Source organism: Zingiber officinale, chromosome 8A, assembly GCF_018446385.1.
Source record: "Zingiber officinale cultivar Zhangliang chromosome 8A, Zo_v1.1, whole genome shotgun sequence".
Taxonomy (NCBI): domain Eukaryota; kingdom Viridiplantae; phylum Streptophyta; class Magnoliopsida; order Zingiberales; family Zingiberaceae; genus Zingiber; species Zingiber officinale.
Genome location: NC_056000.1, coordinates 5,216,998 through 5,288,743, shown reverse-complemented (window position 1 = coordinate 5,288,743; position 71,746 = coordinate 5,216,998). Strand labels below are relative to the sequence as shown.

At 41.2% G+C, this 71,746-nt stretch overlaps 4 protein-coding genes and 1 long non-coding RNA gene across 9 annotated transcripts in view; all 5 read right to left on the bottom strand.

Annotated features, from left to right (window-relative positions):
- Positions 1-1,027, bottom strand: part of LOC122011450 — a 2,764-nt gene extending 1,737 nt beyond the window's left edge. For 2 of the 3 annotated variants that reach the window (XM_042567843.1, XM_042567845.1), the window contains exons 1-2: positions 871-1,027; positions 1-793 (exon numbers count right to left, since the gene is read on the bottom strand). The exon at positions 1-793 is cut by the window's left edge. In XM_042567843.1, the coding sequence (XP_042423777.1) occupies positions 1-793; positions 871-930 (853 nt within the window). In that variant the 5' untranslated portion in view covers positions 931-1,027. The remainder of the gene's footprint in view (positions 794-870) is intronic. The other variant, XM_042567844.1, reaches the window with a different exon arrangement.
- Positions 1,028-26,021: 24,994 nt separating this feature from the next.
- Positions 26,022-28,566, bottom strand: LOC122012065. Of its 2 annotated transcripts, none has more exons than XR_006120104.1 (2): positions 28,100-28,566; positions 26,022-27,111 (listed from the first exon to the last, which is right to left on the bottom strand). It is a non-coding gene; the product is annotated as an uncharacterized LOC122012065 (long non-coding RNA). The 2 variants fall into 2 exon arrangements; XR_006120103.1 differs by having other exon boundaries at positions 26,022-27,106.
- A 1,011-nt stretch (positions 28,567-29,577) lies between these two features.
- Positions 29,578-32,410, bottom strand: LOC122011579. 2 transcript variants are annotated; one of them, XM_042567961.1, is made up of 3 exons: positions 32,218-32,410; positions 31,328-32,140; positions 29,578-30,380 (listed from the first exon to the last, which is right to left on the bottom strand). In XM_042567961.1, the coding sequence occupies exons 2-3, from the start codon at positions 31,916-31,918 to the stop codon at positions 29,631-29,633; spliced, it is 1,341 nt and encodes a 446-aa protein (XP_042423895.1). In that variant the 5' UTR covers positions 31,919-32,140; positions 32,218-32,410; the 3' UTR covers positions 29,578-29,630. The 2 variants fall into 2 exon arrangements, with proteins under 2 accessions (XP_042423895.1, XP_042423896.1); XM_042567962.1 differs by having other exon boundaries at positions 32,228-32,404.
- A 20,050-nt stretch (positions 32,411-52,460) lies between these two features.
- LOC122007949 (cyclin-P4-1-like) lies at positions 52,461-53,860 on the bottom strand. Its single transcript, XM_042563487.1, has 2 exons — positions 53,443-53,860; positions 52,461-52,847 (listed from the first exon to the last, which is right to left on the bottom strand). Exons 1-2 carry the CDS (start codon positions 53,769-53,771, stop codon positions 52,568-52,570), a joined length of 609 nt encoding a protein of 202 aa, XP_042419421.1. The 5' UTR covers positions 53,772-53,860; the 3' UTR covers positions 52,461-52,567.
- Positions 53,861-54,746: 886 nt separating this feature from the next.
- Positions 54,747-57,058, bottom strand: LOC122007948 (silicon efflux transporter LSI2-like). The gene is made up of 4 exons (XM_042563486.1): positions 57,017-57,058; positions 55,557-56,553; positions 55,291-55,480; positions 54,747-55,207 (listed from the first exon to the last, which is right to left on the bottom strand). The coding sequence occupies exons 2-4, from the start codon at positions 56,511-56,513 to the stop codon at positions 54,942-54,944; spliced, it is 1,413 nt and encodes a 470-aa protein (XP_042419420.1). The 5' UTR covers positions 56,514-56,553; positions 57,017-57,058; the 3' UTR covers positions 54,747-54,941.
- Positions 57,059-71,746: the final 14,688 nt, after the last annotated feature.

Genomic DNA, 71,746 nt, shown 5'->3' with positions numbered 1-71,746 from the left:
ATTTTGGTGGTCTGCCGCGACCTCGGCGTTTGGGAACTGCAAAGCCATTGTCTCCAGTATTTCCACGGATCATTGCAGGACTAACTGGCTCTGCTTCGTCACGCTGGACCTCACCACGGATGCTGATGGTAGAAATTGATGCCTCATAGGAAGGGAGAGCGAGTATGAACTCCAATTTTTCGTCACTATGTTTGTCGTATTGCACGAGAATCTTATCATCCCTTGTCATTGGCAGAGGAATCAACTCTGTTCTCGATTGGCCGTGGTCATAGTTGGTGCGGGCAATCGCACCCGCGTCGATTATTCTTTCCCTCTTCGGAGGCCGACCACGGCGCTTACGCTTCAAGGAACCACCGCAATTGTTGTCGCCATTCTCGATCACCACCAACGGCGGCGGCATTGCTGGCTCAGATCCGCACTGACGATCAATAGAAGGGTTTCCGACTCCGCTCCTCTTGGGCGGCCGTCCGAGACGCTTAGGGATGAAAGGAGGCAGCAATTGCGGCAGAGCGGAAGCGACCACCGCCGGGTGAGGGCGAAGGGCCATCGACGCGGGCCCATGTGGCTGCTTGCTTGGCGGCTGCGGCGATGCTTGGTCGTCGTGGACCGTCACGTAGCGACCGGGCGCGCCCTGGGCGAACTCGCCCATGCGAGTGAGCTTGCCGAGGTAGTAGGGGAGGAGACGGTCGTGCGCCCATGGAAGCCCGTCATAGTTCGCGCGGATGTAATCGGAGATCGCCGCCTCCGTCGATCCGTCCTCCTCCGCGAAGTGGTGGATTGCAGCCGCGATCATCTGCATCCGCCGCAAATCCAAATCAATAAAAGAAAATAACAAAACAAGGGTTTGAAATCTTGAGAAAAGAAAATAACCAGGGCATACGGAGGGTGATCCGGTATGCAATGATTCGACGGGATAATGGCGGCGGCCATTTTCCGCTCAACGTGATGGAGACGGAATCCGAAGGAGGAGGAGGAGGAAGAAATCGTGATCTCCGCACTGGGGTGCCCTGGGGTTTGGATTGCTACCGGCGATAGTCATATCGATTCATAAACTTTGAACGAGTCCTGTCTCTCTCTCTCCATATTCCAATTAATAAATATTAATTTTATGGAAACGTACGTATATCAAAATAACTTCTATAATAAATTTACGATATATTTACAATTTAAATCGACAGATAATTAAAATTAAAAGGATTACCAAAGTAACAGTACCTTCAATAAATTATATGTACTAGCCATCACATGCGTTATATATTCAATATAATAAATAAATACGTGTAAATGAGTATTTTATAGGTTAATAGTGTCAGGTGTATTTCCTTATAAAAAATTAATTTTATTTTTAATATAAATATTAAACTTATAAAAATAAATATTATATTTGATTTTAATCAAAAATAATGAAAAAAATATATTTTCTAATATCGTTATCCTATATATTTATATAAATTTCTCGACTCATGATATAATTCATGGTATTGTTAATGTTAATATATGAGATTAAAGAGAATTATGATAACATATTTTTTATTTAAAAAATAATTAATATGTCTTAAAATTATTTTTCATGTGTTGTGAAATGAAAAAAACAAATGATATTAATATAATTTTATTTCAAACTTAATTAATTAATAAAAGGTCCCAATTTTAAAATAAAAATAAAAATAATAATAATAATAATAATAATAATAATAATAAGAGAAGTCCTAGTTGGTCCGGTATTACACTCTCTTAGTTTTTTTAGACATTTAAAGATGGAGTCGTAGTTTTATTAAATTAATGGATGAATTTATTTTTGTTGGATAATTTATTGCTGGAAATATTAGAAAAAAAATTGAATTAAATTATACAAAATCAATTTTAATTTATTTGTTAAGATGACACAAGTGGATAATCTTAGGCTGCCAGCGGGGCTGATTTTACCAAGTTTCCAGTGGTTCGAGTTGCGAAGTTAATGTGGTGTGTAGCAGAATTGGAAGTTAATCATCGAGCATGTCCATCTCAAGGTTCCATGAGACCGTAGGTCAAAAAAAAATTAGGTCTTTAATATTTTTTTTTAATAAAATTTTCCCTCACATTTTTTCATTCGGACTTGGGATCGATAATGGCAAGTTTAAATTTTTTTTATAGAAAATAAAATATTAATTTAAAAATAGTTTTTTATATAAAATTTAATTTTTTAAACTTTTTTAGATGTAAAATTATTAATTAAAATTTTATATTCAAATTTTGATAATAAATTTTTTTTCATTGATAAAATTATTAGATTATTTAATCTTTCTTAAAATATTATTGAACGTAAATAAGACTTATTAATTTTAATTTTGAAAAACTTATTTCTGTTGAAGCGATACTAACCGATATAGTTAATAATATTCTATAAGCTATCTATGCATTATGAAAAGAATTTAATTTTTTTAATAAGGTTTAATACTCAAATGCGATTTTTAATTCTGGATTTATTATTTTTTTTAAACTTTTAATTTTAAAAATAAATCTAAATCATCAATCACATTACATATCATTTGTTAAATATTTTTCAAGATTTAAACATTTTATTTTTAAAACTCATCATCAAACAATTTTAATTTATCTATGTAATATAAAAATATTAAAATTATCTTCATATATTTTAAATTGTTCAAATCTATTTTGAAATGAAGAAATAACATGATTAATAATATAATTAAAGTAATTAATTTTAAAAGATTCTTCAATTCAGTTGAAAGTTTCACCTCATTCATTTTATTCTCATCAAATTATTTATTTCTTTTAATTACACGTTTTTCATAAAATTTTAATTTTATATTCATTTCATTTGCGGCATAAAATTGGAGTCCCAGGTCTATAGTTCCGCTCGATAAGATACTAGAGCATGTGCTCAACATAATTTACTCGAAACATAAATGCTTCATGATGATTTCATAATGTAAACTAATGCTTCACTTTTTTTAAATGACGATCTATCAAGTGTTTGCATGAACTGCCATTTGGGCATGAAACAATATCATCTATAACTTATTTTCCATAATCACAATAACAATACGAGATCACTTATTCCATTTGGTGGAATTCACAGATTTATATATACTATATGTATGTATATAGTGCAATATTTCCTCTTTTGGTAAAAGATGGAATCGTCACCCTAGCGGTCTCCTGATCCCGGTCCCACAAGATTTCAGAGGGAGTAAATCATGATTAATGCTGGGCAGGATAGGTGACTAAGGGTCGAAGGAATTTTTGACGTAGTAGACCAGGATTTTATCCCCGAGTACAACTGGCGACCTTCGACCCCACGACTTCATTGATAAGCTGCAGGCACCTAACCAGCTGATACAGCCCGTGGGAGCGCAATATTTCCTCTTTTGATTGAGTAAACCATGGCAGGAAAAATCAGTGAAACTATTCTAGATTGGTCGAGTTGGATTAAAGGTGACCTTGTTAGGTCTGATTATTCCCCATTTTCTGAGCAGATAATCAAAACTCTAAGAATTTATGTGAGAAAAGGCTAGTAAAGCATCCAATTGGTTAGATTTCGAAGTACATTGGATGAGTTGAGCTTGAATATGAATCAGTTTCAAATGGTGAGACTTTCTAAGACTACAGGGGACTAAAGGTGGAAAGAAGAATAATTGATAAAAAAAACTAAAAAGTTTATATCAAGAATAATAAGTCTCACACGATGGCAAAGGAACCTTTCTTGGTTGGGACCGGTGGAGAGACGGTAGAGTAGTAGAGCAACTCTGGTGCAACATGGAGAGGGATAGGAGCAATATCAATAAAGCTATTGAGGGGCACTCAAGTGGTAGGAAGTAGTCTTTTGAGAGCACTCACTTCCGTTAACATTTTGTGGGGTGATATTGAATATATATAGGTGACAATTTTATTTAATTAACTAGATATTTAGATATATTATAGTAAAGGGCGATTGTGCTCTTCTCAATTGTCCCTGAGCTATGTGAAGAAAGGTAAATCATGAGATTTATAGTTGGCCGTCAAGTAATTAGAAGGTGGAAGTAGAAATTTAGATATATGGTGACAAAAGATGAATACGTTCGCTCTCAGCGCCCTGCCAACCCGTCCCAAGACCAACACGGAGGAGGTAAATCACGGACGACTACTAGCCTCCTAATAAGACCAATACGGAAGAGGTAAATCACGGACGGCTATTAGCCTTTGGAATAATAACTAGCACATAAGTGAAACATTTATTTCAGGTTTATCAAGATTCGGACTCCAGACCTCATGGTGGCATCACCTCATGCGTTAATCATTAAATCCATCTGAAGGGACTAGAAATTTAGATATATGTATATTATGTTATATGTATATTATGTTAGTTGTGATGAATGATTCAATTTTTACAGTCCAATAAAATAGTAAGTAAATAAGATAAGGATTAAATCTTCTATCAGTAAGAATAGGTCTTATGGTAAATAACCTTATGATTTATAACGTATTTGGACATTTAAGTCAAAGGATGGATGAACTTATATTCCATTCATTGGTTGTTTTGCTTGAATTACGATCAATCAGTTGGGACAAGGCCCACCCAAATCAAAAGGTGGATAGGAATAATTGGTTAATTACTAAATTAATACTATAGTTTTTCAAATTACCTAAATGTTCACTCGCTTATCGTTGAATTCCATCACATGCCGTCACCGCAGATTTGTGAAGAACCTCATTCATGCGTCACCACCCATGCACCAACATCGTCCGTGCAATTGCAACTCCAGTGTTTGATTGTTTTTGAGAGGGTTGATTAATTATAATTTTACATTTAAATAAATAGATAAATTATAAATTGAGATTAAGAGCTTTAAGAGGTTGCTTGAGAAAATTTTAAATTATTTGATTTTAGTAATTAAATTAAAATTTGAGATTGATTTTTTTTTTCTTACTACTATGGTAACCATGTCACTATCCATATTTAAAAAATATATCATGGAGTTGATTGATAATTGAAAATTTGAAATTTTATTATATCAGTGTCATGTGGTATCTGTTTGCATGTAAAATTGTCTTGTTTTTAGGTGGCTTTATGTGGTTATGACCACAGGTTGGATGTGTAATCTTCATTTGGAAATTTAATTTGTCATTGCCTTTACAGCAGTAGTTATCATGTTTTCAGTTTTAAGTAACTGTATGTTGCTGATTTTTTTTTTCTTGAGACTTCCTTGAACATGCATGCATGGTTGTAAATCTGCACTACTGACAACAATGTGCTAACATTCAGCAGCAAATTCATCATCTTGTTATGTGCCTTAATTTCAAGGGGATAGAGATTAAGTCTGCCCATTCTTTGGTATATCAATGTCAAAATCTATCAAGTGTCGGGAGCTGTTGGATGCTTAACACCTTGGCTAGCTTGAGTATCACATGTAGAGTTCCATGGGATTCTCCACACCCATGGTGGATTTTAAATAAGAAAGGATTAGATGATCATAATGATGATATAGTAATAGAAGTGTGAAAACTTAATTTTTATGAAAGGTTAGTTTTAAATCAGATTATATGATTATATATGATAGTGTTGTAGGACCGTTGGGCCGGCTGGAAGGAGGGTTATTGGATATTCTGCAAAATCAAAAACAAACAAACAACCCTTCCTCGGACTTTTTAAGCTAATACTTGTAAAATAAACAAAGAAGATAAATAAAATATTAAAAAGACAAGGCACGAGTATTTACTTGGTTACAACCGATGTGGTTGTTAATCCAAGGAAGATTAAGCACTAAAAACTCTTTCGGGCGGAGAAGTCTCTTACAACGTTGAAGCGCATAAATAGAAGCTTAACTACAACTCTAAATCATATAAGCGTTGGAAATGATTACTTGGAGTTCGTTGAAAAGCTTCTGGACCAAGGTTCTATTTATAGCCTTGGTCGGGGCGTCTGTAAGGGTTTCGGGTGCCCTGGGGGGATACTGTTGGAACCCCAAGGTTGTTTTGGTGTGATCAACAAGTTAAGTTAGGTCGTGTTTGTTTCTAACCTTGTGTCTAAGTGTACATGAGTTAGCTTAGGAGCACAGGTACTCGAGCGGAAGACGCAGCTAGCGAGAAGGACGACACACGGTGCGTCCGAGGGACGAGACGCTGCGGAAGAGTACACCGGCGGACGAGAAGGAAGTGCGCGCGATGGTTCCGAGGTACGAAAGCCGGAGCAGAAGATTGCTCGGGGAGCAAGAGACGCAGCTAACGCGAAGGTCGGCACGGGGTGCGATCGAGGGACGAAGTCTGCGGATGAGTACGCTGGTGGACGAGAAGGGACACGCGGCAATTCCGAGGGACGAGAAGCCGGAGGGAAGCACGCTCGAGAAGACCGGAAGATGGGTTCGGGTGAGCCCTATTTCGGATATCAGAGATCACCCAAATCAAGCGGATCCGGAGCAGAAGACCCGGACCGAGACGGGGACTTAACGGAGAAGTGGTCCCGGACAAAAAGTCAACTACAGTTGACTTTTTGCTCCGGCATTCCGGGTGCCCGGACCCTGATTTTGACCAAGATCGCGAATTACGCGATCTGAACGTTGGGGGATAAAGTTTTATCCCCCCCAGGGCGTCCGGAACCCTTCCAGGCGCCCCGACCAAGGCTATAAATATAGCCTTGGTCCAGAAGCTTTTCATCAGTTCAGAAATTGTAACAACACTTGTGTGCTTCCACTGCTTTGATTAACTTCTTTCTTTTTGTGCCTACACTGCTGTAAACGAGGCTTCTCCGCCTGAAGGAGTTCTTAGTGCAATCATCTTCCTTGGATTAACAACCTCCCCGGTTGTAACCAAGTCAAATCCGATGCCTCGTTTTTATGCTTTATTTTCTGCTTAATCTATTTTTCAAGTGTTAGCTTAATTGTTCGAGAAAGGGTTGTGTTTAATTCAGGGCTATTCAACCCCCCCTTCTAGCCGGCCCAACGGTCCAACAAGTGGTATCAGAGCCGAGGCGCTTCAGGAGGACTAACCGCCGAACGAAGTAACGAAATGGCCGGACCAAGCATCCACCCGCCGAAATATGAAGGGGATTTCACCACATGGAAAAAACTGATGCAGGTATTTCTTACAACCGATATTGAACTATTTTTAACGATGAAATTTGGCTTTGAAGCTCCAGAGGACAAGGAAATAGATAAATGGACAAAAAAGGAGCAGGCTAACTTCGTGGCGAACGGCAAAGCAGAGTACCATCTGCTAAGCGTACTTCCGCCTCAAGAAGTCAACAGGATCGGTAAATATAACTCGGCAAAGGAACTTTGGGAAAAGTTCCTCGAGCTGCATCAGCTCACAAACCTGCGACTTGGGGAAGACGAGACAGTCGCACATCTGCACTCCAGAATTAAAGAAATAATCACCGGACTCACGAATCTCGGAGAAGAGGTAAGTAACCGAGATTCGCTCAGGTACGTGTTAAATTCATTTCCGAGAAATTCAAAATGGGCATCACTAGTAGATGCTTTTTACATTTCTAAGGACTTAGAAAAATTTTCATTAGAAGAATTTTTTTCAACATTTGAAGTCCATGAGTCAAGATGTGCAGGAATGAAGGAGCCCAAGAACAACGTCGCCCTTAAAACTTCGAGAGACGAACCTGAGTCGGAATCCTCTCTCGACGACGAGGAAATAGTAATGATGGTAAGAAGATTCAAGAAACTTTGTAAATCTAGATCTGCTAACCATCCGCAGGGGAAGAAGAAAAGGATGATCCGCTGCTACCACTGCGACGAAGAAGGGCACGTCGCTGAAGAACAAAGACAAGGAGAAGGGAAAGAAGCCTATCCAGAAATGAAAGGCCCTAAAAGCGACGTGGGACGATACGTCGTCCGAATCCGAAGTCGAAGCATTCTCCGGACTCGCACTAATGGTGAGCCATCAAGACAACGACTGCGATTCAAGCTCTTCCGAAATGAGCATCGAGAGCATCGATGAAGGGGGAGACACGTCGGAAGAAAGCAACAGCTCAAGGGGAGAAACGGACAACGAGATCGACAAGGTAAGTCAGGTACGATCTCTTCCTCCCGATAAAATGTTTAAGTTCGTTAAACTGTTAACAAAAGACTGCTGCAAATTAGAAAGTGAAAATAAAAATTTAAAAATAATTCTAGCTAAGTCTTGTCCCTTAGAAGAATTAGATAAATTAAATTTGAAAAATGAAAAATTGGAATTAGAAAATCAAAATTTGAAAATTCAAATAGATAACTTAAAGAACTATGCATGTTCATCTAAAACCAATTTTAGAAGATTTAATAATTTAAATTGGTACTTTAAATATCACCCGGGACAAATCAGGAACATCTCAAGAAAACATGTCCCTAAAAACCTTTTAGTTAATCCAGTAGGTTGGAACCTATATTGGGTTCCTAAATCATGCTTAAATTAATTTTAAAATTAAAATTAGCGCTTTAAGTGAGAGAATTAAACAAATAATTTCTTTATGAGGCTTTGTCTAAGGAAGTGGTTGTTGCTCCAATAACCAAGAAGGCCTAGTGCCTCACCACGACCTGGAAGCCAAAATATTGAAATAAATGTTTAATTAACTTACTAATGAAGCATTAATACAAGAATTAATTAATGCTTGAAAAAGGTTATTCAAAACATTTTATTTCAAATTAGAAATTTACTTAGAATTTTTTATATTCTCAAAAATCATTTTTTTTAAGTTAAGAATCTTTCTAAACAAGAAATCTCAGCTAAAATTACTTAGAAAAATTTTCTAAATTTCTTAAAAACTTAGAATTTTTTTTTTTATACTTTTTCTAAGTATTTAACCCTTAGATTGTTTTTCTTGGAACCCCAATTTTTTGTGATCAAAGGGAGAGAAGGGAAATTATAAGTCTAGGGGGAGGTAGATAGATTTAATTTGATTTTTATCTTTTCTCTATATTTTTGCACTTAAATTAAAAATTAAGTTAATTTAATTAATGTTATTTAATGTCTATTTTTAGCCCTAGCTTAACTTGGGTTGATCACACCAAAAAGGGGGAGATTGTTGGAACCCCAAGGTTGTTTTGGTGTGATCAACAAGTTAAGTTAGGTCTTGTTTGTTTCTAACCTTGTGTCTAAGTGTACAGGAGCTTAGGAGCACAGGTAGTCGAGAGGAAGACGCAGCTAGCGAGAAGGACGGCACACGGTGCATCCGAGGGACGAGGCGCTGCGGAAGAGTACACCGGCGGACGAGAAGGAAGTGCGCGCGATGGTTCCGAGGTACGAAAGCCGAAGCGGAAGATTGCTCGGGGAGCAAGAGACGCAGCTAACGCGAAGGTCGGCACGGGGTGCGATCGAGGGACGAAGTCTGCGGATGAGTACGCTGGTGGACGAGAAGGGACACGCGGCAATTCCGAGGGACGAGAAGCCGGAGGGAAGCACGCTCGAGAAGACCGGAAGATGGGTTCGGGTGAGCCCTATTCCGGATATCAGAGATCACCCAAATCAAGCGGATCCGGAGCAGAAGACCCGGACCGAGACGGGGACTTAACGGAGAAGTGGTCCCGGACAAAAAGTCAACTATAGTTGACTTTTTACTCCCGGGCGCTCGGACCCTGATTTTGACCAAGATCGTGAATTACGCGATCTGAACGTTGGGGGATAAAGTTTTATCTCCCCCAGGGCGCCCGGAACCCTTCCAGGTGCCCCGACCAAGGCTATAAATATAGCCTTGGTCCAGAAGTTTTTCATCAGTTCAGAAATTGTAACAACACTTGTGTGCTTCCACTGCCTTGATTAGCTTCTTTCTTTTTGTGCCTACACTGCTGTAAACGAGGCTTCTCCGCCTGAAGGAGTTCTTAGTGCAATCATCTTCCTTGGATTAACAACCTCCCCGGTTGTAACCAAGTCAAATTCGGTGCCTCGTTTTTATGCTTTATTTTCTGCTTAATCTATTTTTCAAGTGTTAGCTTAATTGTTCGAGAAAGGGTTGTGTTTAATTCAGGGCTATTCAACCCCCCTTCTAGCCGGCCCAACGGTCCAACAGATACAACTTTATCCCCCCAACGTTCAGAACGCATTAGATGTGTTCTGGTCAAAGATGTTGGTTCGGGCGCCCGGAGGGGTTCTGGGCTGGTCCGGGCGCCCCAAACTGTTCCGGGCGCCCCGAACCAGTAAAGTCAACTCGTGTTGACTTTTTCATCCGGGACCACTGCTCTGTCTCGGTTCGGCTCGGTCCAGGTCTTCTATTCCGGATCTGCTCGCTTGGGTGATCTCTGACATCCAGAAACGGGCTCACTTGAACCTAACTTCTGGTCTTCTCGAGTAGCCTTCCGCTCCGGCTTCTCGTCCCTCGGAATCGTTGCGTGTTTCTTTCTCGTCCACTAGCGTACGCATCCGCAGTTTTCGTCCCTCGGTCGCACCCCGTGCCGACCTTCTCCCTAGCTGCGTCTCTTGCTCCCCGAGCAATCTTCTGCTCCGGCTTTCGTCCCTCGGAACCACCGCACGCTTCCTTCTCGTCCACCGGGGTACTGTTCCGTAGCACCTCGTCCCTCGGACGCACCGCGTGCCGTCCTTCTAGCTAGCTGCGTCTTCCGCTCAAGTACCTGTGCTCCTAAGCTCCTGCACACTTAGACACAAGGTTAGAAACACCACAGGACCTAACTTAACTTGTTGATCACACCAAAACAACCTTGGGGTTCCAACAATCTCCCTCTTTTTGATGTGATCAACCCAAGTTAAGCTAGGGTAAAAAAATAGACATGAATAATGAAATAATTTATATTGCAATAACATGCAACAAGATAGAAAAAAGTAAATTTCAAAAAAATTTCTACCTCCCCCTAGACTTATACTTTTTCTTCTCCCCCTTTGATCACATAAAAAATTGGGGTTGAAAAAAAAATCTAAGGGTTGACACTTAGAAAAATTATAGAAGTCTATTTTAATGATTTTCTGGAAAAAGTATTTCCAAGTCAAGGAAAAAATTTCTAAGTATTCACCATAAAAAAAATTTTCTAAGCCCAAAACTTTATGTAAGAAACTTTAAAAAAATTGATAACATTAAAAAAAATGTTCTTATGCATTTATTTATTTATTTTATTCTAATACGTTTATCATAAAGTTTTAAATTTCTATTTTAATTTATCATAATTTCTTAAATTTGAAGCAAGAAAATTTGAACATGTAAAAATGTGTACAAATTGTAACATGTTATTTTCTATTGTATTTTGAATTCCTAATTTGTAAAAATATTTTGATAGTATAAATTCTAATTTAATAATTTTTTTTGACAATATAATTTGTAAAAATTCTTTCGGCAAAGTCTTTACATTGCAAAATTCTTTTAGAAAAATATTTTCTAATTTGCAGGAATCTTTCGTCAAAATATTTTACAATTCAAAAAATTCTTTCGATAATATTTTGCAAAAATCTTCAGCCAATTTTTCGATTGATTGAATCAGTTGTTCAGAAGGTGGAGGTCATACCTGACTTACCTCGTCAGCTTTTGATTCTCCCCTTGTTGAGTTGCTTTCTACCGAAGTCTCTCCCCCTTCATCGATGCTCATCTGGGATGAGCTTTCTGTGGCTTCGGGATGGAATTCGACTATTGAGGTTGTTGCGGCACTTATCTCGGTTTCGGACTCTTCAGATGACGGATCAGTGTTGGATTCAACCTCGACTTGTTCTTCGTAGAGTTTCAAGAACTTTTCAAAAAGTTCTTTCGCGCTTTTGTATTCTCCAACTCCGTCGAAATCTTCATGTGGTATTGCGCTTAGAATGTGAAACTCTGCCCGAGCGTTTGCCATAGACTCGTCACGTTGCTTCTCGGCACAGAGGCGTATGTCGATCTTTTCTCCGTTCATGTTTTTCGGTGCTTCATAACCAAATTTTATTATTGAAAAAAATACCAGAATCAGAGTTTAGATATACCTCCTGATCCGGATATAAGGACGGGGGATCCTCGTTGGCGGAAGGTCAACGACACGTGGAGGTCAAAGGTCAAGAGATTCAACCCTGGGACTGGCCGACCGGAAGAAGCGGGCCGACCGACCGGGCGATGCAGACCAACAGGCCGTGAACCCCCCACCCCCCCGCGAATCGAATGAAGACAACCCGACTGGGGGTCGGGTTTCCCATGCTCTAAGGTAAAAGGGTTTCAAGGCCGAGCGGATGTCCGTTCGGCCGGGGCACCAGGCAACAGAGGCAGGAGCAATTTCATCCGAGCATACGGCCGGGAATCCTCCCGGTCGGGCAAATACCTACAACCGGCGACAGAAGTGATACGCCTGCCGAGCGGTCGTCCCGCTCGTCCCTGAAACAGACAGGGAACGCAAGAGGACAAAGGAGACAGGGGATAACATCATCCTCGAGACACCTGCCGCCAACAAGCAGCAGAGTTGGCGGCCGATCCGTACACAGGATCATACGGAGGAAGCTTCCACCGTCACATCCGGGATATGCTCGGACGATTGCAGAATGGCGCCAGAGGTACTTTTCTGACAGAGGCTTGTTAAGGTATGTTTGGGGAAGCGTGCACGCATAGAGAAGTGTGTCCGCGCCTCCCCGGGGTCCTATATAAGGACCCCCAGACGTTGACAAAGGTATGCGCAAATCTTTACTGTAGCCACATTACGCTGCCTCTCTCGTTGCCTGAATTGAGCGTCGGAGGGCCGTCGCCGGGAAACCTCTCCCGGCTCGGCTTCTTTGCAGGTTCACCGGAGAGCTACACCACCAGTCGGAGACAGCGGAGCGTGCCACATCCCCAGCGTCTGTCGACTCAGCGCTCGGACAGGATCAAATTGGCGCCGTCTGTGGGAACACACCTGAATCCGAGCGGAGACGATGGAAGAAGCTGGACGCCAACTCATGGTGACGCTCTCCCCAGAAGAACTCGACGCACTCATCCAAGCGCGAGCAGCAAAAATCATGGAGCAGCAGCAGAAAGTTCAGGCTGAGCGGGCAGCGCAACAGGCGACATCAGCATCGGGGGGCCGAGCGGCACCCGAAGAGCGGCCGGAGCAGCTCTCAATATGGGGGCAAAATAAGGGACCGACCGGCACCTAGATGGGGACGCCGCCCGCCGCGATACCTTTTCATCGGGCTCTGTTCCAAACGCCCTCGGAGGTCGCGCAAGCTAATCAGGACAAAGGATCTTCATCAGACGAAGCACCCATCCGGGACGTAGGGATGACAATTTTCCCCGCGGGTTTGGGGCCCCGCGGGGAAAACCCGAAATGGGGATGGGGATCCCCGATTTTTCCGGGATGGGGCGGATTTGGGGCGGGTATGGGAATACTATCCCCATCCCCGAACCCGCCCCGAATATTATTATTATTAATATTAATAAATAATAATATGATTTTTTTTAAAAAATATTAATAATAGTGTTAACATTAATCTATTGGCTTCAAATAGGCAACAAGATCTGTGAGGTCTGTATATATGTACTTCATGATTTACCTGAGCTATTATTCGGAACCATGTCTTCTGTATTTCCCTGTTTGCCATCCTTGCATGAAATCGAGCTGAATAAGACTAGCTGGAATGCACTGTTTGAGCCTTACCTTTTCTTTGAGACATACAAAAATTATCTCCAGGTTGACATTGTTGCTGCTGATAGATCATGGAGATGGGGCGGGGATGGGGAATCCCCGAACCCGTGGGTTCGGGTTCGGGGAATCCCCGAACCCGAAAAAATGAAAACGGGGCGGGGATGGGAATGTCAAACCCGCCCTCGCCCCGCCCCATTGCCATCCCTACCGGGACGTCAGGAAAGGAAAAGCGCCCCGAATGGACGCGTCACCCGAGCGGATCAACCGGCAGTTCTCATATGCCATCCTACGCGACCCACTACCAAGGCAACACACGCCCTCGGTGATCGGGGAATACAGTGGAACCACCGACCCGGGCGACTACCTGGGTAAGTTCGAGAACACAACTACTTTGCATCAATATACAGAAGACGGACGACGGACGACCCGGAAAGTTCCGCCCTACTCATGACTTTGATGGGTTTCGACGAGTATATTGTATCCTCCTCACTCCACGGGTATTCAGGAGTCGAGAAATTGAGTCAGATTTTCTGCTGGTCGGCAGGTCAGTCTTTTAGTTATATTCTTTTTCGGTCATAAAATTTATCATAGTTTCTCGAGCAAAAACTCCCGTGCCAATCGGCCGGGTTTCCATCATATCCGAGCCACATGCTCGATGTCGAAAACCCCGTGCCGTTCGGTCGGGCATATATTATCCGAGCCACATGCTCGATGTCGAAGATCCCGTGCCGTTCGGCCGAGCGTATATTATCCGAGCCACATGCTCAATGTCGAAGACCCTGTGCCGCTCGGCCAGGTGTATATTATCCGAGCCACATGTTCGATGTCGAAGACCCTGTGCCGTTCGGCCGGGTGTATATTATCCAAGTCACATGCTCGATGTCGAAGACCCCGTGCCGCTTGGCCGGGTGTATATTATCCGAGCCACATGCTCGATGTCGAAGACCCCGTGCCGTTCGGCCAGGCGTATATTATCCAAGCCACATGCTCGATGTCGAAGACCCCGTGCCGTTTGGCCGGGCGTATATTATCCGAGCCACATGCTCGATATCGAAGACCCCGTGCCGTTCGGCCAGGCGTATATTATCCGAGCCACATGCTCGATGTCGAAGACCCCGTGCCGTTCGGCCGGGCGTATATTATTCGAGCCACATGCTCGATGTCGAAGACCCTGTGCCGCTCAACCGAGTGTATATTATCCGAGCCACATGCTCGATGTCGAAGACCCCGTGTCGTTCAGCCGGACGTATATTATCCGAGTCACATGCTCGATGTCGAAGACCCCGTGCCGTTCGGCCGGGCGTATATTATCCGAGTCACATGCTCGATGTCGAAGACCCCGTGCCGTTCGACCGGGCGTATATTATCCGAGTCACATGCTCGATGTCGAAGACCCCGTGCCGCTTGGCCGGGTGTATATTATCCGAGCCACATGCTCAATGTCGAAGACCCCGTGCCGTTCGGACGGGCGTATATTATCCGAGCCACATGCTCGATGTCGAAGACCTCGTGCCGCTCGGCCGGGTGTATATTATCCGAGCCACATGCTCGATGTCGAAGACCCCGTGCCGTTCGGCCGGGCGTATATTATCCGAGCCACATGCTCGATGTCGAAGACCCCATGCCGCTCGGCCGGGCGTATATTATCCGAGCCACATGCTCGATGTCGAAGACCCCGTGCCGTTCGGCCGGGCGTATATTATCCGAGCCACATGCCCGATGTCGAAGACCCCGTGCCGTTCGGCCGGGCGTATATTATCCGAGCCACATGCTCGATGTCGAAGACCCCGTGCCGTTCGGCCGGGCGTATATTATCCGAGCCACATGCTCGATGTCGAAGACCCCGTGCCGTTCGGCGGGGCGTATATTATCCGAGCCACATGCTCGATGTCGAAGACCCCGTGCCGTTCGGCCGGACGTATATTATCCGAGCCACATGCTCGATGTCGAAGACTCCGTGCCGGGTGTATATTATCCGAGCCACATGCTCGATGTCGAAGACCCCGTGCCGCTCGGCCGGACGTATATTATCCGAGCCACATGCTCGATGTCGAAGACCCCAGGTCGTTCGGCCGGGCGTATATTATCCGAGCCACAAGCTCGATGTCGAAGACCCCGCGCCGTTCGGTCGGGCGTATATTATCCGAGCCATATGCTCGATGGTGAAGACCCCGTGCCGTTCGGCCGGGCGTATATTATTCGAGCCATAGGCTCATTATTGAAGACCGTCGAGCGGTGACGTTAAACTTTAGAGTCGGACCGGCGACTATAAACCCCCCCGGCTTGAAGACCGTCGAGCGGCGACGTTAAACTCTAGAGTCGGACCGGCGACTATAAACCCCCCGGCTTGAAGACCGTCAAGCAGCGACATTAAATCTTAGAGTCGAACCGGCGACTATAAACCCACTGGCTTGAAGACCGTTGAGCGGTGACGTTAAACTCTAGAGTCGGACCGACGACTATAAACCCCCCGGCTTGAAGATCGTCGAGCAGCGACGTTAAATGTTAGAGTCGGACCGGCGACTATAAACCCACCGGCTTGAAGACCGTCGAGCGGCGACGTTAAACTCTAGAGTCGGACCGGCGACTATAAACCCCCGGCTTGAAAACCGTCGAGCGACGACGTTAAACTCTAGAGTCGAACCGGCGATTATAAAACCCCCCGACTTGAAGACTGTCGAGCAGCGACGTTAAATCTTAGAGTCGAACCGGCGACTATAAACCCACCGGCTTGAATACCGTCGAGCGACGACGTTAAACTCTAGAGTCGGACATGCGACTATAAACCTCTCGGCTTGAAGACCGTTGAGCAGCGACGTTAAATCTTAGAGTCGGACAGGCGACTATAAACCCACCGGCTTGAAGACCGTCGAGCGGCGACGTTAAACTCTGGAGTCGGACCGACGACTATAAACCCCCCGGCTTGAAGACCGTCGAGCAGCGACGTTAAATCTTGGAGTCGATCTGGCGACTATAAATCCTCCGGCCGGAAGACCGTCGAGCGGCGACGTTAAACTCTAGAGTCGGACCGACGACTATAAACCCCCCCCGGCTTGAAGACCGTCGAGCGGCGACGTTAAACTCTAAAGTCGATCCGGCGACTATAAACCCTCCGACCGGAAGACCGTCGAGCAGCGACGTTAAACCTTGGAGTCGAATCGGCGACTATAAACCCTCCGGTTGGAAAAAAATAATAAAAAGGTCGACCTGGGAGTCGAAAGGCCGATCGGCCAAGTTACCAAAGGTACTTCGTGAACATCTAGTGAGGATTCCATTTAAAGAAGTGGGGGTGTTCAGACGAGCGGCCTAGTTACATGGAATGCTTCGTGAAAAATTCCTTTGGAAAGCAAGGCAGGACAAGAAACGATTAACGAGAAGAAAAAGGGGGAGACGCGAATGGCAGTAGTTCGCGCTCCGATCGGAAGACACAAGTATTGACGGCATATCTTCATTAAAATTCAGGTCATTAGAGCCGATCGGAAGGGTTACAAAAAACACTACTCAAGGAAATCATAAACGCTCCTCACTCCAGGGGCTCGAAGATGGACTTCGGAACAGCTTCCAGCAGGCCGCCCAAGTCTCGAGGAGGAATAGAGGTATCCTCAGGGAGATGACCCTTGGTCTTTAGGTAGACAGTTGTCTCCCGGATGGCCTCTTCGAAGGACAGAACTAGCCGATCGCTAAACTTGTCACCAAATGCGTCCGATCGAAGGTAGTTCTGTTTCAACACCTTGAAACGGTCAGGTTCTCCGTCCTGGTATTCCTTTAGCGCCGCTCGGGAGGCGTCGAGAGCTCCTTGGAGATCTTTCTTATCTGCCTGAAGTTTACTTCAGTGGCAGATCGGCTCTCTTGCTCAGCAGATAGCAGGTCGGTCAATTCTGTAACGCGCTGCTCCAGCGCTCGGACCTGCACCTTCATCGCGTCTAGATCAACAACGGCCCTATTTTTTCTGTTGGTGGCCACAGTGATCTGGTGGTCATGGACTTGACTTGGACTTCGAGTCCAGCTACCCTAGTTTCCAGGCAGGAAGACTTGTGCTGCTCGGTCGCTAGCAGTATTTCTGTCTTGGTCAGCTCGGACCTAAGCGTAGCATACGAGGGCCCCTCAGTCGGCGCCCCTCCAGAAATTTGGAGTTTCTTCAACTCCTCCTTCAGTTCGGCTAGACTATTGCTGACCGCAATGTTCTCCACCCATTGCTGCGTTCGGATGGGATAATGTCAGGAACCTGGTGAAGTTGTCATAATAGCGTGTTAAGAAACATACCCCGGTGGCTTGCTGCATATGGCTGTCCGCTAGCTGATCGGGAGTCATCAGGGCAACTCGAGCCCTCGCATCTTCCCACGTCTTGGCAAGCGGCCCTCGGATGGTAACTTGATGCTCGGGAGCAGTGGGTCGATCCGCCGCCAAAAGGAACTCCTCGGTAGGAAGATGGAGGATGAACTTGATCACTCGACGACCGTTCGAATCGGATTGAGAAGAGACGGCTCGGCTGGATGACTCGCCGAGCGGCGCAGAAATAATGTCCGAATGTCTGAGTCGAAGGCGAACCCGGGGCAAAGAACTAACGGGTTGCGCCCCAATTGAAGCAGCTGGCTGGTCGAGCTGGGAGGGAGTCCGATCTGATGAGATGGCCTCATGTGCGGCGGGTAGCGGGTTGATTGCCTCTAAGGGGGCGTCGACTGGCTCAATCACCGGCTCTGCATGCGCAATGGCCGTCCGGCGTCGCTTGCGTATTATCAATGGGGAATCGCCTGCCGACCGCTCCGCGTCCTCTGACGTAGGCTGCTGACTGGCCAAAGAGATAGCATCCCCAGCCGCTCCAGTTGCAGGGACCTGAGCGGCAGACTCTCGGGCCTCAGTTGGAGTTCCTCCGCTTTCGCCCTCATGTGAGCCGACCGGCTCGAGGCCTCGATCGGCCATCTCCTTGGCCACCACAGCTTCCATTTCGGCAGCTTTCAACTTCAGCCGATCAGCAACCTTGGCGCGCCATATGATGTCAGCTGCATAACAGAAGAATAAACCAGTTAGACCAAAAGGAAAAAGGACAAGGAAAGTGCTTACCCATGCTGCTCGGAAGCTTCGTTCGGATCGGGTTCAAGCCGAATATGTACAACACCCCCTCGTGAAGTAGCTTGTTGGTTTTGAACCTCTGGCCGGCTAATAGATTGGCTGCATGAAGATAATCCGGCTGGCTCTTATATCTACCGAGATCCGGCGGGCTCGGCACAGTGGTCTGTCATTGGGTGCGAAAGGAGGGCAGTTCGCGAAAGCGAAGGTAAAAATAACTTTCCTTCCAGTGCTTGTTCGAGGTCGGCATCTTATCGAAGAAGACGGGGCCGATCCGCGATTGGAAGAGGAAAGTACCCCACTCGGACTGTTTGGGATAGTAGAAGTAATGGAAAATTCTGGGGACTAAGGGAATGTCGTGCAGTTTGAAAAGGATTACTACGCCGCACAGCAACCTAAAAGAGTTGGGGACCAGTTGGCCGAGCGGGATGTGGAAATAATTACAAACCTCATAGATAAAGGGATGTAAAGGGAAGCGCAGACCGGCCACAAATTGATCACGAAAGAAGCAAACGGTGCCGATCGGCGGATTGTGGGGCCGATCGGAAGAGGTGGCCAAAGCTAATCTATGGTCAGGAGGAAGTTCGAATTCGTTAAGGAAGCGTCCTGCGTCAGTCTCGTCAAACCGGCTTACCATGGTCATATACCATAGGCCGGGAGAGGGATCTGAAGGCTGCGAGGTGCTAGCCATCGCCGGAACAATACCAAAGAAGAAAGGACCGAGGAGAGAAGAAAGACAAGATTGACGAAGGAGATCGAAACTATATTGAACGGAGACAAAGACCACCAGAAGGGAGAAAACGGAAGAAAGTAGAGATGGGAGAAGGCTTACTGGGAACGAAGCGTGAAGGAGGGGGTCGAAAGTTCGTCGGAGCGCCGAGACAAGCGAGCGTCGGGAAGCTGGGCACGAGAGGAAGCACCAAAAGCACGAAGGCAGGAACGATGGAAGGAAAATCTGCGTCGGCGCTTCATAAACCTTGGGCTCAGTCCATTGCAACCGTCCGATCCAGGTCATCGAAACAAACGTTAGCATCGGACTATCAGATTTGAACCGACGTGTGTCCAATCGAAGCTGATGCCCTCGTCGTACGATGACGGCGGACTTGCCAAGTGGCGATCAGCGATTGGGCGGCATTTAATGAGCACCATTATGTTGGACCCCGTGGTAGTTTTGATGTGATCAACCAAGTTGGTTAGGTCCTGCTGTGTTTGATCCCTGTGTTTGAGTGTGCAGGAGCTTAGGAACACAGGAAGTCGAGCGGAAGACGCAGCTAGCGAGAAGGATGGCACGGGAAGGGAGCCAACGGGCTCGGTGCGTCCGAAAGACGAGAGAGTTGCAGAAGAGTACTCCGGTGGGCGTGAAGAGCGTGCGCGACGCTCGAGGGACGTTAAGCCGGGACGGAAGGCTGCTCGAGGAGAAGGTCAGGAATTGGGTTCGGGTGAGCCCTATTCCGGTTGGCCGAAATCACCCAAAAGAACGGAACGTCGGAAGCTGGAAAAACCGAGCTGGAATCTGTGCTGCCAGCTTGGAGGCGCCTTCAACAGGTCAAATTTGACCGCTTATGCTGCGGATAAAGTTTTATCCGCTGACCGAGCTGGAGGCACCTTGAACCTTGTTGGAGGCGCCTTGGACTCTCGGAATAGACTTTCCAGGAGTTATATAAAGGCCCCTGGACCTAGGAATTCAACAACAACTCAAGCAATCAATCTGTAAGCAATTCCTAACAGTAGTTCTCAGCAATTAGAGTGTAAAAGGCTTCTCCGCCTTCAGAGAAGGAGAATTTTCTTAGTGCGCTTTTCACTGCCCTGAATTAACAACCTCCTTGGTTGTAACCAGGTTAAATTCTTTTTTCTGTTCTTAATTTTCTGTCTTTATTATTTTACTACTGCGTTTATTCTGAGTTGAAATCCGAGGAGGGTATTTTCGTTTTTGTTTTCAGCAATTCACCCCCTCTTGCCGGTCTCCGCTGCGCCAATAAGTGGTATAAGAGCCTGATCGCCTCAGAAGGACTAACCGCCAACTGAAGCACTACGATCAAGACGATGGCCGGAGCGAACATCCATCCCCCGAAGTTCGACGGAGACTTCGCCACATGAAAGCGCAAAATGGAGGTATTTTTTAAAACCGAATTTGACATTCTTTTAATAATGAAATATGACTATGCAGTTCCGAAAGACAAGGAGGAAAATACCTGGACGAAAAAGGAGCAAGCAGATTTCGTCGCCAACGGAATTGCTGAGTTCCACCTACTCAGCGTTCTACCGCCGCAAGAGATAAATCGGATCGGAAACTACGATTCCGCTAAAGATCTCTGGGAAAAATTCCTGGAACTTCACGAAGGTACTTCCGAAGCGAAGCTAGCGAAGCGCGACATCCTCCGGAACCAGTTAACGAACCTCCGAATGAACCAAGGCGAGAAGGTAGCGCAACTCCAAGCGAGAATCAAGGAGCTGATAAAGCAACTAACGAACCTTGGAGAAGAGGTAACCAACCGGGATTCTATCCGATACGCGCTCAATGCCTTCCCGAGAACTCCAGAGTGGGCCTCCTTAGTAGATGCGTACTACATCTCTAAGGACCTCGAGGTAAGTACGTTAGAACAATTATTTTCGACTTTTGAACTTCACGAATCTCGAGTTTCAGAACCCAACGGAGCAGAGAAGACAAGTCAAAACATTGCCTTAAAGGCAAAGATGAACAGTTCTGACTCCGAAGCCTCGGTCGACGAATCCGAAGCGACATTACTGGTAAGACGCTTCAATAAGTTTTTTAGTACTAACAAATTTAAATCGCAGAGGCATCATCGAAAGAAGAGGACGGTTCGTTCCTACAACTGCAACGAAGAGGGGCACATCAAAGATGACTGCCCAAAGCTAAAGAGAAAGGAGAAAGAAAGGGTAAAGTACAAGAAGCTAGAACCCTCCAAACACAAGAACCTAAAGGCCACGTGGGATGATTCGTCATCCTCCGAATCGGAAGTCGAAGAATTCTCGGGACTAGCACTGATGGCCAACCATCAGCTAGAAGAGACGTCCAGCTCAGAGATGAGCATTGACGAAGGGAGAGGAACGTCAGAAGAAAGCTGTAGTGAAGGGGGAGCATCACCAGATCAGGTAAGTAAGGTACGCGATCTAACCCCAAATCAATATTTTAGATTTATTAAAGCTCTTTCTAGATAATTAGATAAATTAGAAAAAGAAAATGAAAATTTGAAATCAGAAAATGAAAATTTAAAATTAGAAATTGAAAAATGATGCATGCTTAAAGAAATTTTCAAAGTCAAAAATTAGAATTTATGATAAATTAAATTGGTATATAAGGAAGCATCAAGGTCAACTTAGAAAAATACCAAGAAACTATGTATCCCCTAGATTTTTGAATAATCCTGTAGGAAGGAACCTCTATTGGGTTCCAAAATGTGTGCTTAATTAATTTTTCAAAAATTAAAAAGCTTACAGTGAGAAAATTAAACATTGAAATTCTTTATGGAAGCTTTGTCTAAGGAAGTGGTTGTTGCTCCAATAACCAAGAAGGCCTAGTGTCTCGCCACGACCTGAAAGCTAAAATATTGAAAGAAAATGTTTAATTAACTTTCTGAAAAAGTATTAAACAAGTATTAAATAATGCTTTGAAAGTTTATCAAATATTTGTTAAAATAAACAAAAATTCCTAAGAATTTTTTTTTTCTAACTTAATTTTTTTTTGGGTTAGAAATTTTTTTGGGAGAATTCTAAAAGTTCATTCACTTGACTTAGAAATTTTTTTGAGAACTCTTGAACATTTACTTAGGAGTTTTTTTTAACTTAGCATTTTTTTGTCTTCAAAAATTCACTTTTAACTTGGAAAATTTTCAAAAACTTCAATCTTACTTGAAAATTCTTAAGACCCCATTTTTGCTGTGATCAAAGGGGAAAAAAAAGTACAAGTTTAGGGGGAGTTAGAGAAAACTTAAATTTTTTTTAGTGTTGCAATTTTACTAATTGAAAAAATTATTCTTCACTTGTTAGTTTAGTAATTTTTTCTTTAAAATTACTGTTTATGTCTATTTTTAACCGTAACTTGAACTTGGGTTGATACACATCAAAAAGGGGGAGATTGTTGGACCCCGTGGTAGTTTTGATGTGATCAACCAAGTTGGTTAGGTCCTGCTGTGTTTGATCCCTGTGTCTGAGTGTGCAAGAGCTTAGGAACACAGGAAGTCGAGCGGAAGACGCAGCTAGTGAGAAGGACGGCACAGGAAGGGAGCCGACGGGCTTGATGCGTCCGAAGGACGAGAGAGCTGCGGAAGAGTACTCCGGTGGGCGTTAAGCGCTAGCGGATGAGAGGGAAGTGCACAAGGTTATCGAGGCGAGAAGTTGGAGTGGAGCCCTATTCGGAATAAATAGCCCGGAGTTATTCCAGGTGCCCCCACCACTGAGGTGTTATCAGTTGTGCACCGTTGTGCGGATAAAGTTTTATCCGCTGACCGAGCTGGAGGCGCCTTGAACCTTGTTGGAGGCGCCTCCACCCTCGGGATAGACTTTCCAGGAGCTATATAAAGGCCCCTGGACCTAGGAATTTAACAACAACTCAAGCAATCAATCTGTAAGCAATTCCTAGCAGTAGTTCTGAGCAATTAGAGTGTAAAAGGCTTCTCCACCTTCAGAGAAGGAGAATTTTCTTAGTGCGCTTTTCACTGCCCTGGATTAACAACCTCCTTGGTTGTAACCAGATTAAATTCCTGTTTCTGTTCTTAATTTTCTGTCTTTATTATTTTACTACTGCGTTTATTCTGAGTTGAAATCCGAGGAGGGTATTTTCGTTTTTGTTTTCAGCAATTCACCCCCCTCTTGCCGGTCTCTGCTGCGCCAACACATTACTCGCGCGTGGGCAACTTAATGAGGATTGGCCCGAATTCCGAGGAGACCCGACGACCCCGACCGCCCCCAAAACAGTAGCGCAACAAGCAACGAATGAAAACTAGAACTACCAAGGCATAATCATCAACTCGTCGGTCGACCAAGCGAAGATATACTTTCGGGAGTGGCAAAGAGGTGTACTCCAGCCGACCGGGTGTCCAGTCAGTCGGACTCAGCGTCTCCTTCGACTAGACTTGAATGGGAGGCATGTGATTCGGATATAAGGACGGAGGATCCTCGTTGGCTGAAGGTCAACAACACATGGAGGTCAAAGGTCAAGAGATTCAACCTGGGACTGGCCGACCGGACGAAGCGGACCGACCGACCGGGCGATGCAGACCGACCGGCCGGGAACCCCCCCCCCCCCCGAACCGAGTGAAGACAATCCGACTGGGGGTCGGGTTTCTGATGCTCTAAGGAAAAAGGGTTTCAAGGCCGAGCGGATGTCCGTTCGGCCGGGGCACAGGCAACAGAGGCAGCAACAATCTCATCTGAGCATACGGTCGGGAATCCTCCCGATCGGGCAAATACCTACAACCGGCGACAGAAGTGATACGCCTGCCGAGCGGCCGTCCCGCTCGGCCCTGAAACAGACAGGGAACGCAAGAGGACAAAGGAGACAGGGGATAACATCATCTTCGAGACACCTGCCACCGACAAATAGCAGAGTTGGTGGCCGAGCCGTACACAGGATCATACGGCGGAAGCTTCCACCGTCACATCCGGGATATGCTCGGATGATTGCGGAATGGTGCCAGAGGTACTTTTCTGACAGAGGCTTGTTAAGGTATGTTTGGGGAAGCGTGCACGCATAGAGAAGCGTGCCCGCGCCTCCCCGGGGTCCTATATAAGGACCTCCAGACGTCGACAAAGGTATGCGCAAATCTTTACTGTAGTCACATTACGCTGTCTCTCTCGTTGCCTGACTTGAGCGTCGGAGGATCATCGCCGGGAAACCCCTCCCGGCTCGACTTCTTTGCAGGTTCACCAGAGAGCTACACCACCAGTCGGAGACAGCGAAGCGTGCCACGTCCCCAGCGTCCGTCGACTCAGCGCTTGGAAGGGTTCCGGTCGCCCTGGGGGATGAAACTTTATCCCCCCAATGTTCAGAACGCATTAGACGTGTTCTGGTCAAAGATGCTGGTCCGGGCGCCCCGAACTAGTAAAGTCAACCCATGTTGACTTTTTCATCGGGGACCACTGCTCTGGCTCGGTTCGGCTCGGTCCGAGTCTTCTACTCCAGATCCGCTCGCTTGGGTGATCTCTGCCATCCGGAAAAGGGCTCACCCGAACCCAACTTCCGGTCTTCTTAAGCAGCTTTCCGATCCGGCTTCTCGTCCCTCGGAATCGTTGTGTGTTTCCTTCTTGTCCACCAGCGTACTCATCCGCAGTCTTCGTCCCTCGGTCGCACCCCGTGCCGATCTTCTCGCTAGCTGCGTCTCTTGCTTCCCGAGCAATCTTCGGCTCAGGTTTTCATCCTTCGGAACCACCGCACGCTTCCTTCTCGCCCACCGGGGTACTCTTCCGTATCACCTCATCCCTCGGACGCACCGCGTGCCGTCCTTCTCGCTATCTGCGTCTTCCGCTCGAGTACCTGTACTCCTAAGATCCTGCACACTTAGATACAGGTTAGAAACATCACAAGACTTAACTTAACTTGTTGATCATACCAAAACAACCTTGGGTTCCAACAAATGTGACAAATGATTTATCTCAAGAGTCAGTTCTAGATCTCTACTTTTTTTAATGTTAATACAAAATGAACTTTAATACGTTAACAATGTTGTATTAATTGATGAGAAGGTAAATCGTTTAAACTCAAAACTTAAATTGTGGAGATTTTTTTTAAAAAAAATTATGCTTTTAGTTAAGTATAGCTGATCCTGTCTGTAATATGTGTCAGATGGATCGCCCGACGAGATGGGCGGAATGTTGATCGAGTCGCGATGTCTCGGAGGGGGGGTGAGGTATGCTGAGATGACTCTATGTTGACCAAGTTTTCGAAAGTCCTCTAGTCAACGCTACCCTGCAGCCAGTGATCGGGTCCCCCGGGCCCTGGTACCCCGAGGCTCGAGGCAGATACAACAAATATATAAGTAACAGACTAATACCAAAATAATAATAAAATAAATAAAGAGTGAGAACGGTAACGTACCCTGGCCCAGGGGGCGCCGTCGGATAGGACGCGACTTGAGCAGTCGTGACCCGGAAGAGCAGATGATTCTGATCAGGTTGGAGAGAGGAATCTAACGACACAAAGCAAGATACGGCACGGAGCCAGAAGACGAGCTGTAGGTCGGGAAATAATAACGACACGCAAGCCGAGCTAAGACACCGACACACAGGCCGAAATAAGACATCGATACGTAGACCGAGATAGGATAGCGGTATGCAAACCGAGATAAGATGCCGGCACGTAGACCGGACGACGAGATCGACACGCAGACCTAGCAGTACTAGTGACACGCCGACCAGGAAATACTAGTGGTATGCAGGCCGAGAGATACTTAATGGTACGCAATTCGAAAAATACTAGCAGCACACAGACCGAGAGGTACTAACGACACGCAAGCCGGGAAATACTAACGGCACGTAGGCCGGGAAATACTAGCGGCATGTAGGCCGGGAAATACTAGCGGCATGCAAGCCCGAGATAACAATAGGCCGCGCGCTGAAATACAACAACATATAAAACGAGAACCAGGCAACGACACGAAGGCCGGACCACAACGAGAACGGAATACAATCAAATCAATGATAGCAATAATAGTGGCTAGCTCGATGTTAGGGGACCCACCGAATCAGTATTAAGAAGGTTGCGCTTGGCCACCGTAGACCGAGAGAGAGGTAGGTAGCTTGGAGGCGGCGCTTGGGCTACCAGCATGCGGAGGGAGGTTGTGCGGCCGGCCGACGGCTGCCACTGCTGGTGGCGACGTCGCAAGGGCTAGCAATGGCAGCAGTCTCTTCAAACGACGAGGAGGAATAGAACGTCGGAGGGTTGCCGGCATGAGAGGAGCAAGCATGTGTGCTGCCGGTGAGAGGGGAGGCAGCGAAGCGACTCCAACGTCCTTCCCTTTGTGGAGGGCGGCGGAAGAACAAGCGCTCAGAAGCCCTGTCGGAAGAGACCCATCCGCAGAAGGAAGAAGGGGGCGGCAAGAGACGAAGAAGAAGCTTTCTTCCTTGTTTGCACCGGCGGCGGGGTTGGCCTGAGGTTCTGGTGCCGCTCGACGGCGTTCACGTCGAAAGGGCCGGAGAAGTCTGCCCATGAGAGGAGAGATGGGCGGCGACGGTGTGCTGAGCAGCGATCGCGAAGAGACGATGGAGTGGGAGAGAAAGAGAGAGCTGCCGGCGTCGGATGTGACCGGCGCCCCGGCGCCGGAGATGGATGAATTGGCTTCTTCCTCCTTGGTAGCGGCGGCCTCTCACCCCAAATCAGGCCCCTCTCAAGCTCGAGATGTAGTCTGGTCGTAGAAGAAAGGAGAGGAGAAGAAGTGGAGGTCGGTGGCCAGCGCCGGCGCTGACGAGGAGCTTGGGAGGAAGCACAAGATCACCCTGGCGGCTGCCGCTACCCCACGAACCAAGCCCTCTCCTTTTCTTAGTGATCTACAGTACTCTAAAAAGGAACTCCCAAATGACTAAACTGCCCTTCCTCCACATCCTAATTACTACTCTACCATCCAATATATCCACATCAATAGCTAAAAGTAAAATAATGAAATATAATTTGAATAACAATTAAACAAAATGAGGGAAATATATAAGATAGATGGAGATGAAACTCCTATCAGTTTTACATATCTGAAAAAGAGATTTTAATAAAGATATCATTAACAAAATAGTGTGCAATTTGTTATAATTAAAAAAGAGCTTCCTAAGTCTTGTGTGATTGTCTTATGCTTGTTAGGTTAAAAGAACTTTTTTTTAAGTCTACATAGAGAATAGATCCCTTGAAATAAAAGACTACATCTAGGTGTCTAATAGCTTGAGATATCATGTTGGTGAAAGTTAAAAGAAACCTGTGGTAAGACTAAACACACTTTACCATAGTGTTAACTGATTAGGAAATAATATATACAAAATTTAATATAGGTAAGATGAAAATGTTAAGATATGTATATGTGCTACGGGATAAATTTTGAGAACAATTAAGTAACTTCAATAATTGATAAAACAGGAAAAAAAGTAAATTGGGATGATATGGACACACAACTAATGCCTTCTATAACCGAACAAATTGAATCGTTTAGAGTTGACAAAAAAAAACAAGATAAAAAGAAAATTATGGTTAATATATTAAAAGTGATTTAGTTGTTTGAATCTTTACTAGTTATATAGCTGACCACACTTAGTGAGATAAGATTTGATTGTTATTGTAATATTTACTAATTACATAGCATTGTATAGACTATAGAATTCAATAGTAGGTAAGATCCATGTAGCTAACCCAAATAAATTGATTGGTGTTGATGAAAAAAATGGTACTACTACATGTGTGATTCATTTCACAAATATATGAACATAAACAGATCTAGAGAGAAAAAGTAGGAATCACTTAATTCACACATTACAATCAATAACCTCAAAGCAATACCTTGCGCAAAAATGGATTTGTAGAACCAAAAATGAATAAAGTGGAAGAGAAAGTGAGGAAACACTACCTTCTGAGCACTTATTCTTAGATAAGGACAGATCCTCTGGCTGCTTCCCGGACGAGGTGGAAGGTACAGACAACTTATCTTTTTCTTTTGAATCCATAACCCTCGAAGCCGTTGGCGGAGACTTCTCCAAATGCTTGTCGAGGGAATCGCTGAATCTCTTCCGATCTGCACCTCCAATCTTCAACTTCGGCTCACTCCCTCCCTTGTCCCTATACATATCTGCCTCCCAAGAACTCACTCAATTTTATCGCTCAAAAACCTGCTCGAACTAGTTTCACCATATCGGAGGAAAGGTAACCCCCCAAAAAAGGGGGAAACCCTGAAATCGAAAAGCAAAAGCAACTCTATTTCCAAGAGGCGCTCGGTTTCAAGAAATCAGACGAAAGATTTCGCGATCTTGAGAACAAAAGTCTCGATTCTCCCACTGGAGAAGAGACGAGGAGGAAGGAGCGAGGGCGGAATGCTCACGCCTTAATGATCGGATGGAGGGTAAAAAGGTAATTTACGGATGAATTGAGAAATTCCGAAAATGGAATGGTGCGTCTCTGGGTGAGTATCTTAAAGATGATTGCATCAGAACCGTCAGATGTATCGTCGGAATTGCATGTCCTCGTCTAGGACGGTAAATGAATCAAGCGTTCGTGAACAAGTTTGGTGTTCAGCTCGGTAAGAACTTGTTTATGTTCGTTCAATATACATTAGATTAATTAAACAAACAAGCTTGAACACATATGTGTTCAGCTCGTTAACGTTCGTGAACAATGTTCGTGAACAATGTTCACGAACAATATTTATTAATAAAATTCTTTTCAATATGCTAAATAAACAATAAAATAAAATAAAATAAATAAATAAATTTAAATTATCAATCTTAATAACCAATCAAACAATTAAAAGTTTCAAACAATCAAACAAGCTTGAATTGAGAGCTTGATAACAACTAAACGAACTAAGCTCAAACCAAACTCAAGCCAAGCTTGAATTGAGAGCTTGATAACAACTAAACGAACTAAGCTCAAACCAAACTCAAGCCAAGCTTGAATTGAGAGCTTGATAACATCTAAACGAACCAAGCTCAAGCCAAGCTTCAAACAAACTCAAGCTCATAAAAAATAAACTAAGTCAAGCTTGAACACTCATTTCAAAAGCTTGGTTCATTTTAAGCTCGGCTCGGCTCAGTTATCTTATCAAGCAAGCTTGAACACCTTAAAGCTCAGCTCGGCTCGACTTGTTTACAGCCCTATCCTCGTCTCCCAACTTTATCGGTTTGTTTGAGCCATGTATTAAAGAAAGATTTATAGAGTTTTAGATTAACCCATGATTTCAAAATTATTTATTTATCTATCTATTAAGCATATTTTTTTTTGTCTTCGACTTTCTTTTTGTGATAGATGTTGATTTTATATATGCTGTCTATTTATTTGACAAAAAAGAGCTACACAATCTAATTCACATAAAAAAAAATATGTACTCATTGTCGTTGAACTAATAGGTAGCTATCTGAAACTAAACATCATAAAGAGCACAAGCCCTACGACTGACATTTGGGCGGTCGTTCCCAACCTCTACACACTGGAACTCCCTCTAATACGTTGCCAATGGTGTCTCCTTCAGCGTCCGTCTTCACCGGTTCTTTTTCAACGTCCCTCCAGGGTGCTTCGTCGTGGTTGCCCTGACTCGTGCCCACAACGGTGGTAGTCCGCAGTGGCTCTTGGCGCGGCAATGCAAGTACGCACTCCAATCGCTTCACGCTCCGAGCTTTACGGAGAGTAGGAGCCTTGTGGATTGGAACGACGATAGAGGCGTCGACGTCCGCTGTTGCTGGCGCCTGTCCTTGTCGACCATGACAATCAACATCTTGTGTTGTGTCATTTATCATCCTCCTCTTCGGCGGCCGTCCACGACGCTTACGCACCGCCGAGGAACCATCTCCACAACCACTATTAACCTCTGTAGTCTGCGGTGCCAATGCTTGTTTTGGCCCAGTGCGGTCAGTATCCTTACAAACGCAACTTCTGCACTTGGGAGGTCTTCCGCGGCGCTTAGACATGGAGGGAGGGGGCATGGAGGGAGGGGATAATTGCTTGGCGCCACGAGGGCTAGGTTCAGGCAGCAACCGTGTGGACTTTGGTTCCTTGTGGGTATCATTACAGCATCCACACTTCTTGGGCGGTCGTTCGCGGCGCTTACACATGGAAGCAGGCAATTGCTCCTTGGCAACAGGGATGGCGGCGGGGATGATCACCACGGCATGGGTTCCAATACAAGCGATAGGGATTTTCTGCAGGCAGCTCATAGTAAATTAATAAATAGTAAATACTCGTGAAAAAGCATTATAAGAACGCATTTATTAACAAAACCTTTAGGTAATTAATGGCTATCAAGAAGAACTAAGATGTTCAAAAGTGCACCAACAAGTCAGCTTGGAATTTTAAAGCTTTGTTCATGAGAAAAACTTGTCAATAATTCATAAACAAACTGTTTGTAGGTTCATTAGTATAAAGTATCCAACACTATAATATATAGCCTGAGATTTATTAGTAATGACTTTGTTTCCACATATAAAATTCCATTTACATGGCAGATAATTAATTAGGATAATCATGAAGATCCATTGATATGTCATCATCCGAGAGCCCACATATCAAATTCCAATAGTATTGATTGATGCATTCAAACTTACAAATCTTTACTTGGAAGATCAGTCAAATTTTCCAAGCTCAGCTCAGCCTAATTTTCATAGTTTCATCTTTACAGGTAACTATACTATAACTTATGGAATAAAGATGTACTATGGATCCTAGATTTATGGGAATTGTCTCCAGACTGAATCTTGGATATATTTTGAAAGTTTTCAATCATGTAGAACATGATCAACTTCAAGTTACTTTTTTGTGGCAGTAAACTTGAGTGTTCCAAAGCTACGGGACTAAAATTTTGCAACATATACAAAGATTAATGAAAGAGTTCACTAGCTAGCTATTCTACCAAGTGTTGTTTGTTAGACATGATTTAGATTGTTTATCAACTACAAATGCAAATCCTAAGGATTATATGTTTATGTTTCTCGTAAAAGTGGCCACTTTCTTTCATTCTTTTCAATTTCACATGAACAACAGACCAAGTTAAAAAAAAAAAAGGTCAGTATAATGCAACCAAGTTAATTTGAAACTGAAGAACCCACAACGAAATCAGTAACAATTTGCCTCTTGAATAAATCAGACGTACCTGTTCTTCGGAGCGTCCTGATTTTGGTGGTCTGCCGCGACCTCGGCGTTTGGGAACTGCAAAGACATTGTCTCCAGTATTTCCACGGATCATTGCAGGACTAACTGGCTCTGCTTTGTCACGCTGGACCTCACCACGGATGCTGATGGTAGAAATTGATGCCTCGTAGCAAGGGAGAGCGAGTATGAACTCCAATTTTTCGTCACTATGTTTGTCGTATCGCACGAGAATCTTATCATCCCTTGTCATTGGCAGAGGAATCAACTCTGTTCTCGATTGGCCGTGGTCATAGTTGGTGCGGGCAATCGCACCTGCGTCGATTATTCTTTCCCACTTCGGAGGCCGACCACGGCGCTTACGCTTCAAGGAACCACCGCAATTGTTGTCGCCATTCTCGATCACCACCAACGGCGGCGGCATTGCTGGCTCAGATCCGCACTGACGATCAATAGAAGGGTTTCCGACTCCGCTCCTCTTGGGCGGCCGTCCGAGACGCTTAGGGATGAAAGGAGGCAGCAATTGCGGCAGAGCGGAAGCGACCACGGCCTGGTGAGGGCGGAGGGCCATCGACGCGGGCCCATGTGGCTGCATGCTTGGCGGCTGCGGCGATGCTTAGTTGTCGTGGACCGTCACGTAGCGACCGGGCGCGCCCTGGGCGAACTCGCCCATGCGAGTGAGCTTGCCGAGGTAGTAGGGGAGGAGCCGGTCGTGCGCCCATGGAAGCCCGTCATAGTTCGCGCGGATGTAATCGGAGATCGCCGCCTCCGTCGATCCGTCCTCCTCCTCGAAGTGGTGGATTGCAGCCGCGATCATCTGCATTCGCCGCAAATCCAAATCAATAAAAGAAAATAACAAAACAAGGGTTTGAAATCTTGAGAAAAGAAAATAACCAGGGCATACGGAGGGTGATCCGGTATGCAATGATTCGACGGGATAATGGCGGCGGCCATTTTCCGCTCAACGTGATGGAGACGGAAGCCGAAGGAGGAGGAGGAGGAAGAGATCGTGATCTCCGCACTGGGGTGCCCTGGGGTTTGGATTGCTACCGGCGATAGTCATATCGATGCATAAACTTTGAACGAGTCCTCTCTCTCTCTCCATATTCCAATTAATAAATATTAATTTTATGGAAACGTACGTATATCAAAATAACTTCGGCAATTTATCAAATGCACCTAAATATTTTAATTGACCAAAAGACATATACTATTTTAATATTTACCAAATGACATACTTTTTTAAGTGCACTTTCTTTTTTATCTTTCTGACAAATCAAATTTTTTTTTGTCGTTTTTCTTTTCTCCCTCTTCTCTTTCCTATCTTCTCTTTCATCAATGACATTTAAAATTTAGTTAACTTTTTGATAACATTTTAATACATTTAGAGAAGCTAAAATAAACTATGAATAGCAAATTTGAGCTCCTTATAATATCAGGAATCCACAGGAACTGAAATGAGTGTAATCTGAGGTCTCTAGGTCCATCAGTGGGTTTCGGTCAAAACCCACTTATAGACCTAGAGAGGTCCGATTGCACTCATTTCAGTTTCTATGGATTCCTAGTGTTGCAAGGAGTTCAAATATGCTATTCATTGTTTATTTTGACTTTTAGAAGGTGTTAAAATACAAGAAGAAAGAATCAGCAAAAAAAATTCAAATCAAGCATATTAGGCCCAACGTGGGTCTGATATGAAAATTTTCCTAATTTTTCATCTCACATTTTCTAGGTTATCAAATATGTTAAGTTTATGAACTTGTGTAAGATGGAGAATTCTGAAAAAAAAAAAAAAATTGAACTTCAAGAATATTAAATTTTGAATTTTAAAATATTTAAGTTTGAATTTAAAAAATATTAATATTTAATATTAAAATATTTATGTTTGAAAAATATTAAATTTTAAAATATTTAAGTTTAAATTTCAAAAATATTTAATTTTGAATATTAAAATATTTAAGTTTGAATTTTAAAAATATTGAATTAAAATATTGAATTTTAAATTTTAAAAATATTGAATTTTAAAATATTTAAGTTTGAATTTTAAAATATTTAATTTTTAATATTAAAATATTTAAGTTTGAAAAATATTGAATTTAAAATTTTAAAATATTTAAGTTTTAATTTCAAAAATATTGAATTTAGAATTTAAAAATATTTAATTTTGAATTTCAAAAATATTTAATTTTAAATATTTAAATATTTAAGTTTGAAAAATATTAAAATTTTGAAATTATTAGAAATATGAAATTAAGTATACTTTTAAAATTAATCAGGAATTAATTAAAGTTTTGAAATTAACTAAAGTGATTTTGATTAGTTAAATTGAATTAATTAAGTTAACTTAATTGAATTGAGTTTAATTAATTTAGATTTGATTAACTACGATTTATTTTAAACCTACGCTCATCTCACCCTTTTCTAGATTTACAATTAGGGAACCTTATAAGTTTTTGTGAGATGATTAATTTAATCTTTAATTTAAATTTAAGGATTGATTTACTTTTGAGTTAGACTAAGATTTACCAGTTTAGTCAATTAAATATTTATTTTAATAATTGACTTCCAGACTGTGGCGAGACACTAGACCTTCTTAGGTATGAGATCATCCACCACTTCTAGACAAAGCCTTTCAAATAAATTGAATATTTAATTTCCTTTCTAAAAATCCTAGGTCTAACTAGTCAAATGTGAATTAAGCTTAGGTCCTTATCTAGTCTAGTCTAAGTATGTATAGTGAAAGCAATAAAACAAGCATCAAGCAAGTCTATCTAATGATAAAAATGATTTTTTATTGGCTCTCCTGGATCATAGTCTCGATAGGGTCCATTAAGGTAGTGGATTTGATCCTTGAGAATCTAATATTGACCAAGTCCAACTTGATTAATCAAGTTAGACTTGGGGACCCATGCTTGGACCATATTTCTATTTGATCGATTCACTAAAGACAAGTAAGACTTGAATCGATTTCTAGCCTTGCATCCAAGTCCGGTTCTATTGTATACGACCCTTTGTTTTCGAAATATGTTAGAGGGGGGGGGGGATGAATAGCTCGTCTCATGCAATTGCTTTTTCTTTGATGATGATATGCAGTGAAAAATACCCAAGCAATGCTAATACTTAGGATTTACTTGGTATCCATCTCAAGAAGAGGTGACTAATCTAAGGATCCACACACAACACGTTCTCCACTAATAAAAACTTCTTGGTCGCAGCCGGAGGCAGAGAAGCCTCGTACAAACTCCCACAACAAAATAAAACACACGCAAGAAGAAAAATAAGAATACAAATGAAAATCCTTTCTTTTTGCTTACTTGTTACTTGTTGTTGCCTCTTGAACCTTGGAAGTGCACCAGTACTTGCCCCCAAGAGCGTTCAAGAATTGGCGGAGAAGAATCGCTCGCAACGACCATATACAGTGTTCCCAATCGATTGGGCTTTGCCCCAATCGATTGCCACGTCACATTCCAGCCATCGTAGCCATCCATCACCTGCATCATGTGCAACGGTCAAATCTCAATCGATTGACCAATCGATTAGAGAGGCTTGAATTGATGGACCGATCGATTCAGAGCGCCTTTGTGTTTTTTTGAAGAAAACCCGAATCGATTCACCAATCAATTCCTTCTGCCTCACATTCTCGAGAGAAAAACTGAGCCTAATTGATCGGCTAATCGATTGACAGCTTTCAATCGATCAACTGATCGATTCAAAAGCTCACTGTTCGCTCAAAAACTCTCCCAATCAATTGACCAATCGATTGGGGAAGTTTTGATCGATTACTCAATCGATCAAGACAGTTTCTGCACCAAATCATGTCAACCAATCGATTTGTTGGACCCCGTGGTAGTTTTGATGTGATTAACCAAGTTGGTTAGGTCCTGCTGTGTTTGATCCCTGTGTCTGAGTGTGCAGGAGCTTAGGAGCACAGGAAGTCGAGCGGAAGACGCAGCTAGCGAGAATGACGACACGGGAAGGGAGCCGACGTGCTCGGTGCGTCCGAAGGACGAGAGAGCTGCGGAAGAGTACTCCGGTGGGCGTGAAGAGCGTGCGCGGCGTTCGAGGGACGTTAAGCCGGGACGGAAGGCTGCTCGAGGAAAAGGTCGGGAATTGGGTTCGGGTGAGTCCTATTCCGGTTGGCCGCAATCACCCAAAAGAACGGAGCATCGGAAGCTGAAGAAACCAAGCTGAAAAATGGAGCTGCCAGCTTGGAGGCGCCTCCAGCAGGCTTGGAGGCGCCTTCAACCCTGTTGAAGGCGCCTTTAACAGGTCAGATTTGACCGTTTGCGTTGCGGATAAAATTTTATCCGCTGACCGAGCTGGAGGCACCTTGAACCTTGTTGGAGGCGCCTTGGACCCTCGGGATAGACTTTCCAGGAGCTATATAAAGGCCCCTGGAACTAGGAATGAATCAACAACTCAAGCAATCAATCTGTACTCAATTCCTAGCAACTAAGTGAGTGTTCTAAGTGTAAAAAGGCTTCTCCGCCTACAGTAAAGGGATTCTGATAGTAGAGCTTTTCATCGCCCTGGATTAACAACCTCCTTGGTTGTAACCAGGTTAAATTCTGTTTCTGTTTCTTTTTCTGTCTCCTTAATTTAGTTGTTATTTTATTGCTGATTTAAATTCTGAGTTGAAATCCGAGGAGGGTATAGTTTGTTTTTGTTTTCAGCAATTCACCCCCCTCTTGCCGGTCTCCGCTGCACCAACAAGTGGTATCAGAGCCTGATCACCTCTGAAGGACTAACCGCCAACTGAAACACTACGATCAAGACGATGGCCGGAGCTAACATCCATCCCCTGAAGTTCGACGGAGACTTCGCCACTTGGAAGCGCAAAATGGAGGTATTTTTTAAAACGGATTTTGATATTCTTATTACAATGAAATATGGTTTTGCAGCGCCGAAAGACAAAGAAGAAAACACATGGAGCAAGAAGGAGCAAGCCGATTTCGTCGCCAACGGAAAGGCAGAGTTCCACCTGCTCAGTGTGCTGCCGCCGCAGGAGGTAAATCGGATCGGAAGCTACGACTCAGCGAAAGATCTCTGGGAGAAATTCCTGGAGCTTCACGAAGGTACTTCCGAAGCGAAGCTAGCGAAGCGCGACATCCTCCGGAACCAGTTAACGAACCTCCGGATGAACCAAGGCGAGAAGGTAGCGCAACTCCAAGCTAGAATCAAGGAGCTGATAACGCAACTAACGAACCTTGGAGAAGAGGTAACCAACCGGGATTCCATCCGATACGTGCTCAATGCATTCCCGAGAACTCCAGAGTGGGCCTCCTTAGTAGATGCGTATTACATCTCTAAGGACCTCGAGGTAAGTACTTTAGAACAATTATTTTCGACTTTTGAACTTCACGAATCTCGAGTTTCAGAACCCAACGGAGCAGAGAAGACAAGTCAGAACATTGCCTTAAAGGCAAAAATGAACAGTTCTGACTCCGAAGCCTTAGTCGACGAATCCGAAGCGGCACTACTGGTAAGACGCTTCAATAATTTTTTTTGTACTAACAAATTTAAATCGCAGAGGCATCATCGAAAGAAGAGGACGGTTCGTTGTTACAACTGTAACGAAGAGTGACACATCAAAGATGACTGCCCAAAGTTGAAGAGAAAGGAGAAAGAAAAGGAAAAGCCAAAATACAAGAAACCAGAACCCTCTAAGTACAAGAATCTGAAGGCTACTTGGTCAGATTCGTCAACCTCTGAGTCGGACATCGAAGAATTCTCAGGGTTAGCGCTATTGGCGAACCATCAACCGGAAGAAGACTCAAGCTCAGAGATGAGCATCGATGAAGGGGGAGGGACATCAGAAGAAGAAAGCAGCAGTGAAGGGGGAGCATCACCAGACCAGGTAAGTAAGGTGCGCAATCTAACCCTAACTCATTCTTTTAAATTTATCAAGTCTCTTTCTAAAGAGTTAGATCAATTAGAAAAAGAGAATGCTGAACTAAAGTTGAACCTAGCAAGAGCATGCCCGTTAGAAATGTATGATCATCTAAAATCAGAAAATGAAAATTTGAAATTAGAAATTGAAAAACTGAAATATGATGCATGCTTAAATCAATTTCCAATTTCAAAATTAAGAATTTATGGTAAATTAAATTGTTATATAAGGAAGCATCAAGGTCAACTTAGGAAAATACCAAGAAACTATGTACCCCCTAGATTTTTGAATAATCCTGTAGGAAGGAACCTCTATTGGGTTCCAAAATCTGTACTTAATTAATTTTTTCAAAAATTAAAAGCTTACAGTGAGAAAATTAAACATTGAAATTCTTTATGGAAGTTTTGTCTAAGGAAGTGGTTGTTACTCTAATAATCAAGAAGGCCTAGTGCCTCGCCACGACCTGGAAGCTAAAATATTGAAAGAAAATGTTTAATTAACTTTCTGAAAAAGCATTAAACAAGAATTAAATAATGCTTTGAAAGTTTATCAAATAGTTGTTAAAATAAACAAAAATTCCTTAGAATTTTTTTAAAAATTCTAACTTAATTTTTTTGGTTAGAAATTTTCCTCTGGAAAATTCTAAAAGTTCATTCACTTGACTTAGAAATTTTTTTGGGAACATTTACTTAGGATTTTTTTTTACTTAGAATTTTTTTTTAAAATTTATTTTAACTTAGCAATTTTTTTTCAAAAATTCATTTTTAACTTAGAAAATTTTCAAAAAACTTCAATCTTACTTGAATATTCTTAAAGACCCCATTTTTGCTATGATCAAAGGGGGAGAGAAAAGTACAAGTTTAGGGGGAGTTAGAGAAAACTTAAATTTTTTTTTAAAAGTGTTGCAATTTTATTAATTGCAAAAAATTATTCTTAACTTGTTAGTTTAGTAATTTTTCTTTAAAATTACTATTTTTTGTCTATTTTTAACCCTAACTTGAACTTGGGTTGATGCACATCAAAAAGGGGGAGATTGTTGGACCCCGTGGTAGTTTTGATGTGATCAACCAAGTTGCTTAGGTCCTGCTGTGTTTGATCCCTGTGTCTGAGTGTGCAGGAGCTTAGGAGCACAGGAAGTCGAGCGGAAGACGCAGCTAGCGAGAAGGACGGCACGGGAAGGGAGCCGACGGGCTCGGTGCGTCCGAAGGACGAGAGAGCTGCGGAAGAGTACTCCGGTGGGCGTGAAGAGCGTGCGCGGCGTTCGAGGGACGTTAAGCCGGGACCGAGGGACGTTAAGCCGGGACGGAAGGCTGCTCGAGGAGAAGGCCGGGAATTGGGTTCAGGTGAGCCCTATTCCGGTTGGTCGTAATCACCCAAAAGAACGGAGCATCGGAAGCTGAAGAAACCAAGCTGAAAAATGGAGCTGCCAGCTTGGAGGCGCCTTCAACAGGGTTGAAGGCGCCTTCAACAGGTCAGATTTGACCGTTTGCGTTGTGGATAAAGTTTTATCCGCTTACCGAGCTGGAGGCGCCTTGAACCTTGTTGGAAGCGCCTTGGACCCTCGGGATAGACTTTCCAGGAGTTATATAAAGGCCCCTGGAGCTAGGAATGAATCAACAACTCAAGCAATCAATCTGTACTCAATTCCTAGCAACTAAGTGAGCGTTCTAAGTGTAAAAAGGTTTCTCCGCCTACAGTAAAGGAGATTCTGATAGTAGAGCTTTTCATCGCCCTGGATTAACAACCTCCTTGGTTGTAACGAGGTTAAATTCTGTTTCTGTTTCTTTTTCTGTCTCCTTAATTTAGTTGTTATTTTATTGCTGATTTAAATTCTGAGTTGAAATTCGAGGAGGGTATAGTTTGTTTTTGTTTTCAACAATTCACCCCTCTCTTGCCGGTCTCCGCTGCACTAACACGTTTGACCCCCAATCAATTGGCCAATCGATTGACAAGTAGAAAAATGCGTAGAACTTGAAACGTGCTTCGTTTCACATCCGAGATCACCTCATTCTGATATCCAAGTTAAAAGTTATGACCTTCGAAAGTTTACTACGCCCGAATTTCCTAGTTCCATGCCAACCCCCTATTGGACTTACGACCGCTAAGTGTTCGGTCAACTTTTGACCCATCTGGACTTCCTTTCACTAGATGTCCGACCACCCTTAACCCATCTGGATTTCATTATACCAAGTATCCGATCAATCCTTTGACCTACTTGGACTTTTCAATATCAGGTGTTCGGTCAACCTTGACCCACCTGGATTTCCACATGTCTGACTTCACTCACCAGGTCTTTTCATCTTCCTAGCTTCACTCACTAGGACTTTCCATCTACCTTGCTTCACTTAGCAGGTCTTTCCATCTGCCTAGCTTCACTCACTAGGACTTCCCATCTGCCTAGCTTCATTCACTAGGATTTTTCCATTGCTCAGTTTCACTCACCGGGACTTTCACTTGTCTGGCTTCACTCACCAGGACTTTCACCTGGCTTCACTCATCAAGATTTTCCAACTGTCTAGCTTCACTCACCGGGACTTTCAACTGCCTAGCCTCCAGTTAGAACTTCCCCAGTCAAGTATCCGGTCAACCCTTTGACATATTTGACTTTTCTTCACATCTAATTGGTCAACCTTGACTAGAGGGGAATTGTATCAACAATCTCCCCAAACGGACGATTACATCTACAATCTCTATGTATTATTAAACATTAAAACCCAAACATCATGACTCAAGCTTGAGTTAACTCAAACTTAGTCAACCAGGTCAACATTGACCTAGGGATATTGCACCAACAATCTCCCCCTTTTTTATATTTGACAATACCTTTAAGTTAGGCTAATCTCATAACCTCAACTTCCTTTCATGCTAAGACATGAACGAGAGTTTCCTTAATTCTCCCCCTTTCCTAGAGGGCAAACTCTCTCTTTAGGTAATGACGACCTAACTTAAACATTACATTCTCCCCCTATTAGTACACATAAAAAAAACTCTCCCCCTGAAGAGTTACTCACCATTGTTCACAACTTCACTCGTTGTTCACAACACCACAATGAAGGTCTCATATCCTTCATTATCTCCAATGCTCACCCTTGAGCATTAACCAATCCAACAAGGAAGGTCTCATATCCTTCATTATCTTCAATGCACACCCTTGAGCATTAAATCTCTTCACAAATACAATGAAGGTCCTATACCTTTCATCGTATCCAATGCTCTTTCTTGAGCATTTTTCAAGCGAAGAATATACCACCTTTCATGGTTTCGGAAAATAATTTTCATGTCCTTAGCTAGTGACTCCCCATAAAGACATGCTCCAAACTTCTGTCATTATATCAACAATGACTTGGGATCCCTAAACTTTTAGGAAACCCAAAATTAAAAGTTTTAAGGTTTAAGTATCAATATTTGAATGTCAACCTCAACCTAAACTTCCACTTAGTCTTTCTTAACCAATCCGTCCTTGTTTTCATCATGAACCCCCCCTCCCCCCCCCCAAAAAAATGTGTACAAATGTGTTTCAAGGGATTAGGAGTGGTTTCCTAAACTAAAAATGGTTTAAAGTGCTGAAATCAGACATTTATAGTCGAAATCAGCCTTCTCAATCGATTAGGGTTGAGTCTCTATCGATTGACATCATTTCAATTGACTGATTGATTATGCGAGTTTTTGTTAGCGGAAATTACCCTTGAATCGATCGGCTGATTGATTCTGTGATGCTCTGGTAGTAAAAAAATGCATTCTCAATCGATCGGCTGATCGATTGAGACCTTCCAATCGATCGGCTGATCGATCGGATTTCTGATTTCCTGAAATCTAATTTCAGTGAAATTCAGAAATGCACTAGAAATTATATAAAATTCTAAAAATCATAAAAATTCAGATAGACATTACTTAGGATATATACTATCATAAAAAAATAATTTTCTATGAAAATACTTCTTACTTTCAAAGATTGACACAAATTTGAAAACTTGTAACAACTTTAATGTTTTATTCTAGTCTGTGTTTAACTTTTCAATGATGATTACTATCAAAAGATAGTTTTCACCAAGGTTTTTCAAAGTATATTTAAAATCATTTTCAAAACCAATATCCAACCATGTTCTCTGGGCTCAATGCACATGACTTGTACATTAACTTTTCCAATGATTATAAAACACATAACTATGTGCTTTGATGAACCTAAAACTCAAAAAGAATGCATTAAATCAATATCTTGAGTTTTATTTATCATCCTAACATCTCACTTGTATCTAATGTGTACTAAAGCACATACAAGTCACCTTATAGTTCTTTGTAAGATGTAAAGTTTGGGTTTGCCCTAAACTAAGGATTATGCATATCTATCTAGATATTTTAATTTATGAACATCCACCTAAGATGTTACTTGCTAATAAATGTCATTTGTCCTTAATTGCAAGGAAATTAAACTAATGTATGATGAGTTATGACATACATCAAAATGAATAATTTTCAAAAGAAAATTTGCTATAACTACGTGATGTATGTATGACATGACATGATATTTTTTATATTTTTCATAATAAAGCATGAATGTAAAAAATGATGCCATGACATATAATGGGCAAACAATCATTGCAAGTTTTAGCATAAATAAAATATACCTAGATTATCTATCTAAGTATCCTTAATCCTTAGCTAAATCTAAAATTTATCTACATTGCCCCCATTTTCTTCAAGAAAATGTCAAAACCCAACTTGACATTTATTTTGTTCTTTTCCTTTTTATGCCAATAAAAATTAAATCCATTTCCTCAAATTATGACACATTTTACTCTTCCAAAGAGTAAACAATAACCCATTTCATTTTCAAAGGTTAACAATAACCTTGAAAATGCTCTCCGAGTGTCAACTTCATCAAGATTGGGTTAACTACCCTTCCAATTAGAGTTGACACTCTCTAACCCATCTAAGGGGGAGAAGATGATTCTAGGAACTCAACACCTATTAGTGCTCCTTGGATATGTTCTAGGTATTCACTAGGGATGACTTCCCTTGATACCTTCCTAATGATCTTTCTAGGCTTCTTAGAAGGCTTGGTCACTTCTTCTATGTCAACTCTAGGGATAACTTCCCTTTTGACCTTCTTAGTGACTTTCTTAGACTTCTTAGAAGTCTTAGTCACATTTGTTGTTGCAAAGATACTCCTAGGGATAACTTCTCTTGTATCCTTGACTTAACCCTAGACCTAGGGTTGATTCCATAGTTATATGAAATCCTATGATAAGATGTTACATCCTTCTTAGCATTGGGTTTGTATCTCAAACCTCTATGGCCATTGGATAACCTTTGATGTCCTAAATATAAGTTATGCCCATTTTGGCCCTTAAGAAAATTTTCGATTCTCTTTAAGGTCTTTTCCATGTTTTCAAGTCTTGGCCTCAAGATTTAATTTTCCATCATTAAATCCTTAGTTTTGGGTTTTTCTTTAAATCCTTGAGCATTTCTATTTTTGGATTTGTATCTACTATCCTTAGTATTCTTGCCCAAGTAGTTATCTACCTTCCTAACCTTAGGTGAGGTAGTTTTAGCATGAAGAGCTACATGTTTTCCTTAATACTATCATGTTTTTTTTTTATGGTAAATGACATTTAAATGATATAAACTAGAATTAGCATGTTCTTTACCATTTTTAAGAGGAATTGCATCAATAAATGTTACCTTGAGTTTGCTCTTAAGAACTCCCTCTTGACTTGTGCTTTCTCTTTTGGGCTTGACCGACCTCTTCCCCTTTGGACATTGTCTCCGGTAATGTGCTTTTGGATTACACAAGAAGCACACTATGTGCTCATTGCTCTTCTTTGTTGTGGGGGCGATCTCCTTGGGCTTCTCTTTGTCCTTTGGTGCCACTTGGCCCTTCTTCTTGGCCAATTTGGGGTACTTTCTTTTATAGTGCCCATGTTCCCTACATTCAGAGCATATAATATAATTTTTATTTTTACTTGAACTAATTATACCTTCTCAGGTAGGGATGACACTTAATTCTCTATTTGATTTTGTTTGTGTTGTGGAGGTTGTCCCATCTTCTTCTTCTCTTGACTTGGAAGTAGAAGCTTCTCCTTCTTCTTGATCTGGTGTCAACGAAGGACACTCCCCCTCAATCCTTGAGATGGAGGCCTCTTCATCTTCATTCTCTACATGGAACAAAGAGTATGCTCACTCTTTGCCCTTCTTGTTGCACTCCGTTGAGGATGAAACTTTTATTCTTCCGATGTTGAGCATCTTTCAACCTCGGCGTCCTCCTCCTTTTGGTCTTGCTCCAATGAGTTGCTCTCTTTGGATTTCTCTTGGTTTGGTGTAGTGGAGGGTTATTCATGAAGCTTGGCCAATCTGCTCCACAATTCTTTTACATCTTAAAATTCTCCAATTTTGCATAGAATTGTGCTTGGCAATAAACTAACCAATAATTTGGTTACCTTGTCATTCGCCTCGCACCTTTGGATTTGCTCTCGACTCCATTTGCTCTTCTTGAGGATCTTGCCTTTTGAATTCTTTGGAGCTTCGAAGCCTTCCATTAGAGCAAACCATTGCTCTATCTCCATCATAAGGAAATTTTTTATTCTTGATTTTTAAGAGTCGAAGCTTGTTGATATGAATGGTAGAGGCACCCTTGTGTCAAATCCGAGTCCATCTCGGAATTCCATCTTGAAGTTGAGCTTTTGATGAATTCTTTGAATAGATGAATTTTGCTTCAACTTCTTCACCCTCTAGCCTTCTTGCCTCTTCCGGCGACAATTCCAGTAAAGAACGACCTCGCTCTGATACCACTTGTCAGGGTCGAAATATGCTGGGGGGGAGGGGTGAATAGCTCGTCGCGCGCAATTGCTTGCTTCTTTGATGATGATATGCAGCAGAAAATATTCAAGCAATGCTAACACTTATGATTTACTTAGTATCTACCTCAAGAAGAGGTGACTAATCCAAAGATCCACACACGACATACTCTCCACTAATAAAAACACTCCTTCTCGGTCGCAGCTGGAGGCGGAGAAGTCTTGTACAAGCTCCCACAACAAAATACAACACACGCAAGAAGAAAAACACAAGAATACAAATGAAAACCCTTTCTTCTTGCTTACTTATTGCTTGTTATTGGCTCTTGAACCTTGGAAGTATACCAGCACTTATCCCCAAGAGCCTTGAAATCGTTGAGAAGAATTGGGCGAAAAGCTACTGAGGAAATCACTCACAATGGCTATATACTGTGCTCCTAATCGATTGGGCTTTGTTCCAATCGATTGCCACGTCACATCCCAGCCATCGCATCCGTTCATCGCCTGCATCCTGCGCAATAGTCGAATCTCAATCGATTGACTAATCGATTGGGGAGGCTTGAATCGATCGACCGATTGATTCAGAGTGCCTCTGTGCTCTTTGCAGAAAATCCGGAATCGATTGACCAATCGATTCTGTCTGCCTTGCGTTCTCGTAAGAAAAACTGAGCTCAATCGATCGGCTAATCAATTTACAGCTTTTAATAGATCAACTGATCGATTCAGAAGCTCACTATTCTCTTATAAACTCTCTCAATTGATTGAGGAAGTTTTGATCGATTACCTAATCGATCAAGATAGTTTCTGCACCAAATCACGTCAACCAATCGATTGGATGATCGATTGACCCCCCCACCCCAATCGATTGGCCAATCGATTGACACGTATAAAAATGTGTAGAGCTTGAAACGAGCTTCATTCTGCATCCGAGATCACCTCATTCCGATATCCGAGTCAAAAGTTATGGCCTTCAGAATTTTACTACATCCGAACTTCCTAGTTTCATGCCAACTCCCTATTGGACTTACGACCACTAAGTGTTCGGTTAACTTTTGACCCATCTGGACTTCCTTCCACTAGATGTCCGGTCACCCTTAACCCATCTGGATTTCCTTGTGCCAAGTATCCGATCGATCCTTTAACATACTTGGGCTTTTCAATACAGGTGTCCGATCAACCTTGACTCACCTGGATTTCCACGTGTCTGGCATCACTCACTAGGTCTTTCCATCTACCTAGCTTCACTCATTAGGACTTCCTATCTGTCTTGCTTCACTCACTAGGTCTTTCTATCTGCCTAGCTTCACTCACTAGGACTTCCCATCTGCTTGGCTTCATTCACAAAGACTTTCGCCTAACTTCACTCACTAGGGTTTTCACCTGGCTTCACTCATCAGGATTTTTCCACTGCTCGGTTTCACTCACCGGGACTTTCACCTGCCTGGCTTTACTCACCAGGATTTCCCAACTGTCTAGCTTCACTCACTAGGACTTTCAACTGCCTAGCCTCTAGTTAGAACTTCCCCAGTCAAGTATCTGGTTAACCCTTTGACCTACTTGACTCTTTTTCACATCTAACTCGTCAACCTTGACCAGAGGGGAATTGTATCAATAATCTCCCCAAATGGATGATTGTATCTGTAATCTTCATGTATTGTCAAAAATTGAAACTCAAAAATCAAGACTCAAACTTGAGCCAACTCAAGCTTAGTCAACCAGATCAACCTTGACCTAGGGATATTGCACCAACATTGCGAGGCACTAGACCTTCTTGGGTATGTGATCATCCATCACTTCTAGATAAAGTCTTTCAAAGAAATTGAATATTTAATTCCTTTTATGAAAATCCTAAGTCTAACTAGTCAAGTGTGAATCAAGCCTAGGTCCTTATTGTTAGGATGTATACTAAAAGTCTAGCTTTTGGTATAAACATTTATCTAGAAATAAGAATCACATTGGTCAAATGTCTACATTTATGATAAATGTAGTTGTTCAATTAATTTATTTTGTAGATAACATGGTGTGTGGTGTCACACACAGAGGATCATGTTATCAGTACCTTATAAATTATAAACAGTAGCTCACGACCAAGATGGAAAGGAACAAACCATTGGAAGGTCGTAGTGTAATTAGGTATTAGTTTATCTTAACTATATAATTACACTAGTACACTTAGAGTGTATTGAGTAGGACCATTAGAGGTCGTTTCTTTTTATACTGACTTTATAAAGGAACAAAGACCTCAGTTATTATGGAAGTGTGTGCTCTTAATCCTAATATAATAACAAGCACATATATTTGATATTTATTTCTTTAATTTATCAATGGGTGAGATTTAGTTCGATAAATCAATAAGCCCGATAAGTTGAGAAATAATATCACTTATAGTGTGTGTTGTTGATTATAGAAGGAAACTGTGTCCTAGAAATCTAGGTTGAGAATGCTCCCAAGAGGAGCTCATAAGGATTGTCATGTTAAACCCTGCAGGTGGACTTAGTCCGACATGATAATAAGGTTGAGTGGTACTACTCTTGGACTAAGATATTAATTAAGTGAGTTGTTAGTAATTCATTTAATTAGTGGACATTCATTATCTTAAACACAGGGAGACTAATACACTCATAATAAGAAGGAGCCCAAAAATGTAATTTGGGATTGATGTGGTAGTTCAATAATAGTTCTCTAGTGAAATGAATTATTATTGATAAAATTAAGTTGTGTGTTCGGGGCGAATACGGGATGCTTAATTTTATCGGGAGACCAAAACCAATTCCTCCTCTCGGTCCCTATCGTAGCCTCTTAATTATAGAGACTATACCCACCTTCTTACCCATCCTATAGGGGCCGGCCAAGCTAGCTTGGAGACCAAGCTAGGGCCGGTCATGGCTTGGTTCATGGGTAAATTCATGTGGCTGGCCCTAGCTTGAACTCAAGCTTAGGTGGCCGACCCTATTAAAATAAAAAGAAATTTTAATTTAAAAATTTTTTTTATGTAGATAACATGATTTAAAAGAGAGTTTAAAAATTTAAATCTTTCCTTTTATAAGATTCTACAAAAGATTAAGAGAAGAGCTAAATCTCTTTCCTTATTTGTAGATTAAAAGGTTGATTTTAATTTTCGTAAAAACTTTCCTTTTAATCATATTCATGATTTAAAAGAAAGTTTAAAAATTAAAAATTCTCTTTTATTAGTTTTTACAAAAGATTAAGAAAAGATTTAATATTTTTCCTTATTTGTAGATTGAAAGGAGATTTTAATTTTTAGAGATAACTTTTATTTTTGGAAATTATCCACATGTTTAAAAGAAAGATTTTAATTTATAAAATTTCCTTTTTATTAACCAATCATGAAGGGATGAAAATTATTGGAGAAATTTTTATAAATTTCCGGAAACAAATTAGGAAGTTTTAATTCTTGTTTTAATTAAAACTTTCCTTGTTTTGGGAGAAAGTGGTCGGCCAAGAAAATTGAAAAAGAAAATTGATTTTTAATTAATTAATTTTTATTTTTCATGACAAAAGAATTAAGGAAGTTTTTATTAAAATTTCCTTATTTGCCAAGACCAAGGATTATAAAAGAGGGGGTAGAGGTGCCTTAATGGCTAACGACTCTATTGTTTTTCTTCCTCTCTTTTCTTCCTAGGTGTGGCTGGCCCCTAGAGTTTCCCCTTCCCCTTCTCTCTTCTCCTTCTTGTGGCCGAGACTTCATCACCTCTTGGAGACATAGAAGTGGCCGGATCTAGCTTGGAGAAAAGGAGAGAAAGGAGGCTTGTTTCTTGCATCCCTTGGAGCTTGATTGGTGGAAAAAGTTCTTCATCCTTTGGAAGTTTTTGCTTGGCCAAAACTTGAAGGAAGGAAGAAGAAGGTGCCTTGGTGGTTCTCATCTCGGAAGATCATTGCCCACACAATGTCCGAGGTTAGAAGAGGAATACGGTAGAAGATCAAGAGGTAATTGAAAGTTCACAAAGAAATGTATAACTAGTAATTATTTTATGCATCATACTAGTTTTATTTCTTTGTAAAAATACCAAATACAAAAGGCATGTGATTCTAGATTTCGAATTAGTTTTCGATGTTGTGTTCTTTTGTTTTCTTTTTGAACTTGTGCTTCGATTATTCTTTTTGGTTAACCTAGAGTCATTTAAGAAAATTAAATATTAACTTTCCTTAAAAGGCTTTGTCTAGACGGTGGTAGTTGCTCCCATATCCAAGAATGTCATGTGCCTCGCCATGCAGTACTGGAAGCCAAATTTAGAAATTAATATTTAATCAACTTTGTGACCTAGGTGGTTTGGATTGAACGTGTTAAGTTCCGCAGGAGATCCAAATCTAAACCTAAAAGAATATATAAGTTAAACTTGGGATCAAACGTATTAAGTTCCACAGGCGATCAAAGTTTAATTTAAAAGAACACATGGTAGCTAGGAAAGGTTCAGATCTTGTGCAAAATTTTTGTACAGAGGAACCATTAGGTTTTCCGAGTAGCAACCAATACTTATCTAGCCTAGTCTAAGTATGTATAGTGAAATCAATAAAGCAAGCATCAAACAAGTCTATCTAATGATAAAAATGATCTTTCTATTGGCTCCTCCTGGATCATAGTCTCGATAGGGTCAATCAAGTTAGTAGATTTGATCCTTAGGGATCCAATATTTTGACCAAGTCCAACTTGATTAATCCAGTTAGACTTGAGGACTCATGCTTGGACTATGTTTCTATTTGATCAATTCACTAAAGACAAGTAAGACTTGAATCGATTTCTAGCCTTGCATCTAAGTCCGGTTCTATTGTATGTGACTTTTTGTTTTCCAAGAATCAGATCAAGATTCTTGAAACCCAAGGTAAATGGTTCAACGTGTTTTTAAGTTCTTTGACTTGACTTTTCAAATTGGAATTCTCATCCTCAAGTTGTTGGACTTGAGTTGAGGTTCCTTCTTAAATTTGCTCAGTTAAAGAACTCGAATTAGTCACTTCCTTAAGGATTGTTACCTCCTTTTGGAGTGACTTGACCCGGAGATTGGATTTAGCCAATTTTCTTAACAAGTATTCAATTAAATTTTGTAATTCGTCTATTTGAGAACTAGCGAACAGAGAACTTACAAAGTAGTTTGGCCCTTTGGAAACAGATATGAATCCGTGGCTTCTTTAGGACTCTGTTTCTGATTCCGCTCCGGTTTCATACTCGAACTCGGTTTTGGCAATGTACGTTTGTGCTGGTAGAGCAACGAAGTTTGCTTGTTCATGTTCTTCTTTGTCTGACTCTTCCGATGACTCGGATCACGTTGCCTTCAATACCTTCCTTCTTTCTTGCATTTGGTTTAGACATTCAGGCTTGTAGTGTCCCTTCTTGTTGCAACCATAGCAGATAACTCCAGACTTGACCTTCATGTTCAATTGAGTTACCTTCTTCTTCTTAAGTACTTTCCGAACTAGTTTGACTAGTTCGGTAGTGATTTCGTCTTCTTCTGAGTCTGACTCATCTTCGGACTTGGGTTCGGTCCGACGCTTGGTTTTTTGGTTCCCGCATTCTGCTTGTTCCTGTAATCAAAGCAATACCTTTCTCGACCCGAGTAGCATTAGTTTGTTCGTGAAGCTCGAATTCGAAAAATAATTCGTCTAAGTTTATTAAGGAAAGGTCCTTGGATACTTTGTAAGTATCTATCATGGATGTCCACAAAGTATTCATCGGAAAGGTGTTGAGTGCATACATGATAACATCATGGTTTTCCACCTTCTGATTGATTACGTGGGGGCCGTTGAGCGGGTCTTGAATCCGTGCGTGAAGTTGGCTTGCCGATTCACCTTTCTGTATTTTTATATTATATAATTTATTTAATATAAAATCTTGTTTGCTTACCTTCGTGTCAGAGGTTCCCTTGTGCAACTCGATCAACTTTTCTCACAACTCCTTTGCGCTTGAGAACGGGCCGATTTGGTTCAACTCTTCTTTTGTCAGGCCGCATTGGAGAGTGCATGTTGCTTTGGCGTCAGCCTCGATCTTCTTTCTAGTTGGTGCATCCCATTTGTTATACGGGACGAAGACTCCATCTTCGGTGGGATATGTGAATCCCGTCTGGATGATTATCCACATTTCGACTTATGTCTTAAGGTGGTACTCCATTCAACTTTTCTAGTAGTTGAAGTATTCGCCGGAGAATAGAGGTGCACGAGCAGTGCTATAGCCTTCTTGGTGGGCCATTTAGAAAAATCTTGTATAGACAAAAAAAATTTGACAAATGCCCCAAGACTTGGTTTTGAATTAGTAGCGCTGGAGAATAATAAAATAATGATATTTCATGAATTTTGAGTAAAAAAATAATAATAAAATATTATGAAAAATTTTGTTAAATGCGATATTTCACTAATACTAACTAATGGTGAAAAAATGAAAATATATTTTTTTAAAATTTAGAGGGAAAAAATGAAACACAAATTATATACAATTTTCTTTTTCAAAAAGGAACCCCTTGCTTAATTGGTGGTTTCACCAATTCATAACGGCTTACTCTAATCCTAATTGTAGGATTGTTGTGCTAGAGGGGGGAGGGGTGAATAACGCTTGTGACTTTTACGTTCGTTTAGAAACGTTTGAATAAAAACATAGCGGAAATAAAGAAAGAAAACAAAGCAACCGCTAACACGTTTCTTTTACTTGGTTCAGAGTATGTGACGACTCCTACTCTAAGGCCCGCGATCATTGATCGCTTCGTTGGGCAATTCACTATCAGTTCCGAATAAGTACAAGTATGGAGTTACAATATTATGACAGCTGTAAAATAAAAATACCGACAACCACAGATTTGAAGTTTCTTATTCTCGGTCGTCGGAGCAGGAATAGGCGTCGAGGAGGCATTTTCTGAGTAGCATATAAGAGCAGAATTTCGTTCTGAATGTTGTTGTCAAACTCCTGGTCGAATGTTGCTTATATATGCTGCTTTGGGCGCCTGGAACCCCTCTGAGCACCTGGAACCCCTCTGGGTACCTGGACCACGTGTTTCGGCCAATCGACGCACTCCACATAAGCTTTTAGATGATTTTTCGGGTCTTGGTGCCTGGACCGAGTCCAGGCGCCCCCCACCTGCCCGAGATGACCCTAGTCCGGGCGCTCGGACCCCTTCCGGGCACTCGGGCAGACTTTTTCCAGCTTTTTGTTTTCTACAAAATAAGTTAGTCTAGGCAGTATAAAATATATGTAAAATATGAATTTGACAGCCTTTGACTGTCTGATCCTGACTTTGAGTTTCGCCGAAACTCTAGGTCGGACCGACACCTACTGTTCCTTTTTCGGGGAACACGTCCTCACCTATTCCTCTCAGGAGAGTTTACCTTTTGCCAGATCAGTCCTCCACGACCGTCTGGACGTTTGCTCAGCGTCCGAGACTTCAGGTCTTCATGCTGAAGGTCCGTTCCACGACCCGTCCATACTTCCACCTAATCTGCGACCACCAGGATTTTCACCTAGAGTCCCCGACTCTAGGATTTCCCCCAAAGTGCTAGATCCACCAAGACTTTCCGCTTAGGGTTACCACCCCCTAGAGCTTAGGGTTACCTCCCCCTAGGACCTCTCCCCCTAGGATTTTTCACCTGCCTAAAATCCACTAGGACTTTTATCTAAGAATACTTAGGATTTTCCTACAAGTTCCATCACACTAGTTAGATAACAAGTAACCTTAATTTTACACCCTTTGTCATAATCAAAACTTAGTTTCGATCGTCTGATGCTTCCTGCACTAACATAATAAAGTCTTTTCGTCTCGACCTCTTTAATTTATTACATTTACATTTCTAACAATTACAATTTTAATAGATGGTTAATCTAATAATATTGAACTAATAAGCCATTAATGGTAAATACTTCTCGATTTATTGTTATGATAAAAAAAAAAATTTTAGTAAAATCAAATCAGTCATCTGACGCCAACTCAATAAAAAAATAAATATACACGTATAACTTAAAAGTTTTTTCCCCCCTTTTTCCGGTTCATCTGCCTGGTTTACCACTGCAAACAATGGTAGGCCAAGCCAGATAAGGTCATGTGAGGATTGCGTGTTTAGGGGAGGCTCACATGGCCTTCAAATGGCCAGCTTGTATACTTGATATTAATTTTAGGGAGTGCAAACTGAATGCCTATCCAAAGCCATGTTCAAAAAATTAAATGTCTCTAGCTTCCATCATTACTGCATCTTCACTATAACTTTGTGGGGCACAAGGCCCACCTCATGCATGCTCCTATATAATAACCATATCACACCAATGGCTTCCCAAGGCCACCATGCACCACTTGGGTGCCCTGATCATGCTAGAATTCTACTCCACTAGCAACCTGTGTGCCTAAAAAAATGGCACTATTGTGGATTCACAAGTCATGCCGATCATAAATGTATCAAGAAAATTTTGAATGAATTGCAGTTGATAATAAGCCAAGGAATCAAACAGTATGCACAGCCCAACAAAGTGATCAGAAATGGCAGATAGAAAGGTTTTGAGTCATAGTTCACATGCGAAAAGAGAGTGGTACACTACTCATAGAGCTAATCAAGAGGCTGATCTATACAACAGCAATCAAACAGCAAGCTGCTTCTGCTGGCAACTGCTGGATTCTTCCTCAGCCAAGCAACAGAGCAACCTCGATGCAGGAGCAGCAGGAGCAGGAGCAGGAGGAAGAGGAGAAGGAAGTGATTCCCTGCACATTTCCCTCTGAAGAATAGAACAGTAGTAGCTGAAGGTGACAGGAGTAACATTCAACTCAAAGCCTATGCCGAACAAGAAATCTACTTCCAAGTAGTTCATCTCCATTAGGCTGATCCCCCCAACTTTAGCATAGTATGCGTTGTTGTAGTATCTGCACGTATAATGGACTAAAATTAGCTAGTGTTTAAGCAATTAGAAATCTTTATCGTGTTCTTGAGTTAATTGTTGGAGTCTTGGAGATAGATAGCCAATTCATACAACAGTACTCTTGGCTACTTGCAAGTACTGTATTATACTTGATGTGATGTGATTTGATAATTGGTTCTTTGAAGATACCATCTAAAGGAAGCCACTATCTTCCAACTCATTGTCAATATCCGATATATATGAAAAGGGCGTTCTGACGAATGGTTCCAATTATTTGTCTCAACCCTCATTCTCTTCACAATCAACCTGTCGAACATACAGAATTAAACCAAAGGTTTTTTTTTTCCCTTTCTTTCTTTTCTTCTTCTTCTTTTGTTTTATTAACCACATGCTGCCAGAATCCTTTTTGACGGCACGCCCAACTCATTCTTAGTTGGCATGTGTAGAGAGAGAGAGAGAGAGAGAGAGAGAGAGGTGGCAATTTATGGGATCGCAAATTTAAGAACAGAGTAAAGGAAATTAAGAAGCACTAAGCAATGCAATTGCGAGCTTCGAATTCGATCGATTGCAGCATTGATAAATATAATTAAGAAACGTACATGTCGTCCATAAACTTGACGGCGGTGAGGACGCTGGTGATGAGGAAGCGGTGGACGTTGAAGGAGTCGAGGGTCACGGCGGGGTGGCTGCCGGCGAAGCGGTCGAGGTAGATGTAGGCGACGACGTAGCAGGAGGGGCTGCAGCAGGCGTAGCGGAAGATGCGCTCCAGGTAGCGGTGCACTGAGATGGACGGCTTCCGGACGCCGTGGAAGGCCGACGGCGCTCGGCAGCCGCTGGAGGCCGCGTCGTTGCGCTCCGCCTGCCGCTGGAGGATGGTCGAGAGGACGGAGACGACGGCCGGGACTGCAACAGGCTGCTCCTCTGCCATGGCGGAGGATCTCGCTCCCCCCTGCCCCTTGCTCTTTTCCAGAGGTGGTGTGGTGGTTGGACAGATTGGAGACGTGGACGCATCCAATCATATATTTATACAAAGACTTGCCAGATGGGGTCAAGTTAACCAATCTATGTACAGATCGCTCATGGTAACTGTTATTTTACCAAATTCATCCAGTAGTCTGCATCTATACCTCTTCATCAAAAGTTCAAAACCCTTCACAGCATTTTCAACTGTATATCTACTAATAGAAAAAAAAAACAAAAGACAAGTTTTGTGCTCGAGGAACACAACTAGATCCCATGATTTAAACACAAGTTGCAACGTGAAGTCATGGTTACAGGCGCATCGGATAGATTCAATCGCTATCTAGTGCCATAAATAAGCATCATTAAGAAACAGATGGGTGCCGCACACTGCGTAGACATCTGGCGGCAGAGGAATTATTATTCTCTCTGTATACTGAATTTTAAAATGGATTTTATATGTAGATTTTAAAGTATTAGTCTATCGAATTAATGCTATTAAATTACATTATAGACGATATTGAATTTTGTAGTTTTTTTTTTAGTTTCCTTTTGCAGTTGAGCTACAATGGGGCTTTATTTGTTTGTCTACCATACTTTGTAAAGCAAATAAAAAATATTTATTTATTTCATACTTATCTATTATATTCCTTAAGAATAATTATGTTATCCTTCTTTTTGATTCCGCGAATCAAACTCTTCCATCACTGTCTAGTTGGTTCAAAGTCAAAATATAGATATAGTAACAACTACGTTATCCTTCTTTTATATTTCTGCGAACCGAACTCTCCCACTACTCTGTTTCTTCTCTAAGTCGGGAAATAGCACTCGTCACGAGTGCTTTCATGATTCATCTTCCTCGGCTCGGCCTTGACTTCGAGCAAAAGTTTGAACAGAAGCAAAATTACTTCCATTGAAATGACTTTGAGCTCCTAAAGGCATATGATGAAGTTACTAAGTACTGCAGACAAACGATCATGCATGCAGTTATAGGGAGAGAAATACTCTGTACATCAGTGTTTAACTTTATATAATGAAAGTCCATAGATTGCCAATCAACTGGAGCAGAAAGTCCATAGATTGCCAATCATCTGGATACACACTTATCGTCCGGATCAATTCGTGCATAGTTGGCCGGTCAACCTCTGATCAACGGAAGCCCGGCGGCGGTGACGATGAGCGTCGACGGAAGCCCAAACACAATGTGAGCCCAGAAGGAGAGATTGAACTTGTGGAGCTCCGACCGCCGCGCTTGCTCGCATACTATTAGATTCGCTGCCGATCCCAGCAGCGACAGGTTGCCGGCGACGGTGCTCACGTACGCCAGCACCAGCCACGCCCTCGTCTCGTACTTGGGCGACACTGCCGCCGCCGACTTCGCCACCTGAACTCCCAGCAACAATACTGCATGCAAGTTGACGTGTCCATTATTTCAAGAAACCAACAAACGGATATGTGTGCGTGTGTGTGATGAATCATGAACCCACCAGTTGGTACGTTGGATGCCAAATTGGAGAGCAGCAGTATGACGATGGAGAGCACTGCCGTGCCGCTCACATGATTAATTCGCGAATAAGGTTCCATGAAGTTCCAAAATGCACTAGGAATTCCGGTCCTGTTGAATCCATCGACAGTGATGAACATCCCGCAGAAGAACACCAACAGCGAATATGAAACCTGAAGGAGATAGAACACAGAAATTGTTAATCAGCTTCTCTTTATGATCTTGGGGGTTAAGAAACAGGGTGATTACCTTATCGAGACAGGGTCCGGCGTCCTTGAAGTCGATGGCGACCAGTATCAAAGCAGCAGAAATGGCAGACCATGACATATTAAGCCCCACCAGCAGAGCGACCAGCATCCCTAAACTCACAACATAAACAGAGGTCTTCAAGAACGCTTCCTTCTTTGGCACAAACTTCTGAACTTGGTAGCAACCCTTCTTAGATACGTTCTTCTCGACGTCATCGTTGTCGGAGGCATTCCCCTCTGATGGATCAGGGTGCGACATCCTCGCCGGCAAGAAGGTGTGCCCGTCCACTTCGTTCTCGGAGATTGCATCCAACTCGGCTCCCTGTTTTTTACTCCCCAACTGGTTCCAGAACATGAGGAGAAGAATTGCCACGTTGATCACGACGCCGACGAGCATGGCGGGAAGCACTCCGAGGAAGAACTTGGTGAACGAGATTTTGCTCTCGACGGCGATGACCAGGTTCTGCGGGTTGCCGATGGGGGTGGCGCTGGAGCCGATGTTGGCGCTGGATGCGAGCGCCAAGAGGAAGGGCTTGGCGGGAAGGCCGTGCTGCTTGGCGAGCTTGAGGACGAAGTCAGTGAGCACAATGCAGGTGGTGTCGTTGGTGAAGAGCGCGCTGGCGAGGGCGGAAACGAGGCAGACGCGGCAGAGCAGGTCGCGCCCGCCCTGACTCCGCCACGACAGCAGCCGGGCTAAGTACTTGAACATCTGCGCGCGCTCCAGGTAGATGCTAACGACCATGGTGCCGAAGAGGAGGCCTAGAATGGGGAGGTCGATGGCGGCGTACGCTTGCTCGGGATCGATGACTTGGAAGACGACCATGAGCATGGCGCCGAGCAGAGACCCAGCAGTGCGGCCGACGGGCAGGAAGGGGACGGCGGGGAACACTGCCAGCATCCAGAACGTGGTGAAGGCAATCGACCCCAAGACCAGTTGTGGAATGGAAGCTAGCGCCATGGTTAAGCTCCTAGTAATTTTGAGTATCTTTCAATATAAACTGCAACAAACGTCCCAAAAACACATCAACACTTAGATCTTGGCAAGAAAAATCTATGCTTCGACAAAGATTGTATTTTTTTTTTAAAAAAAAAATTTGAAATCTGAAACTTGAAATTCCTGTTCAATCTTCAAGTACCAAAGCCTCCTTTTTGTTCTATCACTATTCTAACTTGATTGGAACATAAAACACTAAAAGCTATCGTAACTGAACATCTAGAAACATATCGAGATTAGAGCAACATGTTTCTTAGAGTATTAAATGAAGAAAAAAAATAGTGTAAAAGTCCATAATTAAAAATAACAAGAAGCAAACAAGCAGGATTTAAGCAAGAAGAAGATTGTGAGTTCAGCTTGCAAATTTTGTGATCACTTTGCACGTTGCGACTGAGAAACCATCCATGACGGTTGATCTCATAGACTAATCAAAGAATGGAATTCTTTAGTTGACAAAGAACTTGTACCTGTGGAGAGTTGAGAATGTTAAGGTTGGCACAAGCTAAAGCATGGAAACAGCAATTTATAGAGTGTGCTCCAGGGTTTCAGATTAAATTAAGTGCATTAGTGGGTGGATTTCACATTGCAATAGCTTAATACTACTCAAATGCAAAGCTTAGAAGATAAATTGGTGCAAAGAGAAAAAGGTAGAGTAGTAAAAGATTATTTACTTAGCCTTTTTCATTTAATGCCAATAACACCATAGATTGTACTATAGGTTAGGTTAGCTAAACTATCGAAAGACAACAAAGGAAATTGTTCTTGGATCTTTGTTATGACTTCCACTCTTCGGCTAGTGGGCATGAGTGAAGCAATCCTAATGGATGAATGAAAGGAAATGGCATCACCAATGAAGCAACAAGTTTTCATTGAGGTTTGGAATGATCTTGCTTTTGACCAAAATTTGCATATCAGTCATTCCTGTCTATTTTCAGCTGCATAAGTCATGCAACAAAGTAAATCACAGATCACAGATCAGATCTTTTAATCCCTCCATCTTGTTCGAAAGGCAATCCAATCTAATGGTATTACCTGAAGAAGGTTTATTCTTTGTTTTGGGAATTGATTCTATATTAGCATAATGACCCATGTAAATTTATGATTACTATTTCATGATCACTAGACCTTAAAAGAGTGATTGAATTAGAATTCTTCCAAGTGATCATAAGGGTGGTCACCAAAGAGTCAAACCTAAACTAATTAACCAAAACCTAGATGGCAATGAAGGCTAAACTAGTTAAAAAAAAAGTAATTGAGCAGTGATGTTTGAAAATCCGACGAAGTGAGGCCAACAATCCATTCGAAATGCATGATAGATGATAGTTAGTTGAGATTAAAGTAACCCTCATTTTTGAGGATTATGAAGGGTCTCTATATCTAGTTATGTGATCCCGTTTGGAAGCTGAGTCGGATAGAGACTGGCTCTGCTGTCCTTGATGTTGACAGAAAGTCGTGGAGACGTCTGGTTGATTTGGTATCTACTAGAAAGGTTCCCCTGGATGAATGACGGGGGGTGATGACTGGGACGATGAGGCGAGGGTTCTGTACACACTCGGACAAGCCGTCCTCACGTTAGAGAGCAAGAACTAGGGAAAAAGTCCCCGGATCAGGCCCTCCGACGCTCAAGTCAGGTACTTTTCCCCTAGAAGCACAGTGAAAGGACGAAAAGTAAAAGACGAATGTGAAAAAATGAGTAAGCGTACCTCCATAAGGGGGAAATCCTTCCTTTTTATATGGCAGTGGGTACTTCTGGAGTCTGAAGAGTGTCAGGGAATGTTTGGTGTCAGGATTTGTCTGGCGGTGAATGACACATGACATCTTCCTATAGGTCTGAGGAGGGATCGATGGGCAATGAGCCATAGACCGTTAGCATATTCCTTGACAGGCAGTAATTATTCTCTGACAGGTTGTTACGATTTCCTGGCTTGATTGTCGTATAGTGTGTGCCCGCCCCGGTCCGTTAACCCTGGACTGGGTCCTCGTACCTACAACTCTTGACCTGTGGGCACAGACCTGCATTCCCTGGCGCATTCCCTGGCTTGTATTTGTCACCCCGTAAATCTAGATTTGTATGTCCAGCCCTGCCTTTGCCATTCGGTAAATCCCAGTAAATCCAGACCTGCGTTTACCGCCCTGCCAATTGAGGTATTCACTTGTCGTTCCTTAAGTCTCATCCCGTATACACGACCCTGCTCCGTATTTTATCCTGCAAGTCCTGAATCGTACGTCCTAACCCACATACCCTGTTCTGCATGTCTTGCCCTGTAAATCCCGACCTGTAAACCTTAGTCTGTTTACCTTGAACTGTACGTCCTGGTCCGTATGTCAGACTCTACATATATCGTCCTGTAAATCCTGACCTGTAATCATTAGTCCGCCTATCCTGACCTGTACGTCCTGGTCTGTGTATCCTGTTCTGCCTGTCTTATCCTATAAGTCCTGACCTGTAATCATTAGTCCACCTATCCTGACCTGTACGTCTTGATCCGTATCTCCTGTTCTGCATGTCTTATCTTATAAGTCCTAACCTGTATCCTGTAAGTCTTGACTTGTAAACCTTAGTCTGCTTACCCTGAACGGTACGTCCTGGTCTGTGTGTCTCGTTCTGTAAATCCTGACTTGTAAACCTTAGTCCGCTTACCCTGAATGTACGTCCTGGTCCGTGTATCCTGTTCTGTCTGTTTTATCCTGTAAATCCTGACCTGTATCCTGTAAGTCCTGACCTGTAAGCCTTAGTCCGTCTATCCTGACCTGTACGCCCTACCTTCCGAGTTTCTACTCGCCATGTGTCATATAGGTCTAACCCTTGAATGTCACCTAGGCTCAACCCTGACCGCTCTGTAATCTTGACTTTTGACCACCACGTACGTTGGACTTCTGACCTCCACGTGGGCTTGACTTCTGACCGCCCTGTTGGCTTGACTTCTGACCGCCACGTGTGCTTGACTTCTGACCGCCACGTGGGCTTGACTTCTGACCTCTACATGGGCTTGACTTCTGCCCACATTAATTATCCGATCCCTCTATTATGCATCGTATCATTATGTATGAGTTTGCAGTTAACTGCACTTTTAGGAACCTGTTTATGCTTCTTCTTTGCTTCATGTCTTCTCCTGGTTTAAAGCGTGAGCCAAACCGTTTAGTCTTCCATTTCTCATCAAAGGTAATTTGCTTGTAAAGATTTACCAAAATTTTCTTTTTTAAAGAAAGTCGAAAAATTGAATTGTATAGGGCCTTATTTTTGGTTTCCCACTGTTGCTAAATCAACGTGAATCTTTTTTATATATTTTTGCTCGAACTCACTAAATAGTATTAAAACCTGACATCAGAAACAAGAAAGTAAAACTGAATTGGCTAGTGGAACAAGCAAAGTTCTTACATTATAATCAAGATACTGAAAACACCTGCTGCTAAAGAATCAAAAAGTACCTTTACAGTTAATCTATATATTCCTAAAGAACATACAAACAAGTTGCAGCGATAACAAACAAACTACTAGGGACATTTTAAGCCTAGTTAAGGATAACAAAGCAAGAGTCACCATAACACTAACAAAAATGAATCAGTGCACTGTAGCTGATTGGTTTTTTTCAAACATTAATGATTGAAAAAATGGATAGAGATACAATTGATTGCTCGATTAGATTCTGTACTTTAGTTGATGAATTATTTCTTACATGATCATTTTCTAAAAAGTAGAAGCATTAGTGAAGCACTTGTACTAGTTAAATCATTGAGTTTGTACAATAGAGCAACAAATTACATTTAGCTAGGGATGTTTGACCTTTGCACTGTGTTTGATTAAAATGACATAGTAATAAAAATGAAAATGAAATGGATTAAGAATTATATTATTTTATTTATTTTTTTTATTGTAACAAAAGGATGATATAACTAGTTGTTTAATAATTGTCTCATTTGATTAGTTTTTTTTTTTTTACCAATTTAACTTAATTTCTCTCATCTATTGGATTTTCTTATATCTATGTATTTGTCCAATAAATTTACCTTTATCAATCTAATCAATATGTTTGGCTAAATCACACAACCCCAAAAGAAAAAAGTGTCTTCTCTAGTTACTTAAATTGACATCTACCCTTATAGACCCTAGATTGATAACTCACAAGACATAATTCTTTAGTTGAACTACATTTGGATTTCTAAAATGCCAAATAGATTTTAATTCGAGTATTCTTAATTTTATATATTCTTAAAGTGCTTCCATTTTTCCTTATTAGATAATCAAAACAAATAAAAAACATAGGAAGTTTATTTTATTAAACTTAATTATAATAGATTCATTGGTTTGATTAAACTAGTAAATTTATAAATTAATCAGAAATCTTTATTAATTTTATCAAACCAGTAAAAATAAACTTAGGTTTAAATTAATGACTCTTATGGGCTGTATGGTATGCACTTTTGAGCATCAAGTTAGACTCCCACATTATTTGTACTTTGCTCAGTTGGAGCCTATAAATTAATTTTTTTATTAACTTTTTGGCTCTTTTTTAATGGTAGATTGGTCATCTTTTCTTCTTTTTGACAATTATTAAGATATATATATATATATATATATACACACACATTGGCACGAGGCAAATAGAATTAAAGGTCCACTTTTTTTTTTTTTATCTTTTCTATTGTTTTTTAGGAGTAAAACTTGAATTAGTGGAGTTCCTAGTGTCCACTTTGAATAGATTTGTCACCTGGTTTGGAAACTCGAAATTATGTTTGTGTGTGCACCCTCAGCTTACACTACACCAAAGAAAAGATAAAAGATTTTGACCTAATCCACTTGTTATCAAATATCTTGTCTTTTCTTTCTTTTTTATCTGTTCTTTTGAGTTTTCTTCGATTGATTTTACTCTTTGTTTTTTCCAATTTTTTGGCAGATGCAAACACCGGTAGTGCCATGTATGTCATCAAGGAATAAGAATGCTCTTTTAAGATAGATTATTTTATACCTCTAAAAATTATTTTTTATGTTAAATTTATTTTTAAAATATATTTGAATTTGCCTAATTGTAATATAACTTGCTAATAAAGTTATCTTACGAATTAGGTTTTTTATCTTTTCACTTGATGATAATATTTAAAATTTATTTAGACGATAAATGTCTTTGTCTCAAAAAAAATAATAGTTGACTTATCTTTGTAGAAATAATTATTTTTTATCTCTAGCACATGATAGAAATAAATAAAGAGTAATCAATCAAGGCATTATGGCTTATGGCTTCTCTTGTTAAAAATTTCTAAAGGTAAACAAATTTAACTCTCCAAAAGTTTTAGCTTCTATTAAGGCGTTATGGCTTGTCTTAATAAATTAATATTTTCTTATAAGAGAAAAGGAAATTGACTGTAATTTTTGTATATTGAAATAGTGCTATAATTTAATTCATTGTATATTTAAGTAACCATTCGACTTAAAAAATCATCATTGATTAAAACATATTAGAATAAATATATATCATTTTTATTAAATAATTCATTATTCGATTCATAATATCATAAATATTTTAATTTTTTTAGAAGTGTAATCAATTATATATCATTTCAATCAAATACTTGAAGCTCTTAATAAGTGATCAACTGCACAAAATAAAAAACAAAAACTGTTAGATTTTGTTACCATTGAACAAAATAATAAATTATTCTCTCACTAGATAGATATAAAGCCAAGAAATGATCAGCTAAACTAATATCAAAACTAATAATTAAACTATCCTAATCAAATGCCTAAATAGATATATATAAGAACTAAACCGGAAGAAATAAATATAGGGTATCGAATATTATTAAAGAAATGATCTTTGTTCCAATTAATTGATTCCAATAATTCATTATGAATAATCCATTAGGTTTTTGTCTAAATTCATTTTCCTCATCATGGTTTGCTACTTTCTAAAACAGTCTCATAGTTTCTAAGGGATTGTTTCTGGATATCATTTCCTCTGTTGAAAGTAACACGATAAGAATCTGGCAAAGTGAACATGGGAAGGAAATGCAGAAATCAGAGTAAATCATTGAAGAGGATAGAGAAATCTAAGTCCCTGGCAAATTTATTACCCCTTTAAAATCTTCCAATAGATTTACTCATCAAAATGTTATGATAAATTTATTAGAAACAGCTTTTTCCAGCTATTAATTAATTTTAAGTGATCCAGCCCAAACGCCAGGGAGGATCCTGCCGGCAGACGAGTTCTGTGTTCTAGAAGAGACAACTGAACTCACAGACCATAGCGTTGACACTTAGGTCGAAGCCGTTCGCAGAGTTTGTAGTCCGACAGGAATTGACCATGACGAGGATGAAGCAGCGAAATCATCCAAAGGCCGTCCTGCATAAGTCTAAAGATCGAGGAGGAGGGATCCTCTGTGCATTTATTTTTTTATAGATCAGGCGATGAGTCATAATATAATTATGGCCGGATTATCATCGTAATTCGATTGTGATCCTTTTCTGATTCATCTTTCAATTTAGGTTATAATTTGGGTTGGGATGAACGGTTGAAAGTCGACTAGAGGTCATCTTGCTCGGCGCCTGACAACCCTACCATTCGTCCACTGTCGGCCGCCTCCGACTAGTTATCCGATCTAAATTACAATCTGAATGAAAAGATGAATATAAAAAAAAATCATAATCAACTATAATTAGATCGCGACTATGATGCAATCACCGTGACATTATAGACCCTCCAGAAAAAAATCTCCCCCCCCCCCCCCCCCCTTATAGCCCATTGTGGACGACTTTTAAAGAAAAAGTCAACAGTCCACTGTCACTGGAATAGGAAAGTGAATTATAAGAAAATAATTATAGCTAGCTTCAAGATTTTTACTCGTTAAATTATCTCTAACTACGAGATCTCCAGCACAAGAGGTACATTATTCTTTCGGCTCTTATTCACAAGCAACCCCGCAAAGACTAAGGACGGTAGAGGCGGCGCGTCAAATGTAGCTGCGCATCCTCCTCAGTAAATTCGAAGCTGAAATTCCAATTGATGGCGTGTCGGCAGCAATCGACTCTGGAGCAGGCTACTTCAACCTCTATAAGTGGGTGATCAAATTGGCCCCTCTTTCATTTTGACAATATAATACTTAATCATTTTATTCTGGAGCATTTGCACTCTCTATCCCTTCTACTGTAACACCATCAATCCACGAAACTCCATGATAACATCCGGATTTTGGATTGACTCATTATATTATATCGGAATATGATATTCTTACAGAAGTTATTTTATCATGAATCTGACATGGTACAAATAGGTAATGACTTAGGTTTATAAATTGCTCATATCATCCTTTCATTCATGTGATCGTACTTTTCGCATGCACAACACTCTTCATGTTCCTTCTATCACTAAAAATTTACTCTCCGTATGTCAATTTGATTTTGATAATAATCTATTTTTTTTAATTTCATATTCATCATTGTCTTATGAAAGATCCCGCGACAAGAACTATTTTACTCCAAGGGGATACTAAAAACGAATTTTATCATATTCAACCCACCTTTCTCAAAACCTTTGTTGGAGAACGCACGGACAAATTTTATTGTCATGCACATCTTAGTTATCCGTCCTACGTCTTATTCAGAACATTATTAATCGTTTTGATTACCAACTTTTTTAGCATCATCATCTCATATGTGAAGTTTGTATGAAAGCAAAATATCATAAACTACTTTTTGTATCCGCAACCCACAACTTTAGCTTTCCTTTAAAAATTATTTATTCTGATATATGGGTCCTGCTCCTATTCTTTCTAATCAGAATTTTTTTATTATGTTATTTTTATTGATAACTTTAGTAAGTTCACTTGGATTTTTCCTATAAAAAAAAAATCTGATCTCTTTGATGTTTTTTTATCGTTTTCAAAAGCATGTCGAACGTTATTTTGATCGTAAAATACTTTCTCTTAATTTTGATTGGGGTAGAGAGAGTATCAAGGGTTCATCTTCATCTTACTTTCTCTGACATCCTCCATCGAGTATCTTATCCTCACACTCATGAACAAAATGAATCTGTTGAGAGAAAACGTCATCATGTGGTTGAAACTTCATTAGCTCTTCTTAATCATGCTTCAGTTCTACTTAAATTTTGGAATGACGCCGTTCAAATCACAATCTACCTTATCAATTGTTTACCCACTCCACTACTTCAAAATAAGTGTCCTATTTTATAATCATCCTCCAGATTACTCTTTCTTCTGTATCTTTAGTTGCGGATGTTATCCTTGGCTACGACATTACTCAAAACACAAGTTAAACTCGCTCTGTATAATGTATTTTCCTTGGTTATAGTAATTTGCATCATAGGTACCGTTGCCTCTATACTTTGATCGGATAGATATATATTTCTGGACATGTTACTTTTGATCAATTTCTTTTTTCGTTTGCAGTTGGTACCTCAGATCCTCCTTCATATAATCAAGGCACATATCTAATATCACCTAGTAATATACTAGAATCCCCATAGATTGCTTCATCAGGATATATTGAAAGTACAAGGAGGGATGGTATTTTAGGTCATGCTCCATCTCTACAAAATCTTGTAAACTCAGCGGCTAGTGGGGATCCATTCTCTAGTTCTGACTCTCATTTATCTGACCACTCATCTCAAAGTAGTTCTGATGATGATGCCCCTCGGTGAATACTTCCTCTAAGTGATATTTATGCACAATGTCAACTAGTTTTCACTCGTTATCCTTTTCCACGTGCTCTTACTGTTTTTTTTCAAATTTTGTTAAGCCTTCTAGCTTTAAACAAGCAATTAAAGATCCAAATTAGCGTGCTGCGATAACTACAGAGTTTGATGCTCTTCTTTGCAATGTAACTTGAAGCTTAATTCTTCATACTCCACCTATGAATATTGTGGACTCTAAATGAGTTTACCGAATTAAGTATCATATAGGTTTATCTATTGAACGTTACAAAGTTCACCTTGTTGCTAAAAACTTTAATCAACAATCAGGTATTGACTTCAATGATACTTTTAGTCTAGTCGACAAATTTACAATTATCAGATTGCTACTATCTATAGCTGTTAACTTCAATTGGTCGATATGACAATTAGATGTTTCTAATGCTTTCCTTCATGGACACCTTGAAGAAATTTTTTTATGGAGCAACCACCTGGATTCAGCCACCCACAACTTCCAACACATGTGTGTCAACTTCAGAAATCTATATATAGTCTTCGGCAAGCACTCGGATATGGTTTTATCGTCTATCTACTTAGCTTTATACTCAGGGATTTTCTGACTCAAAACTGACTCTTTCTTATTCTACAAATGTAATGAGAAATTTTCAATATTTGTTCTAATTTATGTGGACGATCTATTAATAACTAGTAGTGATCAAAACGACATTATTACTTTACTCCATCTTCTTCATCAAGAGTTTCCTATTCGGGATCTTGGCAATGATCGTTTTTTCCTTAGCATAGAGTTTCTCTCACATTTTGAAGATTGTCTTCTCTCTCAGAGCAAATATATTACTGGACTTCTACAACGAGTTAAAGTGGATGTTGCACATTCTATCTCCACACTAATCATTGAAGGTGGTTTCACTGCACCTTCATTCTCCTCTTCAATGACTGATCCCCAGATCTACCGAAGTATTGTTAGTGCCCTACAATATGTCAATATTACATGACCCGACATTGGTTTCGCTATCAATCGTACCTATCAATTTATGCATGCTCCTACTGAACATCATTGGGAAGGTGTTAAGAGAATTCTTCGATATCTGAAAGACGCTATTCTATATGGTATTCCTTTATATCGTCAGTTCTCATGAGAGTTGATTGCTTACAGTGATGCAGATTGGGCTGAATCTTGCGAAGATACACGTTCTACTAGTGAATATGTCATATTTCTAGAGCGAAATTTTGTTTCATGACTTTCAAAGAAGTAACCTATAATCTCTCATTCAAGTACTGAAGCTGAATATAAAGTTATAGCTAACGCAACGTTAGAAATTATTTGACTACAATATTTTCTTTCAGAATTACACTTTTTCCCAACTGCTACACCTAAAATCTAGTGTGATAATATTTGAGCAACTTATCTTGTGGCAAATCCTGTTTTTCATTCTCATACGAAGCATGTAGTGATTGGTTTTCATTTATTCATGAGTGTATGACGACTTGACACCTTTCAGTTTCTTATATCTCTACTAAAGATTAAATTGCTGATATATTTACCAAGCTATTATTCAGACAATGTTCCACAAGTTAGCACTTAAACTCAGCGTTTAAGCACTCCCGTTGAGTTTGTCGAGGGATAATGACAATAATCGAAAATAATATCGAATTGATTTCAATCAATTGAGATTTATTATATTTGACATCATAATCAAGATCGGTATGATTAAATAGCAAAAATAATACTTTCAAATCTATTATATTCATTACTATACTTATAATTGTATATCATATTTCATCTTTTTCATTATTATTTGGACAACTTGTATAAATAAGTCTATTGACTTTAGTAAATAACTGATTAAAAAATTATTCTCTATTCTATTTCTTTCCTCAAGCTATTAGTTTCAACAAGCCCTTCTTCATCATTACCCTCCTTGACGCTTCCTCATCCATCACCAGCGCCGCTTCCATCTTCCTTTTCACCACTGTCATCATCATCGCTACCGAGGCTGGCAGGGTGGCTAGATCGTATCTTGATGAGCATCCTATCTCGTTGGGGAAGTTGAGGATGGACTTGCGGTCACACATCTTGAATGCGGCATAATCATATGCACATGCAGCATCAACGACAATGCCGTAGGTTCTGAGCCAGAGCCGCAACGGTTGGGGTCTCGATAGGATCTCCATGGTGAACTTCCCCTATGGCCACTACCGGATGCCCTGAGTAGTGAGTAGGTAGCCTCATCCATGGCTAGTCTAATCTGAGGGAGGTTGGGAGATCGACAATGATGTCAGGGTAGGGTCGGCAGGAGGTGAAGCTGATCATCGGGACTGAAAGCACAGGGAAGCTACGGAGTGCATCGCTGTGGTAGCTTGTCGGGGTCGCGGGAAGCGGTGGGGGCCAGGTGGAGGATGAGAGAGTGGGTGGGTGATCGGTGAAAAGATGGCGGCGAATGAGGTCAATGGTGGTGAAGTTGTTGTTTCCACCGCTACTACTGGATGACACCATTGGAATCCAATGGAGAACAACATAAGATCGACTGGTGCAGTTGATGGATGGAGAAAGATCGTCCAGGTACCTATGATTTGATGTGTGTCCTTTGTTGCGCACGCCCACATGCGCGATTGAGAGGCGCGCTCACGTGGAAGTCAGGGGTCAAATAAAACACGTGGTAAAAAAAGTTGAAGTGTTCGCTCCAACCCCCCATCAATAATCCAATTCCATGTGGCAAAAGATGATTCGTTCATCCTAGTGTCTCGGTCAATCCGTCCCTAGGTTAACACGGAGAAGATAAATCATAGATGGCTATTAGTCATTAGTATAGGTGGCCAAGGCATAAGGGAATGCATACTTGGACACACCGAGTTTTAAACTCAAGAACTCATATGACAATACCCTATGTCTCAATCATCGTACCATCCCGAAGGGCCTCCTATCAATTCAATCCCGGATCAACAGATATAAGTAAATTACTCTTGAATGAAGAGACAGGTGGATGAGGGATGATTTATATAGGATACGCATATTTACATCCCATAACTCCGAAGTTCGGCTTTTCGATCTCAAATGATATCATCTCTGCTATGTCCGTCCGTGGAGCAGGGTCAAATAAAACGCGTTCTGGATATGGATTGACAAGGCAAAAAATAGTAACTGATTAAGATTGAGAAAGAGACCCGCCGATGGAAAAAATACGCTCAAGGTAAATAGATGGATCCACGACAACCTTTCTGGAGATGGATCCTGCACGTCGAATGACGTGTCAACGGATAAGTCCAGATTAAGCATACTCTCGGATCTGCGTGGGGATCTACGTGAGAGATCAGATCCTTTGATCTGTGATCACTGATTCCTTTTGGAATTTATATGATCCTTTGATCTGTGATCACTGATTCCTTTTGGAATTTATATGTCCAATCATCGTGGAAATCTGACTAAAATTATCTACAGTCGTTCTCAGATTCATCTTTTTCATTTAAATTATAATTTTGGATCGAATTAGGTAGCCAGAGGTTGCCAATAATGGATGAATTGAATGATGCTGAGCAAGGGACGACGTCTCATCATCGACTCGACTCAAAATTATAATTAAGATATAAAAATCAACACAAGAACAATGACGGTCAATTTTAATCGGATTCTGACTATAATTTGACATGCAAATTATAGAAGAGGTCAGGAAGAAATTAGAAATTACAAAACAGAAGATCTAGACTACCTTCTGGACTCCCTATGTGAAGGCCAGCTCGAGACAACATTCTAAAAGAAAAATATGCTTTTTATATGATAAATTATTTTACAAAATAGTTTAATTTTTCAATAAGGTACTCTTACTGAACAAAAAAATCATTAATATCTCACTTTAGTTACTTAAAAGCATAACCTGATCAAAATTTTTAATTATTGTCTTACATACTATTCATCAAAATAATTTAGTGTTCCTAACTTTCCGAATTGTACATGTATAAGGGCATCTACAGTGCTATCGTTAGAACGATAAATGAGCTCTTTGTGAATTTTTCCTTGATAATTTTTAAACTGATTAATTATAAATTTAACCATTAAGATAGATCCAAAAATATTTATAAAGACACATCCAAATGCCTAACATTTTTAAATTTCATGTGACAAAAAATTCCCTACAGCATATAATAGTTAGACTTTATTTGATTTTTTATTGAAGGATTTAACCATTACATCGTCATCATCGAAGGCTATTAATTGATTTTATTTTACCCTATAGTAATGAATTTTTAATATGCCAACCTATTAAATCTACTAATTAATATGCCAACATGTATATAAGGGATTCCTAAATGTAAAAATTTATTATTATTTCCATTATTAAAAAATCTTTCAATAATTGTTTTTGGTCTCACGTTATCAAATCACATTATTAGACACTGTAGCATCAAATGGCCTCACCCATATTTTCAATTTTGATAGAAAATAGTAACTTTAAAATTTCACTATGAGATCAAATGCTCTATTTATAACCGCGGCATGATGGGGGATATGAAAGGAATCTCTATCCTGGAAGGAAGAGAAAGAAAATAAAATCAAGGATGAATAACAAATCCCTACGGAAAGGAAAGGAAGGCATAAAAGAGGAAAAGAAAGAAAAAAAAAACAGAGCTGCTGTGCAAGCGATGGAAAACGAGCAGTCGGCTGTGCCGCCCAGCGCAAGCAACCTGCTGTGCAAACCGTGCGAGCAGGCGAGCAGCCAGCCATAATCAAGGCGATGCCTCTTCTAAAATTGTTGAAAAAAATATGAATAAAAACATGACTTATGGATTGTTAGTTCTACATTTAACATGGCTAATCGATTATGGAGATCAGGATCAGATTATATCAATCTAAGAATTCTTGTATGAACATGCAGCGAATTGCGGTCGGGACAGAATATGCCCACGAGAATCAGTCAGCCTGCGTGGCTCAGCCAAGAGCGTGTCACAATGCATGGCACGCCACTTGTTTTGTTTGTATGACACATGTTTTGTTTTCATGCATGACACCTTGCTATGCATGCACGTCGTGTTGATTGGATTTGCTTACATGCGGTGTTCTTGCTCTGCATGCATGCCATTTTGTTGGGCATGCTCACATCCACTTAATGGTGTCGTACAAGAGGTTGTTCCTTTATAAGGAGATTATGCCGGTGCAATAAGGACAGAGAGAAAAGCTTAAGAGCAGAAGCTTGTCCAGCTTTCTTCACGAAGAGAAGCGAGCAAAAGCAATTCTGTACGTGTGTAAGTGAAGCATAAGTGAACACTTTTTCTTCGTAAAGGAAGAGAGCTCTCCTCTTTCCATCCTTAGTTCTTCCTAATTTGTCTGTTGGGTAATTTTTTATTTGACAGATATCTTAATTAAGTGAGTTATCAGTAACTTACTTAATTAGTGAATATTTATTATCTTAAACACAGAGAGACTAATACACTCATGATAAGAAGGAGCCTAGCTATAATGTAATTTGGGATTGTTGCGGTAGTACAATAATAACTCTCCAACGTAATGAGTTATATTGATGAACTTGAGTTGTGTGTTCGGAGCGAACACGGGATACTCAAGCTCGTCGAAAGGCCAAAATCAATTTCTCCTCTAGGTCCCTGTCATAATCTTATTAAAGCCTCAAGTCCATCCAATGAAAGTCCATCTTGGTGTCCAAGAAGGGTCGACCCAAGGCTTGGTGACCAGGCCTTTACCAAGCCAAGGGCCGGCCATGAATTCCTTCAAGGTGGTCGACCCTTGCTTTATGCAAGGGGACCGACCACATAATTTAAACTTAAGGGGTGTTTTTGAATTTTTAAAATCTTATTTTTTAGAAAACTACAAATTTTAAAAGAGAGTTTTTAAAATATAAAACTTTCCTTATTTGAATTAGGCCACATGGTTTAAAAGAAAGTTTAAAAGTTTTAAAACTTTCCTTTTTTAACCATACTCATGGTTTTAGAAAAAAGGAAGAGAAGTTTTAAATTTTAAATCTTTTAATTTTGTAACATGTTAAAAAAAAGAAATTTTAGAAGAGAATTTTTAAACTCTAAACTTGATTTTAATTTTTAAAACTTTCTTTTTTTAACATCCACATTGGGAAATTAAAAAGAGAGCTTGTAAAATTTTATAAGAGCTTTTTTTTTTTGCTTATAAATTTTTTACAAAAGTATTTCCTTCCTTTTAAGGGGTCGGCCACCCTTGCTTGGTGCCCAAGCAAGGGGCCGGCCAAATAAACCAATCAATCATTGATTGGATGATTGAATCAATCAAGAGGAAAGGAAAGGAAAAATTAAAAGGGAAAAGAAAAAACAAGAGGAAGATTTTAATTTTTGTAAAAAAGTCTTTCCTTATTTGCCTTGGGTAAGTATTATAAAAGAAGGGGAGGAGAGACCTCATTTAAGGATTCTATTCTTTTCTCTCTTCTCTTCAAGTCTTCTCCAAAGGGCTGACCCTTGCTTTTCTTCATGCTAGGGCCGGCCACCTCTTGTGGTTGCTTGGTGTGGCCGGATATAAAGAGAAGGAGAAGAAGGGTATATATATGCATCTATTCTTATTCC

Coding starts and splice junctions, on each gene's coding strand:
- LOC122011579 (XM_042567961.1), bottom strand. CDS start 31,918: ATGCAGCCACATGGGCCCGCGTCGATGGCCCTCCGCCCTCACCAGGCC. Junction 30,381..31,327: donor CAGGACGCTCCGAAGAACAG/GTACGTCTGATT, acceptor AGCTGCCTGCAG/AAAATCCCTATCGCTTGTAT.
- LOC122007949 (XM_042563487.1), bottom strand. CDS start 53,771: ATGGCAGAGGAGCAGCCTGTTGCAGTCCCGGCCGTCGTCTCCGTCCTC. Junction 52,848..53,442: donor GTCAAGTTTATGGACGACAT/GTACGTTTCTTA, acceptor TTATACGTGCAG/ATACTACAACAACGCATACT.
- LOC122007948 (XM_042563486.1), bottom strand. CDS start 56,513: ATGGCGCTAGCTTCCATTCCACAACTGGTCTTGGGGTCGATTGCCTTC. Junction 55,481..55,556: donor CCGGACCCTGTCTCGATAAG/GTAATCACCCTG, acceptor TATCTCCTTCAG/GTTTCATATTCGCTGTTGGT. Junction 55,208..55,290: donor GGCATCCAACGTACCAACTG/GTGGGTTCATGA, acceptor ACTTGCATGCAG/TATTGTTGCTGGGAGTTCAG.